Below are 62,726 nucleotides of genomic sequence, written 5' to 3' on the forward strand. Positions count from 1 at the left end.
AACTTGGACACCCATTATGATTATTGCGTGCAACAGTATAAGTAAATGAAGATATTTAAGTTATTTGGATTTTAATTGGGATAATTGCTCAAAATAAGGAGATACATGATCATCACGTCTTGAATTCAGAATGAACCGAATACAAAAATTCTGTGCACGCTAAATTTGATTAAAAAGCTCAACAGACATGTCATTGATCACCGTCATTGAAGTGAGGCAAAACTAGAGTCTTCACCAGCACTACTCTGACATCCAACGGCAAATTGAGCAAACCGCTTGAGACCATGTACACAAACAAAATACCTGTTACACATCAGCGACACCTGCTCAGCCCATCCTAGGTTTTTCTTGATAATTATTCTCAGGTTTTTTTACTTTTCCGTTGTAAACTAATTCTTTGTTCTCCAGTATCAGCTTTGGAATAGTATTGATGTCGATTTTCTTAATAAGATTTTATAGCCTATTAATATACAGTTAGTTTTAGTTTCATTTAGTTTTAGTCCATGTCTGCAAGTCCAGTTAGCTATTGAATCAATATCAGAGTTCATTAGTTGTACACAGGTATCTATCTCAGTAGGTAAAAAGTGGCGGTAAACTTGTAAATCGTCAGCCTACAGATGGAACTTTGAGTGTCGGATGTTAGTAGTTATGTCATCAATATAGAGTGAAAAAGTGGTCCAAGTACAGACAGAACCCTGGGGCACCCCTCGGGTGACAAGTCTCCACTCGGAGCACCGCCCGGTGGTCCTAACACACTGCTGCATTTCAGAGAGTTATGAACCTACCCACTTGACACAACCATTAAGGAAACCATACTTTTTTCAATTTGATCAGCAAAAGAGGGTCGTTTATCCATAGCAAGTGTTATATCTTCTGTAATTTTTAGAAGGGCTGTGGCAGTATTGTGGTATGGATGAAATCCAGATTGGAACATTGACAAAATTTTGCTACTGTCAATAGAACGGAAGAATTGTTGGTGGACTATCTTTCTAAATACTTAAATGGTAATATACTGATAGGTCTTAAATCAGATTTAGATTTGTGGGAAGAACACTTACTCAGGGGACGGATTTGAGCACGCTTCCATATGTCTGGAAAGGTGGAGGACATTAAAGATTTATTAAATATTGCAGTAATAACTGGAAGTGTGACTGGCAGAGTGCCCTTGATGATTATAATTGGGATGTTGTCGGCCCAGACTACATTGCTAGATAATATCCTCATGACCGCCCTGAACACCTTACCCTCAAAGTCACCGGAGTGAAAGAAAACCGATGAGCAGGTCTGTCAAGCGGAGCAGCCTCTAGCTCTATGACATGATCACGAGCACGGGACAGATTGGTAGGAACATTAGCAAAAAATGTATTGGTTACATATGGATTTAAATGGGCTTGTTGGTTACTATCAGATTTGCCCACTCCCGGCTCCTTCAGTTTCGTCCACAAGGTTTTAGTTGATTGTTTCTGAGAGAGAGAATTGTAGTAAAATCTAATTTTGGAATTTCTATTTGTTGCAATGTCTGATTTCCCAGTATTTTATATAAACTCCAATTATGCTGATTCATTGTTCGCTTAGCCTTACGGTAAACGGCATCTCTCTGTTTTTGCAGATGATGAATAAATTCAGTAATCCAGAGAGCAGGCTTTTTATTACACGTTTGTACTAGCTTAAGTATTATGGAATTAAATTGAAAAACCATATATCGTTCACGTTATCAGAAAAATGTATTTAATGCTAGGAAATATTGTAAGTATTGATAAGAAGAAGGTCAAGATCAATGTTTTTTGTAGTTTCTGAATTTAATGGACTTTTGAGTGAGTTTGGGAAGAAGAATTTTTAGATGCAAAATATAAAGTCTTGTTTTAAAAGTCCCGGGGCAGGAAGTTGTCCGTGGTGCGCAATGAGGGTCGAATCACCGACAGCTATTATGTCCAGCCAGGTGTCGGTAGCAGCAGTATAATGAGTGGCATGAAGTGGTAGTATAGTCATATTAGCCTACATGGAAAAAACATATCTAATAAAAAAGTTTTAATCGTACGAGACTGGTCCAAGTAAACCAGTATTCAAGTTTCCCATTACAATGACATGACTGTAGCGAGCCAAGAGGTTAAGAGGTCCATGTCCGAATTCACCAAGATAACCAAGGTTAGGAGCTCTGTAGCAAACAGCAACTAAGATGCGTGATCTGTTAACACTAACATGCATAAACTTGTATTCTGACCATCCTGCTCTTGATGTATCAGAGGATAGAAGAATAGAAACAGGGAGGTGATACTTGACATAAACGGCGACGCCTCCGCCACTCTTATGTAGACGGTCATTCCTGTACAAAGAGTATCGCATTAACTCAACAGCCCTGTCACTCAAACAAGGTTTGAGCCAAGTCTCTGAAACTAGAATTAAATCAAACTGTGAAGTGCGAAATGTTGTTCTAAAATCGTCCATTTGCTAAAGAAGCGATTGAGTATTAACGTGAGCTGCCTTTACAACATTTTCGTAGGGAGAAAGTGATCGGCAGATAATTTGTGAGAGGGGGAGCGCTATCGCCGTGGGCGGGACCGTCAGTCAGGGACCCCATCCCGACAGCACGGGCAGCGAGCGGCCGGTGACACCAACTGCCACGGAATTGAGGGCAACCCTAGCACAACATACATTCACACATACATTCCAAAAACAGTACACATTCACACAAAATACACAATTAAACTGACGACTGGCCCATCACCCTGACGATGTATCAGCAAAATATTAACTTATTTGAATGGCAGACTAAAGTTTTAAAATAAATATACAATATGTAAGCATAAACATTCATTTCTGTTGATACTTAAAAATCAAATAATAATAATAATCAAACGATAAAATATTTTAAGGAGAATATATACATAAATGTACATACATACATGTAGCCTAAACTTAACAAATTAATTAGTGTTAATGATTAAATAACTTTTTATCTTTATATATATATATATATATATATATATATATATATATATATATATATATATCTTGTGTTCGTGTGTATGTGATTGAACTCCTCTTAAACGACTGGACTGATTTTGATGAAATTTTTTGTGTGTTCGAGAATGGTTTAGATTCACAATTTGGTCCAATTTAAATAGTTTATTTAATTAATCTATATATATAAAAGAAAGTCGTGTTAGTTACACTATTTATAAGTCAAGAACGGCTGATCCGATTTGGCTGAAAATTGGTAGGGAGGTAGCTAAGAACTGGGAAAAGAACATAGGATACTTTTTATCCCGTTCCCGATTCAGGATTCCGCCCCACTGGTCTCTAAAAGTTACAGAAATACCCGTAAGAAATGCATTGCAGCAAACATATGTTATTAAGTGAAAGAGCCTTTTCAGATTTAATCAGCTGTTCTTTGTAAACATATATAATGCGACAAAAGATATATATGTTTATATCATTTAATTACTATTTTAAATTTCTTTACACTTATAGTTTGAAAGCATAGAGTAAGCTTAAGAGAAACAGCAAATTTGGTTTCAACTGTTTCTGCAATCACTGTTAAACATAGACTTTACTATCCAGATAATACAATTCAAATTTGACGTAAAAATTCACCTTTAACTGCAATATTTATCTAATATAAACCATGCTCGTGCTTGATCAGAAGAGCAATGCAGATATCAAAATTACTATCTTACGTTGGCTACAAATATAAAGAATGTTATAAAACCAACCTTAGTTGTTTTTTTTTTTTTTTTTATAGAAGTATGGTTCTCAAAACTCCGTGTGTACATATTCTCTCAATCGAGACAACAAAGCAAGCTCAATCATGGCATCGGAGATATAACTAATTCGATCCAGAAGTGATACACGCGCAAAGCCTAAAATAAAAACCATACGCAATTTCGCTTTAAAACATCTGAAGCTCATAATCATTAGACTGTAATAATATGTACCTAAAATATGCCTATTTTCGTTTCAAAATTACATTGAGCGCCATCGTTTATTACATCGTATGTGAGCTAATGAATTCCGACTTTTTGACTCCTGTCCACGATGGTCTAATATAGTTCAATTGTATACAAAAAAATAGAATATTGGAGAAAAATTCCAGTTATTTCACAGGTGCATATTGAGACTGTTTTAAAATTTAAATCTTAAATAGATCATGAGTATATTTCAGTGACTATCATTTATTTCAGAAGGGTAATAACGACGTTCAAAAGAAATATGCCTCCTATGTCCCAATTTTTCTGTAGGAAATTGTGTGCAAAGCCGTGGGTATTTGGTTGTAATTGGTATTTTATTGAAAATGAAGAGTTTTCGTTATAAAATACTACGAATTTATTGACGAACTAGCTGTTACCCGCAGCCAATCGCGCATAATTGCTTTTACTAAGTAATATAACGACTTCGGTTCTTAATATTTGCGTGCGAAGCCGTGGGTAACAGCTAGTTTTTATTATAAATTGTTGTTTATGTTTGAGTGTTTTATATTGGATCCGACAGACTGCGCTACGACACGTAATACAAAGCAAACTGATACTTAATAGATGTTAATACTTTCAGCTGAAATTCATCAGAGAGGCAGAAACATTTGTTTACATTTAAAATTTAGAAAAATGTTATTGTAAAGTGCTTGATCAGTAGTGTAATGCAGGTTGCATAGAAGACGTCATTGCCTAATTTTAAATTTAGATTGTACCAATTATCAATAAACTATCTAATGCAAAGAAAATACTATTAAACGCTATTATGAAAACAACCTCATTGTACAAATCCGTTAATGTTTGCATATAATGTAATCGAATTTGGTTAGATCGAAGGTAAATGAAAAGAGCCGAAAGAAGACGCCTTATGATCGAAATTGGTTTTCGTTGATACATTTTCTTGAAGGCACACTCCTCAATAATACTGGACATATCTTAGACAGAACATTAATTTAACAGACAGAATTTGATTCTTTTAACCTAATTAGTTTATCGAGATTCATCCATATAAATTAATTGTTCTGAATAACTTATCAACACCTAGCAAAAACCACGAAAGATAGAGGCAGGAAATATGGCACATACCTTCATAATGCGCCCAAGAGGCTCACGAAGGAACGACTATCAATTATCTCAGCAATGTTTAGAATGTGATAGAAAAAGAATACGTGAATATAGGGTACTGTTTTTCAACGGGAAATTGCGTGCGAAGCCGCGGGCAACTGCTATTAGCTTTCTATAACATTTTGCTTTATAAAGTAAAAAAAGAATTTGAAACACTTTAAACCGTTACTGAGAACCTAAAAAACTACATTATTAGAAAGAACACATTATTTTTCACCAACTGTGAAAATTACACGTCATGAAGATTAGTTTTTGTTTTCCGCCTCCCAAACGGAAGAAATTTTGGAGAGAAGGTGGCCCTCTGTCTTCATCTACTATTTGTTATTTGACTGTATAAGTAGGTAAATACATGCGTACCGTACGTATTACAAATATACAAAAATAACGAGCGCTCACCTGATCTGAACTTAAATTTGGGTTCTATCTAGAGTGATGTATGTTTTCGCCAGATGTACGGGGATAACGTTGGATAACATATTTATGATAACCTAATCTAAATCTACTTATATTCCGTAATAACCCATGGTAAATGGGAATAAAGTGGCCTCCTTCTCGCCGTCGTCTTTTTCTTTTGGGAGACAGAAAACAAGAACCGATATTTTACAATGACATTTAATTTTCACAGTAAATTAAATAAAGTCTGTTGTATCTAATAATGTCGATTTTTTTAGGTTCCCGATACGAAAAACTTTAAAAAATAGTGATCTTTGGATAATACCAAAGTACCGCAAATAAATAAATTAACACATTAATAAGAGAAGCAACCCAAAAATAGAGAGTGGTGAAACTGAGATTTAAAACCCGCTCCGTTCCGAAACATTAATAAAAAAAAAATTAATTGGCTGTTGCACTGTCCTTCTGTTGATTGTGGTTTGGTTAGCTGTGAGCTCATGTGGTACAGAATGGGTGGTGGATAGTGTTTATACTGTTTTTTATAGTTGTGTCATGCTTCATGATAATATATTTATACAAACAAGATACATGACATAAGTGACAAATTGTGATAAGTAGTTTGTACTTCATAAATATCTCTACACATTCTTGTACTACTCACTTAAAATGGAATCTCCTCTGGAATCGTGTTTAAATGAACTGTAAGTTTTCACCTTTTTAAAATGATGTTTACACCATACCTTACTCAGCTCTGTAGTTAGATAAAATGTTAATGACCTTAACCTTTTCATATCAAACGCACTGATAACTGAAGGTAACGAAAATACATGTGAATATGAAAATCTTGGGTTACTTACAGGCAGTATAAGATAACCTACTTCTAGTGAAATTACAAATTCAAATGTGGACCAAGAAAAATGTGAATCAAAACATTTTTTGAATTTATATTTATTAGGTACTTCATGGTAACCTAGAGTTAACAACTTGACTTTAGGAAGAATCGGGATGAAAGTCTAGGTGGGGAGACTTTAATAAGCTGCCTACACTCGTTATTCGGCCGTTTTTTATCGAACAATTTGATATGTAAAAATTGTACACAATAAGAGTTATAATAAATGACTGTAACAAGAAGATTTTTGTACATTACAATTTTTAAAACAAATTTAAGACTAACTTTACAAAACAACAAAACCAACTATGGCCTAGACTTAGATATCAAAGAAACCTTACAATATTTATGTCTCAAAATAATGTTAGTTACTTCTTGATGTCTATTGTTTACATTAAAATTACGGTAATTATCATATTAACGGCCGGGGCGGAAAAATATGAGTTTTGCGTTAAAAACTTATTGGAATCGTCATATAGAACAAAAAAGTAATAGGTTTGATGGGGTGGAAATGAGAAATAACGAAGTTCTAGAAAATGAAAAATGAAATAACTTTTCAGTAATATCTCCATGTTCTACATCCACGTCTAGCGTCACGTGACCTTTTGTGGCCAATGATTGAACCTCGTGATGACGTCATCGGTTGCGCCGCCATCTTTGCAAACGTAAATGAAAAATAATACAGAAATGAGCAGAAATTTGATCAAAATAAATAATGTTTTTCTTAACTTCGAGAAAAAAATTAATTATGAGTGCCTCCGGCCATCAGCGCGGGCTTCGGCAGTACCTTCGGTGCTGCCCCGCGCTGATGTCAATAAAAGAAAAACATCCCTCGAGATAGTACCTATCAGTAAAATATAAAATACTAGAGGGGCTGATCAAAAATATAAATTGAAATGTAATGCAACTAGGCAATTATGTAAAGTTAAAAAACTAAATAAATCATGAAAAACTCAAAATATATAGATGGATCAGAAAACACATACCATTAATGTGTTGGCGGATACAGCTGAGCAGCAGCAACAAAAAAGTCGCCTATCACAACGAAACGACAAAGTCTCCCGGTTTAAAAACACCACTCGACCGCATGACGAATACATACACTCATTTTTAAAAATTCCATGTTCAATTAAAAAAGAGATAATTTCGTTTCGGTTAAAACGTAAACTCTTTACGTGCCCTACGAAACACTCCGACACACACAATTCACTAGGGTTGGTTGAACTAGTGGATGGTTGATTCATCATTGTAAACGCACTCACTCAATCCGACCTACTGAACACGATATCTTGTGTAGAACTGACACATGCCCCGGAGAACTCAGATAACAGGTACGTTATCAGGCTGCTATCAGTCCCGGCCGCAGATAATATTCAAGTAAACAGATTATCCAGACACAGCACACAAACTGAACATTAAAACATTAGGAACTTAACCACTTATCAATATACCCCCTAAAATCATGTTATTTGTCATTTGCACCCCATAGTACTATATATATTTTTTGTTCAGGAGGGTGAGCAGAATACGTTGGTAACGTCAAATTCGTGATTTCTTTGTTTGAAGGTTATTTTTGACGATATCGTGATTTGCCGCCCCGGCGTTTAATCTTACTGGTACGAAAATTACTTTAACTAATAAGTTTAAATTGTATGTTAAGTTAAATAAATTGTAATACTGAATTATTCCTTCCGATAAAACCATTGAATCATTCGATTAAAACAACCGGATAATGAGTGAAGAACGAGGCCACTTATTAAAGTATACTCATCTGGGTGCGTTCCACGACAAGGGTAGAGTACAATAAGTGGACCCAGTTTTTATATCGATTAGTACAATCATCGGTACTTACTTAATATTCATTTATCGAATACACATATATAAATAATATCAACATATCTATAGTCATAATAACAATAATATTTTTCATTAAAATAATTAATATAATGCACATAGTGATAATAGTACAGGGTGGAGCGCCGTAATTTGCTTTTTTGCACTGCAGGCTGTGGCAGCACTGTTGGTCGAAGAGAGGGGAGAGTGAGCGTGGCTGACGGGAGATTTGTATTCCTCCGCGTTCCAGTTGCCATCATGCAGTGGACACGAGAGGAGAGGTCGTTTTGTGTTGAAGCGTATTTTTCAAATGCCCACTCGATCATTGCAGTGCAGCGTGCTTTTCGTTTACGATTCGCTGTTCCCCCACGCGGACGTGTTCCTGGTCGGCAATCAATTGTAAATTGGGTAACTGCTATTCAGAACAGCAGGGAATGTGTTATGTGTACGAAGGGGACCTCAGAGAAGGATTACAACACCGGAAAACATCGATAGAGTTAGAGCAGCAGTACTGCAATATCCAAAACGCTCTGCTCAGAAGCAATCACTTGCTCTTGGCATTTCAAGACGTTCTCTCCACCGGATTCTTCATGATGAATTGAGATTTCACCCGTATAAAATGTGCTTGGTCCATCAATTGTCAGCACGGGACTATTTGACATGGCGTACTTCTTGTGAAAACATGCTTGCAACTATACCGTGTGACACAATTGTGTTCTTTTCTGATGAGGCACATTTTCACCTCAGTGGGTGTGTTAACAAGCAAAACATGCGCTACTGGAGTGAAACAAACCCCAGAGAAGTCCACCAGAGACCTCTGCATTCGGACCACGTCACTGTGTGGTGCGCCATATCATGAGTAGGCATCATTGGCCCTTACTTTTTTCAGGATAACCGTCGTGCCATAACTGTGAACTCCGAACGGTACTTGACTATGATACAGGATTTTTTTCAGCCGGCTCTTGAGGCAATGCAATTAGAGGATACATGGTTCCAACAGGATGGTGCCACTGCACACACAGCGAGGGTTACCATGAATTGTTTGAGGCAAATGTTTCCTGGATGGCTTATCTCTTTGAGGGGTGATGTGAACTGGCCGGCACGCTCACCAGACTTAGCCCCATGCGATTTTTTCCTTTGGGGTTACCTGAAGTCGAAGGTGTATATCAACCGTCCCAACACCTTGGAAGACCTAAGGAACAATATTGAGGCTGAAATTGGCAGAATACCAGTCAACATGCTTGTTAGAGTTAATGAAAACTTCAGAAAACGTATGCAGCAGTGTGTGGATGCCGAAGGTCAACATTTGCCAGATACATTATTTAAAACCATGTAATTTAAAAATTCCCTCATTGTTCAATGTAATTAAAATAAAAAATAATTTTTTCTAAGGTTCATAATTTTTTTATTTCATTTCCAAATCAGCAAATCGCTCCACCCTGTATAAATAATAAATGAGCTCTAACAATTAAACAAAAAATTAGAACTGGAAATAGGAAACACTCATAAATAATAATGAAATGATAACAACATAACAAACATTTATAACAAGAAATACGAAATATATGAAATTATTTATGTTTTCCTCTGATTAGCAATGATTAACCGCTTTCGAGAAGTGGTTGAAGTATCTTCTCTAGAAAACCGTAATTCTCTTTTGTACAAATACTCATAGAGATAACCTGCAAGCAGGTCGGCTAATATGCTACTTTTTAAACTTCGTTTCAGATTCTTTTTTAGCTTTCGACTGTCTGTTATTAGATATAAAAGTGTTTATAGTTGATACAAGTTAGTTAGCCTATTTAAAAAAAATAACTAATGGTTGGTTATATTGAAAGTTATACTGTAATTAAATAATATTGTTTGTCAATGTCAATAAAAAAAAAAAAAAACGGTTCAGCTTATTGTACTCTACCCCATGACAAAAAAAGGGAGTCCATGTGCCAGGAACATTGCCAGGAAAATATTGCGAAATTTAATGCCTTGAAATGACTTTTATATTATTCCTGCTCTCATTTTATTTTTGTTTTTTAAATAAAACATAAGGGCTGTAGGTATAGTAAGCGGCCACCACAATAATTGAATCAGCGAACCAAATTATTGATTCAAATGAACCAAACTACCAATTACAGAAACATTTGTATTATAATTATTTGTAATAGTTGTTGCCAGCTTTTCAATGTATATTAACTTAAATATCAACATTGTTTGAAAAAACTAAAAACATTTACAGGGTGATATTTGAGTAATGGTCATAACTACAACGGTGATGAACATGCATTATTTGTCTCACAAGTTGCCAGACATGTAAAGTTTATCCTTTATATGCCCATTAGCGTTGAGAAGTAGACTAAGTATGTTTTACACTTGTTTGTTTGTTATTTCTAATAAATACACGTTAAATCGTTCTTAATTTATAATTAAATTATTACTTTTGCAGATATAAAATCAAAGCTGATTTATAACTATAATTTGAAATACCTAGGTCCACATTGTAATTTAGTTTGAAACTTTGGTATTGCATTGTTCGGATGTTTAGATATTCAGAAATATCAATGATTCAGTTATTGTGGCGGCCGCTTGTTATACTGCAGCCAAAATAAGACATATAAAGCATGACTATATATGATGACTCACTATTTCTTGTACAGTACATTTTGTTAAGTTCTTGTTAATTCTTGTTAAGTTTTAATGAACATAACATTTCTCAAGTACTTTTAAAAACAAACACTATTTAAAATTTAAACAAAATAGACTAAAATTAATATAAAATTCAGCTTAATATTAAACGATAGTACTTTAATTATCAAAAGATAGAATCAAAACAAATATTTATACATTAAAACTTGTTTATACTACACTAACAATTTGTAACATAATTAATTAACATTGTACTCATACTTTAAAAGTAGTACAATTAAATAAATGGTTTATAGATTAAACTGCAGTTTTATTTTATTGTACCGTGGCTGTAGTACAGACTGATACACAACATTGAGAATGTGAGCTAACACTCATGATCCAGTTATTCAGTTTCAAGTACGAATGCTTGCTGTATCACTTAAGGTACTTAAAAATTGGGACATTAAATGTCCCAATAGGAATTATGTCAGGACATGGGACGCTTCTTAAAGTCAGGACTGTCTCAACAAAATCGGTACGGTTGGCAACCCTGTAGTAATCTGTTTATTACTTCTAACTATAAGATTAACAAAAAATGAATATTTATACCCTGTCACCAGACCTCCTCTTTAAGATTTTAAAATAGGCCTAGTTGAGAAAAAAGTTGTTTGTAGCTTAGGAACACTGACATAATCAAGGGAATATTCGTTTATGGCAGAATCATTCTATATATTCTATCTATTCTTGATATTAAATGCACTTTTGCATGATTCTGTGCAATAACAGGTATAAACACTTTTACAATAAATATTAGATTTTGAAATATCAATCCAAAATATGACATCCTTCAGCCTGTAATATTCCTCATTTAAGTACATTAGCACCACAAATTGTAGCACAGAAACTATTTAAAAGTACCAACCAACAAATGAATAATTACAACCTGAATTTAACCTAATACCCGTTTCAACAAAGTAGATAACCATGTGGGAATTATTGAAAAAATTCTAAAACCACCTTTGCAATATTAATAATGATGTAAAGTTATTTATCGTCATGATTTTAACGTGGAAACTAACTGAAAATATCAGAAAGTGAAGTAACATAATCCTAGAGGTTCATCCTGAATGCCTCCGGTTATCAGTTTGTTGTGGTGCTACCTCGCTCTTCTGGAACTAAATTAGAAACATCCCTCTAGATAGTACCTATTATCAGATACATTAATGTATAAAAATTCTCAATTGTCTAATCACGAATTGTTCAGGAAATAAGACTTGTAATTTTCAATGAAAACATTGAAAAGGTCATTCTTTTTTATTTAAATGATTAGTTAGTATTTTTAATTAGTTTTCGCACTAAATTTCCTAGTGACAGTTTATACATCATCAGGAATACTATAGAAAAATATTTCACACTTTCATAGCTTCTGGTCATTCACGGGTTGCCCAGTTGTAAGCGACACATCAGTTTCGGATCTTTAATTAATAAATAAATAAATATATATATATATATATATATATATATATATATCTTTCACAAGGTGGGCAAATTGGCACTTCAGAATCTTATGTTGCAAGAAAAGTAATTTTTGTTACAGTACATCTTTGTTATATTAATCAGCTTTCGATATATCACGTAAAATAGAATCAGAATGCTGTTTTTTCAATTTATAACGGAGCCTAATAAAATTCATGATGTTTAGGATTTTAAAATAAAAACAAAATTGAATTGTATACAAAATATTGTGCTTTTTAAGATGTTTTAGAATTCTAAATGTTATGTGTTTTTAATGCAGGTACAGTAAAATAGGTATAGAGCTCTAGGTAAAGGTAGATAAAGGTCTTAGGTTTAGGGATTAAGGGAACCTATTTGAGATGATACTGATTTAGGTTTTCCAATAAACACAAACACCAACCTGCTAATGGGTGCTGGTATCTGTAATGCTAGTAGACACTTGCAGTCTTTTTGGCTGTACTTGTATAAATAAGGTGAAAATCCTTTCTTTTTTATTAACCAAACCACATTTGATTTGTCTATTAATCTATTTAACGATAATTCATACAAAATTAGTACAATTGAAAGAATCTTAGAATTAGTATTGCAGTACAACTAGAAATATAAGATAACAAAATTGTAGGAATTAAAAAATGACAAATAAATAATTTTAGTTCATGAGTATTGTATTACAATTGTGTTAAAATGATTAAAAAAACACAATGATGTTTAATTTTAATACACTAATAATAATAAATATTATTCAACTATACTGCATACCATCCTTCACTTATCACTTTGTGATTTCTCATTTTCAAAGCAGGACACATAAAGTATTTAGTACTATCACCACAGGTATGTATGTTCTACAGAGTTATCAACAGGATTTTAGTTTTCCTATTATCTCTTTATTCATTTTTCATACTGTCTATAAAATGTCAGTCATTTATTTTCATAAGAATCCATTATTAAAACTAAAAAAAAACACAAAAAACATAACATAGTCGTTTTACCGGAATGTTACTGAGATGTAACGTAGTTGCATGTACTAGAAAAGGCTGTGCTTTTCTTTTGCAAAAACACAAAAAGTCAGTCTGAACCTAGGACATTTGTTTATTTCTGTGGGTTCCTCCTCTGAAACAAATGTTAATATTTAGTGGGTTTATTGTTATTTCGAATTCATTTACTCTACTACAAACAGTTCCGTACACATCACCAAATATGCTGTGATTTTTATCGAACTCAACTTTCATGTTTCTCTGTTTATGCCTTAAACAGTCATCACTTGATATTCACTTTTTCTATTTTTATAAATAAACACAAATTTGATTTGTTTTGTTTTGTTTTGTAATTGTTTTAATTGTAAAAAAACCTGTGATTCAATAATATAGCTCAGATTGTAATCTTAACTGCTTCAGACCTTCACTGCTGGTCTATACTGAATGAGGTCTCAACTTCGACACAGTAAAGCATCTGCTGCAGTCAACATGTTAACAGCTGTCTATAAACTGAGGATTTATTACCAAAGTCAGCATTTCCAACATTATGAGTGCCATACCTTTTATAATTTTAAAACTAAATGAAGAACAATATTTTAGTTAAATGATTTAACTTCTATGTATTGGTTATAGAGTAATGCCTTATAGAGTAATTATATGGTAAATTTTATAGAAATGCTTCTTTTTTAACATCATATACAGATATACAAGATAATTTGAATAGTTTTGTGTGTTATTTATTTTATTTTATTTGTATAAATTTGTAGGTCTTACCTTGGTTGATATATTGGGTTATATTCTTGTTACAGGATGAAGGAAAATGATGTAACAGGATGTTTACTTGCAGATAAACATGGCTTGTGTTTAGCTGGTAAGTTATTCTAAGATTTGCAATTAATCCCATAAATAATACCCAGAACCTGGACCAGATAAACTGATACTCTAATAACTGTTCTACTAGCAGAGTGTCGTTATTAAGCCTGTGGACTCACACAGGTTAAACTTGATACTGTTTCCACATTTAAAATAAATACTGTAATATAACTGTATGTGCTTCAAAGTTAGTTATTTTGATGACAACCGTTCCTAGAAAATCCAGGAATTGCTGAGTATAATTTATATCTTAAGTATACACTGAATATTTTATACATTTATATACTAGATTTTAAACTTTAATAGCAATGTATACAACAATGATAAACAAAAAACATGAAATTGATCCTTGATCAATAAGTCTGGATGCTCTTCCTGATGAAATATGTTGATGGATCAGTGTAATTAATTACGGTAGGGTTATCAATTCTAGAGTAGTTGAGTCTCTTCAATTTTCATTTTCCCTTAACCAACAAGCCTCGTTTACACTTACTCAATGAGTTTCCGATAACATTGATTTTAATTTTATTAGTTTATACATTTGATTCATGCACCTGGTTGAGCAGGCCATGGTGCAAAGTTGCCATCCGTGGGATTATGCCTGAATGCCTCTTAGGCATCGTACCAGGAGTGGACGATTCGGTCGAATGTCATCGTATATTTATCGGTATTGTAGCTTAACTCAGATTGAACCTTCGGGAAGTTCGACAACAGGTCTTGAAATTGTTCTGTCTGATCTAAGCGTGTTGGTTACACATTATTCTGAACGCCAGTGTTGTGTTAATGGACAAACAAATTAACTAGAAATTCAAAAAATATTACTTATTCTTCATATAGTTTATCTCCCTCCAGTTTGTAAAACTGATCTGTATAAACAAGGTTGTACTGTAGTGGTTGTTGTGTATATTGGACTAAAGTTACATTCGTACAAAATTTAAAAAATATTAAAAATCGATCTATCAATATATTTTGTTCTAACCACTTATATAAATAAATTGACCCAAACTCGAACTTTAAAACAAAATTTTTTATGCAACAAATGCACATATGACAAACTCTTGTTAGAACATTCTTGCTTCCCTAATCCTATAATGTTGTGGAGGAACTGGTTTTCTGTTCAAGTTTCTTAATGGGTTCACACTTGAGAGAAATGACTTTTACAGAGAAGACTTTAATGTGGAGATGTGTAAATTTTTGCCAAGATTCATAGAAATCTTTGCAACTCCACAGACGATGGAATCCACATGTTGAAACTTACAAAAGCCTCTCAGAAATATTTCCAATTTCACCTAATCATGCAAAATTAGATCAATTTGTTTTTATTTTGCAATAAAATACTTTTAAAATATTTGTATCTGAATCATGTGGAAAAAGCTACACTATATCGAAGAATCAAATATTGGAATTGATCCAAACCACTTCCCAGTAGTAGGTGTTTGGTTCTTTCCTTGTGATTTAAAACGTGGTTCAATATTATTTTCATCAGTTTATTATCCACAATCTGTTGCTTAATGTTGTGAATTATTTATTCTTCTTTGTAATATAGTATGTTGTCGTGTTCTGTCCAGTTGCAGGTAAGGCTCGGCCAGACTGTACAGGGATTGTGACAGCTATCGCTAAACAGGTGGCCAAATTGGAGCCGTCTTCAACTCCACCCATAGTCTTATTGGAGGCTGACAACAGGTATTGTTACAAACATTAAGATGGTACAATTGTTGTTATTTTCACATAATTTTCTTTTACAATAGATAAATATTCGTCAAATTTTAGATCGCTTCATGTAGATTTATAGGCATTAAAGTAATAATTTTGAGCATTGTTGTAATCAGACTCAAGGAAAAACAGTTGAAGTGATGGTTAAAGGTTTTACAAATCTCTTTGTCTCATTATGTTTGATGTGACATGAGTGTTTCTTATTAATGGGTTGTTTCTTATGTATGCACCTTAACCCTTTACTTATCTTTTATTGTAAATTGTTTAAATGTTTATAATTAAATATTTAGAACACACAATATAAACGTGTCAAGTTTTTAGCATTTTAATTTCTGATTTGACAAATATTGCTAGTTTTTCTAGTATGTAGCAATTAAGAAAACCGGTTGAATAACTTGCAAAGCAATAGTAATGGAAGTTAATGCAGTTTCACACCAAAGTAAAAAGCATTATCACAGAAAATGCCTCATTGCCTTAATTTAGAAAAAAACATAATTTTTGTTTATCAATGCGATAACATCAAATCAAATGATACTTCATTCATAATTTGTACATAAATAAACATACAAACACTGAATGGCGTTATCACAGTTTTTGCTTGAAATTATTTACAATAGACTATATTAAGAATGACCCTCCTATGAAATTTCATAAGAAATCGTCAAACTAATACAAAACCTTTTCAATAAGGCATCGTTTCAATTCTTTCTTAAACACAAAATCATTATTTATACCTACAATATGTTGTGGCAATTTGTTATAAAACTGTATACCTGCAACCAGTGGAATTTTCTTGTAAATTGTAAATTGGTATTTGGAGCTGCCAATTGGTTCCGATTTCTTGTTAAGTAATTATGATAGGAGCCAAGTTTTGGTAATCTGTCATTGGCTTTCCTTACTGCCAAAATGGTTTCCATAATGTAAATGGCATAAATTTTCAAAATACCTAAACTAGAAAAGAGATCTCTTACGCTGTCTTGTGGTTTTAGACGTGAAATGATTTGAATAGCTCTCTTCTGCAATAAGAGAATATTTTGCAGATTTCTATTACTAGGGCATACAATCCAGAAGATTTCTTTAAAGAGCCAGAATATGAGTGTCCAACGCCAAACTTTTATCTAATATCAAACGTAAAAATGTAATCTGTTCTACTTGTTTAATTTCTATGTCATTGATTTCAATGGATGGTTTTGGTTTAGATTTGTTTTAGTCTGGAATAAAATAAAGTAATTTTTTTTAGGATTAAGTAAAGGTTTTTTTTTTTTTTTTCGCTGAAATAGTTTTTAATTTATGTGAAATTCTGCTTGGATATTCCTTTGATTTTATTTAATAATTTATTTGATGTAATATTGTTAGAATCATCTGCATATAAACACTTTTTGCTTTTTATACCTGTGACAATTTTTGGCAATAATTTAGTATATCACAAAAACAACTGGTCCCAAAATTTATCCTTGGGGACCTCAATACAAAATGGTTTTCATTTGTGATTTAGCACTGGTTCATATAATTTATTCATTTTATCCACGTATGCCAGTTCTGCATACTGCTTCCTATTATCAAGGTATAAAATAAACCATTATAAAGAGACAACACGTAATTTTTTAATGAATTAATAAGGCTACTATGGCATATGCTATCAAAAGCCTTGTTGAGGTGTATACAAATCTTTACAGTTTGGTCACCTCTATTTATGGTATTCACAAAGATTCAGTTAAATTCCTGTAATACCATAACGAGTCAGTTTATCCAAGATCAAACTATGTGAAATACAATTGAAAGCCTTGGACAAATCAATTAAAGTTGCAGACCGTATAGCTTTATTTTTAAAACTCAAGATTATGTCATTAACGACAGATTCAACTGCCATTACAGTGCTACAACCAGGCATGAAACCAAACTGTTCATTACACAAAAGATAATTAAGCGAGAAATAATCATACAGTTGCTTCTTAATACAATAATCAAAGATTTTACCAATGATGGGTACCAAAGATATGGGACGGTAGCTAGATGGATCTAACTTGTCTCCCTTCTTATATATAGGAATTATTTTTACCAGCTTGAGAGCATTTGGAAAAACACTTTGCTCTAACATCTTATTGTATACTAGAGGATCTATAATAACAAAAATGATTTTTTTAACAAAAAAATTAGAAAACTCATAAAAATCTTCACTCTTGGATGAACTAAGTTTAGATATACACAGTTTAATGTCCTGTTTTACACTTTTTCGCCATGCAAATTTTTCTCTTAAAAAACACTTATCAAGAAAATTAACAGTTGTAAAGCCTCACCGTTATAAAGATGGTTTAAGATTAAAAGTTTATATTGGTGAAATTTGGATAATACCAGGATTAACATAAATGTTTACATTTACATGGTTTAAAAGATTCGGACGTAATTATTTATCCACAGCCTTAATAAAGTGATCATTAAAAATTTCACTTACCTTTTTAGAATCTCAAATTTCCTCACTACCAAGAACCAACCGTATTTCATCTTTATTTCTCAACAAGAGGCTTTGTTTCATTATTTATTATTATCCATGTTGATTTAAAATTACTATCAGAATTACTAATTTATTAAAAAAAGTGTATGGATAAAAAAACGTTAATATTGATACTATAAAAATGGAAATGATATAAAAAACCAGGAATCTCATGACAAAAATGAAAAAACTTAACAGTGCAATCAATGTATATTCGGATCAACTATAAAATATGTCTGGTGGAAGAATTTATAATTATAAATTGAAAAGCTCAAAATATGGCAATGGATTAAGAAAAAATTTTAAATTCTACTGCATTTGGTTAAATACTCATCATTGACTCTTAATGTATATTTTATTTACCATTGAGTCACAGTTCACTCATGATGGTATAAACAATTTACGAAACCAACATTAACAGGCAGAAGTGAACCCTCATACAACAATTAAATGTAACTTTCAACAGCATTTTTATTTTAGCATTAACGTATAGTGGTATTATTCATGAACAGCGGATTGGACCATTTATTTTTCAAGAGCACTTAACATGTCAGACATACAGTTTCTTCAAGAAGAATGTTGGTAACATTGCTTAAAGTTGTTCAGCTGCAGCTGTACTTCCAGCATGATGTCGCATCGCCACATATTAAAAATATTTCTCTGCCTACTTGAATCAACAGTTTCCATAAAAATATTCATAATTCCCAAATTACATAATAAATGGATCGGTTGTGGAGGTCCTATACACTGACCACCCAGGTCACCAGCTGATACACCTACGAGATTGGATTTTTACATATGAGGACGGATAACGAAGAAAGTTTACGAGATCAAAGTTAATTCTAATTGAGGCGCTACTTAGACGTATTAATAAAGCATTTATGCAGTTAAAGGAAACCCCTGGTGAACTACAGAAACAACAAGAGCCATCCTTAAATAAGCAGAAAAATGCATTGAAGTTGCGGAGACACTTGATAATTTACTGTAATTTGATTGAAAAGGTTTAGATTAATAATTTTTGGTTAATTTTACTTTGTATTGTTACAAATAAAAATTCAATTTATTCAAACATCTATTCGCTTTATTCATACTTATTTAAACCGGGTTTTGTTGAAAATAAAATTTTCTGCAAGTTTCCTTAAAAATGTTATTATGTTTCTTTGTAAAATAACAGTTATTGTTGCCCAAAGATGAAAACAATGTGTTTTTCACTCTTATTTTTTAATTTGACACTGGTTTTCTGTAAAAATACTTAAATTATAGCTCTGGGATTTGTTTTATTCAACTTATCCGGTCTGAAACTGTAAGAAATCATTGAATTCGCCTCTTAACCCATTGAGGAAGTTGTCCGAGTGTCACTTGTTGTGGCCGAGCAGGACTAAATAATCTTGCCCGAGCGGCACTCGTCGTGCTCTTTCTAGATGCTAACAATCGCATATTTGTTTGTTTTTTCACTTAATCCCAGTTTTGTGCCCTCCTGCATCCTTATGAGCAATCATTCCGTTTCGATTATGTTTGCACACTATAACCACAACTAATAGCTTGTTTTGTTATGGTTTACATTTTGCCATATGCTCAATGTTCTGCTTATGTTCTATGTATCGTGTTCTAAATGTTTAGTGTTTAACTGTTTATAGTTGTTGAATGTTGAACTTTCAGTCCTAGTGAGGCTAGGTTAACCCTTTTAACCCCGACGTCCGTACTATACGGACGTCGTAAAAATGGCGTCAACTCCCGACGTCCGTATAGTGCGGACGTGCACTTTTTATTACTTTACTGGCCACCTATTTCACCAAATGCTTTGAAATTTCACAGACTTGTGCACAAAGATATTTTGCATCGAAATATATTAGTTTGTAATGGTTTGACTTCGTATTTTGTCAGTCTGTGACTGAGCAATTGCAGTTCGTCTCGACTGACTGCTCACGCTTGTTGCAGACAGCTGTATATCACGTGGTTGTGAATATTCCGTTTTCTTCACAGTTTTAGGTTAAAGCAGTATAAAGTACGGCAGTTAAAGTTTAGTTTATTATTTGTTTTATTTCAAAATGAGTAAAAGACATTGTTCAAAGTCTCCCGTAAGTGAAAATACAATAATTAGTAACCTAGTTGCAAATGGTGTGGATGTGATTAGTGACGACGATTTGAGTGATGGATATCTTGAAAATTTACATTTTGTAGTGATGTAAATATTGTTTTAAAACTTTTTTAAAATTTAGATTATAAACAGTTTTAGTTATTTTGTCAGAAATAACTTTGGTTTTATGTTTATTTTAAGTACTGTGAATTTCAAAGGTCTTGTTACATTGCCTTGCCCAGAAATGGCAAAAAGAAAAATGTACACGGCTTTACAAAAATTGATGTTACTCCACTTGTAAATAAGGTAGGCCTATAATTTTTGTTTCCTTTTATTAAGAATTAAATATATCATAAATTAAATGGGTATTTTTGTGTCAAATATTTTTTTATCTATATGGTTTCCATGATCACAAACTTGAAATGTTTTCATTTTTATTTATTTTTTATATATGTATATGTATGTAAAAAACTTTTCTTTCAAAATAATAATTTTATTTGTATATTTCTGTAAGCTACATGTATAAAGAAGTAAAACAAAAAAAGAATTACCTAAATATCTTAATAAATAACTGAGTTACGAATTTTTTACAAAACCCTTACATTTTGTCTGAAAATGGCTTGGGATTTCTGGCACATCACTTGATTGAATGGCCGGGGTTAAAAGGGTTAATTACTTCCTCAATGGGTTAATCTAGCTTAGTAGAATTTCAGGAAGGCCTCATGTTTTACATGTTTTACATAGTGGCTGAAATTCAAGTGAATACTTTTGCTTGCCGTAACTTGTAACAAAGCATTTCCGGACTCATGTTTATAGAAACTTTTCATTATATTTACATGTAAAAATGACTCCCAAAGTTTCTTAATAAATCATCCTGTATACAGGGTGTTCACAGACTTCTGTGGCAGATAGTACTGATCATTTCAAACAAAAAATGTCATATAAGCATAGGTCACGAAATGTCTCGTTTAGTCGCTAGCCGCCATTTTGTATTTCTTATAAAACATTTATTATCTTTAAAATCAGTTACGCTAAAGAAACCAAATTTGGCATATAGGTTTCAATAGACAAGAGGGAAATTTATAAAAATAATTGTTGTTTTCTTTAATATTAACAAAATGGAGTTAGTTGAAAATTAAAAAAGTAAAATAACAAAGAAACAGGTATAGTAATAAGATATTTACATGTTCCAACAGTACATGTTTCAACGAAACCCATCAATGCATAAGCATGCACGAGCACTTAAAATGTACGCTTGCACAAACCAGGAGCACCAAACATTTTGCCTTTTGATATGTGTCAGCTGTTTGTTGCTCCTGGTTTCTGCAAGTGTACACTCTGTATATATAAAAACTCTCTTATATTTTAATGAACATATATTATTATTATTATTTATCTGGATCAATAGCCACTATAAATATTCCCGAGTTTAAACTTTATGTTTTAATTTACAAAAATGAGTTTTGGGTTTAAAAAATACAAGGAAACAATTTAAAACTTTTTATTCACTTTCCATTGAAAACAGGATTAAGGAATGTCAAAGAAATTGTTTGCAATTTATGGCAAAATGACTGAATTACAAGTGGAGTATGGTTTTCAGAGTTTTTGTTGATCAACAATACTTGTTACTGATGAGATCACAACCCAATAAAATAAATAAATAAGAATGAATGCTCTATAAATAAATGTAATGTTAAAAGATAACAGATATAATTATAATCTTTGCAGTTTCCTTTTTTTAAACAGACATCATCTAGAAGCTTCATAGTGTATTGTATACGTTTTAGTTTGTAGAAAAATAAAAGTCATGTCCTTTACTACAAATTTTGTGAAAGCACCAATTAATTGCACCTTATTAGTTATTACAGTTGAAAAACTTAACTTACAGAATCATAGTATTATTCAAAATTATACAGACAAAACATTATACTACAGCTAAATATATTTCAAATGTCTGCCAATTGTTTTACAATGTTTATTTAACAATAATACAATAGGTTTATGTAATTTGATGCAATATTACTAAATTACCCCTAAATGACAATGATAATGAAACATGAGTATGATAAATAAAAATAAACAACAAACATCAATAAATAAAATAAATACATGTTAACATTGAGTTTTACCTCATAACAATATATTAGCATAACAAATGTATCTACAAACATGAGTGCCAACAAATAATTAAACATCCCTTCTTAATGAAAACTATTTTTCACTGCGGACGTGTCTATCCAAATTTTATGGGTTCAAGTTCCTGCAAAGTAACCATAATTTCGTTATAATATTTACCCTCCATTTTGTGAAATGTAAGCTTTCTGATTGTTTACATTCTCAAGTCCTTTGTTTCGCTAAGCAATTAGAAGTAATTTATATTTTTTGAACTATTTCTTATCTGCCATGGATAAATGCTTCTAATTAATTTGTTATAACTAATAAAGTGTATTTACACTGGTATAATTTAATTTCAAATTGTAGAAACAGATATTTAATTGAATTGTATATACAGCAGTTGTATGGTTTTTCACAAAACTTTCCATTTTGTGTTGGTAAAAGTCCAAGAAACTCAGTCTTCAAAAAACTTTTGGAGCAAAATAGGAAAAGTAATGTGCAACTAAAGTTATGCTGCACCCATTGACACAGCTCAGTGTGCAGCATCCCGCTCTTTGCCAAAGCACAACAGCACTAATTCCTTTTGTCACTTCACATTAATTAATGACTAAAACACTTCTAAAACAGAACTGTCATTGACAATTCATTTGTTTAAATGTATTCCCATAGGCTAATTATAAACGGTATAGCACTGTAAACTTCATAAAATACAGACAGTGCATTTTTAGACAGTTAGATATATTATTGTTATGATAATGTATGTAATGGTAATGCAGATATAATATTAACTTGTTCAAAAAACTTGTTTTGGATAATTACATCTATAGTTTATTTAGTTTTAAATGTAACACATAAAGTAATGAAGTGTTTAACTACTTGGAAGTTTTTAATTTGGAGGTATACATTAGAGTGTAAGATCTCATCTAATGGTATTCTTGTTTTCCATGTATTTTTAAATACAAATCTACAAGTCGCTTAGAAACATTAAAAATTAAAACTAATAATTGCACCTCTTTAAAATATGCGTCTTATTTATATCAAGAGATAAAAACATAATGAACATTTTGAGATATGTGTGAAATATTTATAAGATTTATGGTGATTAAGTATTAGCTATATCAAAACCTCTTCGTGCTCCTATTGAGATAGTAATAAGTAGAACAAATTATCACCTGAATATAATTTGTATAGTGCGAGAGAATATAAAATTGAATAAGAGAGTAAACTAGAATATGAACAATACAATGATGTAACAGCAGAATCCGTCAGCCTGTGCCAATCCTAGCTCTCTATACTCACTCATCCTCTCGGCCTAATAACTTGCTTTTAAAAGGATGAACAATTTTATGTTATACCAGAATTTAAAATAAAAGCATATTCAAAATCTGTTTTGGTAAAAAGCAGAGGAAATATTTAAAAACTAATTAGGATGAATGCAAATAAATTAATCATAATTAATGTATAATTCAGTTGTTCATAATTGTTAAAAATGTTCTTTTGTTTGCAAATAGCATTAAATTAAAGTTGCATGACTAAATAAATAGCAATTCTGTGAAATGTTGGCCTAACGATTGTTATCTGTTCACAATCAGGTACATACTAACAATTATTATTTACATTAGCACAATTATACAACAATGACATTATCCTATACAGTTTGAACTGTCATGGTCTTTTACTAGTCTCACTTCTAAAATATTATTTCTTAATCTATATATTTTCATTCCTCAGGTAACATTTAACTCTCCACCCAGTGTCACAATTTCAATTAATGTATGACAGCTTACAGTTTAACTACACAAAAATTATCAATCTAGATTTTTCCCCATTTTAGATTTATAGAGAGACTAACATTTAAATACTATTTATGCCTTTATTAGTTTTGAATCAGATTAGAAATGATTTTTCATATATACAAAGTGATCAATTAATATATTTATAATGTCTATTACTTCTATTAGTTTTTTTCCTTTCATAGTCTAAAAATCAAAGTTAAAATAAAATATTGAAAAATGTTGAGGTTAACCTCAGTATAATACTAAAGATTGCGTCACTGGATTGGTAAATTTTATGTTGAAAAGTGATTGCAAATAACTATTATATTACCTCTCTATGTAAATGGGAGCATAACAAATTCTAGACGATTTATAATTATCTGATAAAAAACCCTGTTATTTTTCAGAAAATGTTTGATTCAACAATCTCCTACTCTCACTGCGGCCATTTTTAAGAAGACTCTCTGATAACAGCCATGTTTCATTCTATACACTTTGTACACTTTATACATAGCTCTTAACATAATGCCCTATACAAAGAGACCCATGTATTTAGTCCACTTTGAGAGACTGACGACGCCATCGATCCACTCCGAATCGGACCACCTCCTGCTCTTCGTACACCCAGATGGCAACAACCACTGCAAGACAGGTGACACCAGTGGCAAAGTGTACAAACTTGGAGCTCTCATAAAAGTATGCCTAAAGACAATACCCCAATATAAAACCATTAGTTGATGGCATAATGATCCTGTGATTTTTTTTGAAAATGTCCAAACATTTTAAAGATAACAGAGAATAATGAACAAGAATATATTTTAAAAACTATCAGAATTGCCGTTTTCAAAAGAAAGTTATTCTTAACTGATCCTGGTATTTTGTATATCAATAATTTATTTCCTCACTCTGCTACCATTAGTTTGAGAGTAAAATAAGCTATTATTCCATTATCCTCTATCTTCATTGATAGTGTAAAGAGCAATTGTGATAAATATATATTTAATTCTAATCTCTGGTTCATTTATTTGACATCAATTCCTTAAATCAGATTTTGGGTATACGTTTAATGACATAATATGGGCATTTTACAATGATTCCATTTTCATTTCTTTTTTTTAAGATAAGGAAACTTACTTATACTTGTAAAATAAGGAAACTTATAGAACAGAAGTTATGTTATTAAAATAATTTTCAACTGAATCTAAGTTACATGAGCTTGACATCATAAAAGCAAAAATGAGAATATCTTAGAGTAATTCTAAACAATTAACATTTAACAACTGAATAATAATATCTAGTATAAACTGACATCACAAAATTTAGGATAAAGCTCAAATCAGGGAAATAGGCAGCTCTTTCTAAATACACAATTTTTAAGTCTAGAGGTTTTCTTTGCATGTATAGGAAGAAATTCTATTCATATCCAGTTGTTTTTATTTTGGCAAATAAAAACTGCATATATTTATGGAATAGGCATGAAGCAGTGCATTTTAAAATTTATATATAGTGTATATATGATGTGTTAGTTTTGTACGATTTTCATCTAATTTGTAATTACAAAATATTTGTATTTTTACGCTGTGGTGTTTTACTTCAATATTGCAACCTTTGTTCAGATAAGAATAAACATTTACAACATGTACAATATACCAATACAAAGCTGAGATTCTAGGATATGTAATAACATTATTAGATATTTAATGTTTCTTTCTTAAAAAATACCAACATGAAACAGGTACCAAATTTCGTATCAAGCTTTATATTTTTGCAATGCAACATTTTTATTTTTTGGATGAAGACTTGTAGTTTGTATTTAGACTACAATTTGGAAATAGTGTTGATATAACACATGTTAGGTTTGTACGTATAGAGCAATATTTTTTATTGACCTTTCAAATTGCTACATTTTTTAGATGTTAGTAAAATGTATCTTATATTATATATTTTTACATAGTATTTCATATTTTCTAATGACGTTCTTTTGGTAAACAACCAGTGAACTCGAAATTTGTCCTTTGCACAAAAACTGCTCAGCAACCACTAGCTTATTAGGGTTTCTTATGAGTACCAATTTTTTTTCCAGTTCATATTCAACATCTGCATACTTTGGCAAAAAATTTAATGTACTTTTGCAAAAAGCATGCATATTGCATATTTTATAGCAGTTAAAAAAGTTTAGGATGTCTTATTTTACCAAGCGAAGTTAATACCAAGATGCCCTTTCTACCACTTAACCAGGGGTACAACAGCTTCACTTTAAGGTGACTTACGAAACACCACAAATAGCCACAAATTTAATTTCATGAAATATATTTGAAATTAGTTAAATGCCATAGTATCTTAAGAACAGTAAATTGTTGCACAAATATTAAAATACGTCTTATAGTAGTATAGTCTTTCACGATTATGAGTGATAAGAAGATTATTTATTTTCCAAAGTATCTTACTCAAAGGCGATCAGCGCTTGCTGACAATGTTATTGGCAGGATTTCCAGTGCACCGGTCGACCCGTTCAGTTACATTCTGTCTTTTTAGTCCCTGACAGTTTATTTTAGACCCACTATTTTTACGTTTTATTGTTTTCATAAACTATATATGTCTTTAATTTTGATGTTTATATGAGCAAGTTTTGAACGAATTCAATTTATTTTACTACTTTACTTGCATTGAAAAAAAACTTCAACTATTCAATGGAGATAAAAAGTTAACATTAAAAAGTACTGCATAAGTAACTATTTTAGTTTGTATTTACTCAAATGTTTGGTTACCGGCACATAAACAACAAGAATGGCCATTGTGCAATACGATACTTGTCTGCTACGTCATATGATTAGCAGAGAAAATCATCGCAAACATATGTTCCACAGATCAAAAAGTAAGGAAAACAACGTAAAACTTGTATTTATTGATAGTTTGGAATCTATCGAATGATTAGCTGAAATAATCGTGTACTATATAAAATATTACAAAATATGAAACGTCAAAATTAGCGATTCCGGCACTTTACGCACCATCAAAATTAGCGACGCTGCGGCACTCAAAGGTTTAAAATAAGTTAATTCAGAAGGCAATGATGGGTTTAATTTATTTGATTAATTTACAAAAACTTGCATGATCTGTAAGAATGTAGGGTATCAGCAAATGAGTAGTAATTCACAGTTAAAGAAAAATCCAATAATCCTATATGAGTATTTGTTTCATGGAAACTTTAAAATACTTTTCCATTTAAAGATCCACAATTTCTAATTATATTCAAGAAAAAAAGACTGGAAACTAAAAAAGTAAATTTCTAATAATTCTTGGCTGTACTGTTCAAATATACTTCTTGAGCATGTAATAATTTATGTAATAAAAACATTATGCCTACTCTTACTGACCTCTGATGATATGGTAATTACTGCAGATGATAAGACAGCTATGAGAAATTTGCGCCCTGGTAGCAATCCATCAAGAGGAGTAAATGCTGTGTTGTGATATCGCCTTTTGATAAACAACACACTGCAACATGTACATGAATAATACAGTATATAAGATACAACATACAGTATTATAAGTAACAACTGACTGTTAGAATAAAACATTTCAAAATGTCACTTGGATATAGATGTTAAAGTAGTGTGGCTCTTTTTCTTGGTACGATTTTTTGGATGTATTAAAAATGTATTTTATTTTGGTACTTCCTTATTTAATTATAAAAAACGATAACATTATATTTCTTTCCTCTTCAATGTGTAGATGTCTTTCAACTTAATGGGTTACTAAGAATTAGCTTAAATATAAAAATTTGTAATGGCTCTATATCTGACAATAAGTATAACACAATACTTCCATGACCATTAACAAGAAAGTTAGTGTGTTCAAGAGCTTTACTATAGTTTTCTCCTCGCCCATCATAGACATTGGTTTCCCATATTTTGTATTTTTTACAATACACTTTTCTGCGCACTTTTTCATGCATTCTACAGTAATAATATATAGGTAAACTCGTAAAACATTTGTAATTATCAATGTAAATAAAGTATATCGTAAGAGCAATGTAAGCCCTTCAAACACCAAATACTAACTACACTACTTATTATTGGATTAGCAATCAATTATTATAAAAAATTAAGAGTACTTTCTTAATGCGCACTTCTTTTTCGTATGCAGCAAAAGAAAAAAGAAATTGTATATGTGTGTCTACACGAGGTATGTCAACAAAGTAAGTTTCATTTCTATTTCTATCCGCAGCACTGCTGCAGTTTCACGTACGCGCAGCAGTTATTCTGATTCAAGGAGAAAAAACGTTCGTCATTTTGAGATCGCTGCTGCTGATGTGTGCTTTGTAGTACTTCTTTATAATGTCAGCGTTAATTGAAAATGTCTCTGTTTGTGAACAAATATCTGTGATTCGTTTTCTATATGCAAATAACGGCAAATCTGCATGCTTTACGGACAAAATACTCTGAGTTATTAAATAGTTAGAAGATGGGTTAGACTGTTCAATGAAGAACATGATACAGTGGATGATGAAAACGAAGTGGACCCCCTCTTTTGTTACTGATGAACTGGTTCACACAATTGAAGAGAAGCTTCAGGAAAACTGTAAGTTAACAATAAGTTCTCTTGCTATGGAATTTCCACAAATATCACAATCACTAATTCATAAAACTGTTACTGAAAAACTAAAGTTTCGAAAAATTTGCTCATGGCAAACCCCCAAATTCTTATTGAATAATACAAAAAAAAAACAACAGATAGGCAGTGCACTTCAGTTTTTGACACACTAAGATGAAGACAATGATGATTTTCTTTTTCTCTGATAGTCACGGGGGATGAAACTTAGGGTATCTTATATAATAAAGTATATACATATATATATATATATATATATATATATATATATATATATATATATATATATATATATAAAGTATATATCACAGACCAGAGAAGCCTACTTCTGTCAAAAGACGACTAAGATGGGTTTTATAACATTCTATAATTTATAGTAAAATTTAGATAGTAATTGGTGTTTTATATTTAATACTTAATATTTTCTAAAAATGTACAATTAAAAGTATATTAACAATGAAATTATTTATGTGTTTATTACTTTATAAATTGAAATATATTTTTAATATTTTAAAACATTTAGAGCTGGAATTAGTACATTGGTTCAATAGCACAGTCCAGCGACATTTCACAGTCTGTTGTTTGAAGACATTTTATAAGGTAGATGAATACTTATCGCTAAAATCTAAAAATGGTGTGAAAACTAATGGTTACTCTTTTACTCACTATAAATTGAAAATAGTTGTTATATTAATCAAACATGGTTGGGCTGTCATAAAACAATGCTTAAAAAACAGTAGATTACATTTGACAGGATCTAAGATGGGGTTTTTGCTAAAGGCCAGTGGGGCATAACCCGGAGGGATTATCGAAATAAAAATAGACTATATTCATACCAGGGAAGTAAGAATGTAAAATTTCAGTACAATCTGTTGAATAATTTACACGTGAAAGCAAAACAAACAAACAAAGGCACTTTCGAAATTATAATATTTTTAGGATATATAATTTTCATTATTTTATGCTTACAGTATTATATATATTTTACATTATAAAAACATTGTAGTTAGGTTGATGATGATATATAAATTATTAGGTAACAAAATCTGCATGGATTAGAAGAATAGGAAAGTATGTATATAATACAGTGTCATCGAAAAATAATGCCTAGATTTAATAAAATTATAACATCAAAACCTTTCATGTTAAATGAGTAATTCTTTCACTGGACAATAACTGGTGAACGCAAGTTTTGTTTTTAGTTCGTCTGATTGTGTTTCCCTGTCTTTGTGATGCACAGAAAAGCTGCGCAATCGTCAAGGTCAGCCGGCCACAGACGCGCCGCCGCTCAGTACGATGTTGACCGTGCAACAAAAAGCACAGTGCGTGATTTGGTACGCGGAGTCAAAGTCAATTGTCAGTGTACAGCGGCTCTTTCGAAGAACATATCCGGGTCAAACAGCACCTGATAACAAAGCTATCGTTCGATGGTTTAACCAGTTTAGGGAAACAGGGACCGTCGGCAAAAAATCTAGACCAGGCCGACCAAGAACATCAGAATAGAATGTTGAGCGTATCCGGCAATCTTGTGTTAGGAGCCCAAAAAAATCCATTGCTCGACGAAGTCTTCAACTAAACATTCCAAAAACAACAATACAAAATGTACTGCACAAACGGCTAAGACTTCATGCATATAAAATTCAGATAAAACCGCAAATAAAACCTACTGACCGCCCTAAACGAACTGAATTTACAAGTTTTATGTTAAATGAAATTGATGATAATCCAAATTTTCTACAGAGAGTGTTGTTTAGTGATGAAGCTACGTTTCACATAAATGGATGTGTAAATCGTCACAATTGCCGTGTATGGGGATCGCAACAGCCAAACGAAAGCCACGAGTATCTGTGTGATTCTCCCAAACTCAATGTGTGGTGCGCGTTATTTCATGACAAAGTTATTGGACCTTTCTTTTTTGTAGAAAAAACCATTACAGGCCTAGTTTACCTGGACATGCTTGAACTGTTTGTGTTCCCCCAATTAGACGATATCGAACAACAGACTGGACAGCGATTCATTTTTATGCAAGATGGGGCTCCACCTCACTACCATCGCGAGGTATGCGCTGCACTAAACGCACGCTTCCCAAACGGTTGGATTGGTAGAGCAGCCCCCATTTCATGGCCTCCTAGAAGTCCTGATCTTACCCCTTTGGATTTCTTTTTCTGGGGGTACATAAAAAATATAGTTTACGCAGAAAAGATTCGGGATTTGGACCATCTTCGGGAGCGAATTTCTTCCGCAATCTTAACTGTTACGCCAGATATGATTGGACGCACGTGGCAGGAAGTTGACTACAGACTTGATATCTGCAGGGCAACGAACGGTGCTCACATTGAAACATACTAAGGTATGAAAAAAAAAAATGTATTTCTTTCCGCACATTTTAAGACTACAACCTTTAAATTACCTTTAATAGTTTTTTTATGACAATTATTTAAAATTTAGGCATTATTTTTCGATGACCCTGTATATTAAAAAAATATTCATTCAAATATGTACAATAATGTGACATACGTAAACATTTTTCAACCTACCATAAAGTTTTATGTTTATGAAGTAATATTGAGAGTTTTTAATTAAATAATAAAAATTTAAGTATGTGACACGTGTTATGTTCATACAGATTATAGATCAGACCACAAGAGCTGTTGAAGCAGCTGTAATTTACATATATACAACCTTGGGCCTTTCTTTCACCAATACTACCACAGTGCTGCCTGTAAGAAAAAACCGATACAGTATTGATTGGCAAGCACACAGACTATGTCTATAAACTACCAAAACATTCTTCCTGCACACTTTCTTTTCAGACTAATATGAAACTAGCATTACAAAAGAAGGGCTGAATATTATTTTTGTGTGTATACGAGTTTTAAACATTTAGAGAAAAGTCCTGGCATATGTGTTATAAAATATATTATCACAATTTGACAAAGGGTAAAAACTGGAAAACTGAAGAGGTCATGCAAAACAATATACAGTAGGCGACATGTAGCTGTGTCCGTGCCCTTGCACAGTGATGGTGGTGGTGAGGGGGGGAACTGCATGTGTTTCTGCAAACGTATACTAGGCACTGTTGACCTTTTCCGCTCACTAATGATTATACATAGACCTATATTCTTATACGCATGGCTTTACAACTCTGACCTGCTCTGGTAGTGCGCACAGTTACATGACTCTTACGGTAGCTGGCAATCCAAAATAATTCACTAAAAGAGAGAACATAAAGAAGGATTTTTTACTTTGGAAAAATAGAAAACGAACTACCTACCTGTGGGTGATGCGGGCCGCCATATTACAGCAGTTGGCTAGGATGAAACCCACACTGCCCAGCAGCCTCGTGAGTAGCCAGGACACCAACATGAAGCCCACAGACAGACCTGCCATCACTCGATTGTACCTGTGACAATAGCTTCTATTCTATTACGATATGTACCAAGTATTTGTTTCATTATGAAGTGAAATCAACTCCCATAAAGTTCTATAGTTTGTCTACTTTTTCCTGTGTAGTCATTTTGAAGCATAATTTTTATTCAATTTTCAAAAAAAATGTCTAACCAGATTAACATGTATAACAATCTTTAAAAGGAGTTTTGTTTCTTCTAAAATTATTGGATTCACAAACTCTGTTACAGGATGTAGGCAACAGTGTATTCATCAAATATAACAATTTTTCACACAGTATTATAAAAATATTTGTCATTTTGACCAAGCGGAGTGGAAAATGTGTCAAACTTACGAGCCGATTACAAACCTCATAACCAAACCTGTATGGAGAATTTTTCCTCAAAAATATGCAATTGTACTCTTTTGGGATTTTTCTCTGTCCAAAAATAGTTATTTTTGTGTTAAAAATATGGTTTTTGGAGCACAGTATGCGCCTTATCTAAGCTTCATTGTCATGACTGGCTTGTTATAGTCTTCATACATGCACAAATCATTGGAAACAAAAGTTTTATCTCATACAGAGTATTTGCACACATCCTTGGAAAAAGGAATTACTGTACCATGAATTGTATAAAATTTTTTCCAATGTATGCAATGAATGGCCTACCTCGACGGCACTGTATCAAAATGTTCTTTTCTCTCGAGCAGTGTTATTATGAATATCAAACCTAGATTCCTTTTGCAAAAAGGATTCGTGGGGTAATTTGGGTAATTTCTTCCACCATATGGAAAATCTGTACTTTGTTCTGAAAGAACTTGTAGAAATCTGTGGTATGCATTCTAAAGGTTAAAATGAGCAAGAGGGAGACATTTTCACTAACTTTTTATTGTTTGAGACATTAAACAATTCATTGTTTAACGCATATATGCGTCTATTTCCTTCATCATCATCATGGGCAACTGTCTGTGCATTCAAGTGAAAGACGCCTCTGAGATGATTACTGCCATTTTGTCTGAATACTGTACTACAAACTAATAACAATGGGCACTGAAGTATACTGACATCCAAAATACAGCAAACATTCATCAGCACTACTCCACGCTATATAAAAATGGACTATACTTTCTGAATAATGCTTGTAATTATGGTCTTTAACTTTAATAGTTATTAAAAAATATAAAGGAAAGCTAACCTGTCAAGATGAACTGTGTCCATAGTAGCAAGAGCGTAACACTCAGTGGTCCCATTGATGGCGAGTAGTAGAATGGCAAGGCTGTGTGCGCGGAGAAGCAGGGGTGCCAAGCCATCAGCCAAAGCAGAGCCACCATACAGCAGGAGTACCAACCTGGCATATCCCTGGCCAAAACACAAGGCTACCAATCCCAGACTCACCACAGTGCGCAGTAGGCGCTGTAGAACCAGTGCAGCTTCCTTCATCTGGTACTGCAAGCAATAGTGTTAATCTATGAATTAATCTCACTAACACCAATAATTGTTTAGTCACATAAGAAGCTTGATTTATCAACAGGTCTAGTGTAGGAAAATTCAAGGAACTAAGATTTTATTTTCAACCTGGAAACCTACGTTCCATTTTAAATATATATTGCTATCTGAGTAAACCTTGTTATCAGAAAAATATTCTCTAAAGTTAATAACTGAAAAAGATATGAAGAACATGCTCATCATACTGGTTATGATGAAATTCCAATGCCAGTCAATAAAATTGCTAATCAGTATTTAATAAAACCATTAACCCACCTTATAAAAAAATTTTGTATTGCTGGAAGTTTTATCTAAAAAGTTAAAAATATATCAAGTTAAACATCTTCATAAGACAGATTGTAATAAATTATCACTGGAAAAATAAAAATGGGTTACATAGACATTTTGATATTTCTCTTCATCCTTCAAATAACACAATTTTCATGAAAATTGTATTCAAGTAATCACCCAGCAAAATTAATAATTAATTAAAATAAGAAAAGGCTCATTTTAATCAAATTCTTTAATTACAGGAAATTTTATATAAATATGAATGATATATAATTTTTCAATAAACTTGAATCATAAAAAGTACTTGCTATACATTTGAAGGATATCTTCTTTTAACTGTACTTACAGGATCCTGGTCATCGATGGGTTTATCCCTTATGACTAATTGGGAGAAGTAGAAATATGCGCTGTCCTCAATAGGACGGAAAAGGAACCGTGCAGCCAGTGAACCCAGATTGTTGACAACGTCAAACACTCCTTGTTCGTAGAATGAGAGGACGGAGAATAGTGTCATGACATAGCGTTCACCCTCGGTCAGTATCTGCTTGAGAATCCCTTGTTTGAAGAAACTCCATGTGAGCACACACAACTTCAAATCTACTGCTGTCTAAAACACCACAAAAATACAAATAAATTACATAATCAACTACAAAAAAAATGATGGCAAGAAAATTATTACATTAGGACTAAAAAAGTTACAATCATGATGCTTCATTAAAAACTATCCGTACCTGATTATCCAGGCGGCGTGGTAGAAACTCAGACATAGAAGTGAAAGGGAAATCATCCTCAGAAGACATTGGTCGCTGTAGTTGCCGAGGTGTGGGCATGGGTTTGACTCTGCGTTCTTCCAAGTAGTGGGCGAAATAGTAGTAGTAGCATAATGAGTACACTATGACGGCCACAATCTGCGCAGTGGAGAATGCCACCACAGCACCTTGTGGCCACCACAACACCATCAGTGTGAACACAGTGGTGCGCACAATAACGTTTATTGTGTCCATAACTACCTGTACATACAGAATTCTAGGTGACACACCTGATAGTTGAACTTAATGTAGTGTTCAGTTGTCTATCACTTTGTTCTGTTGGGATACTTGATGAATAAACCCAATCTTTTTAAAAGATATTTAAAGATTAAGCATACTAATTATTGATATTAGTAGGATGTGTTTACTTAGATCTTATGATTACTCTGCATGAAACAAAAGAATTCTTGAGTTAAATATTTGTTTTAATAAACTGCAGTGCTTCAATACACCTACAAACACATTAAAATAGTTTTGTTTAACAATTTGAGGAGATTTTGAATCTAGATGTCAGAATCATTCAATATTTAATGGAACTGCTAAATTTCCATAGTCCATATTTTACTTCAATGAACGTTTCTTAAAGTAACAAGTAACAATTCATAAAGTATATTATAGGGATAGATTGGATTCTAGTTTTTCCCTCAGGATTATGTACCAATTAAAATTTAAGTTGGTTCACTAGGTACTAATTACTTCCTTCTACTGGATGTTACTTGGTTTATTTTTTGTTTATCGGAAATAGCTTGCAAACAATTGGAGATCATCAACACTGGTCAGGACTTACTAAATCACTTTTTTAGATAAATTGATCATGCACAATTAAGTGAGGCAGAGATAAACTAAACATTCACATTGAATCAACCCAACATAGCTTATGTGTAGAAACCCTAGTTGCTCTGTGTTTTGGAATTGTCTAAAACATCGTAGGGTACGCAATTATGCACCTGATGAGACAATGAGAACACCTCTTCATCTAGATTACACTGATATTGAAACAATGAAAAAAATTTGTTATGAATGTCTTCGTCATCAAACTTTTTTGGGTGTCTTCAGATTCCACTGAGTCAAGTCTGACAGTGTCAAATTTCAGTCTCTGCACCAGGCAGAAGGTGAAATGGAGCTAAATTTAACATTCACACAATAACTGAGTTGTTTGCAAACAAATCAATACATGCAAAAAATCTTAGAAGATCGTTGAAATATCTGGTATTTGAGATTTGAACAACTTCACAAAGCAAAATTCAGATTTAAAAAATAACTGTCGAGCATCATTCAACTCAAAGTTACATTAATAAAAAAGAAAAGTCTACACAACAAACACTAAGAAAAGTGGCACAACGAAGTTTGGGAGGCCTCAATGATTTTTTATTTAAGTTATAATATTTTTATACATAAAATACGGTTTCAATAAGTTTCTTGGTATCCTTAAGTATATCAAATTAATTGGTTTAGTACGTCATACATAACTAAAGAAAGAAAACTTGTTCTCAATTTTTTGTATTCATATCATTTAATAGTATTTATATACTTTGAAATGTAATAACATCTTTTAATTATATAACATTAAAGATAAAATTATTTGCTTGAAATAAAAAACTATTGGCCTAAACATGGGCGTACCAGATCTTTAAAAATAGGTTTTTAAAATTAGTAAAACTTACTAATGCTTTGAAGTAGACTAATATTTCTTGCCAATTGTCTAATTTTCACACTTAAAAATCTTCAAAATAGATTTAATTTGCTGGTTAGCTATTTTACAGCCAGTTACTAAAGAGTTTCAAAACTTACTTTAAGTCTGACGAAGAGAAATGCCTGTGCCACCATGTAGAGGGGTTCGACACACATCTCAATGACACAGCTGATTGCGATAGCATACACGCCGAGTGTGTAATGGGTGGTGATCTGAGGGTCTGGGGTCTCCAGAACACAGAGCCAGACCCAACCAAACAGTAGACACATGACACTGCACAGCGGCACTCTGCAAGATGCCACAAGTAACGGTAACAGCAGGATTTATACAAAAGTGGTGTTACTGTGCATAGTAAATTAGGTAAAGGTAAAATGAAATGGCTACTAATCCCTCTAAAATTTGTTACAAAGCCAACAAATTTAATTAATTCTTGCAAAAATTATAAAAATATTAGAAAATGTGTTTCAATTTACTAGTGGTATTAATTAACTAATTTTTGTTTGATTTTACTATTATTATCAGAGGATGGGTGATAAAATAAAAAATGTATAATTTTTTAATGATTTTTAAAAACTGAAAATTAGACAATTCATAATACATATAATTAACAAGTAATATATTAAAACAAGAAACCCGCTGATTAACCATTAATATGTTGACAGATACATTTGACATTTGCCATGCATTATGATGGCTGTACCTATGAGAATATTTGGTGTGTAGCAGAATTAGGATTTGTACAATATAAATGGGATAGCTGAAAAAATCACTTGATATAACAATAAATCAGTAAAGATTTTAGTTCTCAGTACTACAACAATTAATGCTGTGGTACCCTTCAGGAACAAAGGCAAACATATTACGCACTTGATTCGCTATCTTTTGGCACACTCATCTACAGGTAAAGGATCAACATGTGTTTGATCAAGAACAAAATTTTTATGGGACAACTAAAAAGAACATCTAAGACAAAAATACGCCAAAGACCATGAAAATATATTGTACTCAGCATTGGAAAATGATGATAAGAAACAGCTGTAAAAAAGAAAATATATGATGTGAAATTAAAATCTTCAGAGAAACAATAAGTGAACCAGGCAATTGAAGAGTCTGGTATTTTAAAAATAAATTGTTATAAAGTCGTCTGATAATGAAACTTTTGATTTCGAACGGCCTAGTCCAAAATAAATTATATTGGAAAAGTATTGTTTTAATAACATTTACTACTATTTTAAAGGAACATCAGCTAACATGTTCAAGACCCGCCTCATTGAAAGTTAAAAGTTAGTAAAACTTAAATGGAACAACTACCAAGGTTCACTCTGCCACTTCAGGAAAAGAGATGACAATAAAAGGATCAGACCAGTCTTTTTCACTTGTTTACAAATGACTTATTTCAGTTGGAGAGCTCATGTTGATGTGCTGTACAAAAAGCTTACATCAGAAACCTGTTATAAGAAGGATAAAGGAAATTTTGAAGAATAACTGCAGCTAACTCCAATGTGGAAGACACCAGAATCAGCATGCAGAACTTGGGCCTAAAACGTAGGTGTTAATGAACATTCTATAAGCAAAAAATACTTACATCATAATAATGTAAATTAGCAAGAAAATTCTACTATTAATATCTACAAACAAACCAAAACTTCGAGATTATCACCAGTACAAAGCCTCAGAACTTTTAAATAGGCGCACATCACATATGCTTTTGTACACGAAAGCCAACCTACAGTGTAGTTTGGTATTTCACACCTTATTAACCAGGATATAGGTTAAAGCCTTCAAGGTAAAACTCCTTTGATGGATTAAAGATCATTGGTAGTACTGCAAAATGAATTTACTGGAGTGGAAAACTCAAAGAAATTACTCAACATAAAAGAACAGTTATGTCTACTAGACTGTGTCTAGTAGCCAAAGACAAGTTGCAAATAGAATAAATAAAATCGGTGGTTTATCCCCTTTGTGGATTATCTTTTACATAAAAAATTCAGTAAAATAAATTTTAAAATTATAAAAATACATCTGAAATATTAAAGTGCTTTCATAATATTTCTAAAGACTATAATTTATTAAAATAGAAGAATAAAGTGTATTACTGTACAGTACATTACTGTATTAGGGCTAAGCATTTGTTGGCTGAGAAATCCGATACAAGGCTGACACTGTGGTGAGATTATTCATAGAGCTAACCTCCTGTAGGGTGTGTCATACAAGATCTTTTTCATTTTCGAGGAAAGTGAGGAAGAGGAAGATCAGTTAAAAAAAAAACAAACAAGCCATGATGCAGCACTAGAAAACAATATCTTGAGGAACAAAAACTTAATTAAAGTAAATTAGCAATCATTTTTAGCAATTATTGGCTGTTTTGTACATTTTATCAACATTTTTGTGGATTATCCAAGAAATTAATTATTATTAATCATTTATTCAATATTATTTACTTGAAAAATTCACCATAAAATTATAAATAATCTAACTTTAAGCTCTTATATCTAAATTATAAAATTGATGGTAGTAGATATCCTGGCTTACGTCAGCCATAGGAGGTTGATGACCTGAGCCCAGTTGTGGGCGGTGGTGTTGGTTAGACAGGCTCTCCTGAATGCTTCTCTGCTGAGGAACAAGATAGTTGACTCTAACAGCAGCAGTCTCACATTCATCACTCCAATCACAGCCTGTTCCACGTGGCGCAGCACAAATGCATTCATCAGGAACGTAAGGCAACGGAACATGATCTACAACATACAATTTAATTCTCATATGTTTTAAGGAAAAACCTAAAGAAATTTCTTGACTACTAAAACAATATTTACACTTTCTGATAGTGACCTAAGTACAACTGGTTGACTTGAGGATGGTTGACACACATACTTCACTTCTGGAATCTGGAATCCACGTCCATCTGAAGAGGTCCAAAAAATGTCGTTAGTGTGACTAAGTGACAAGTGTCAGATTTCAGATGCTTCACTAAGCAGATGTTGAAATGGAGCTAAACTCAACATTCGCATTTAATCAACCCTTCTTACTTACTATAGCCTATAGTATATGTGGAAAACTCGGTTGCTCCGCCATGTTTTGGGATTGTGTCTAAAACATTGTACACCTGATGAGACAATGACACTTCTTTATCTAGATTATACTGAATGGCTGTAGGGGAAAACCAGACATAGCTCTTTTCAGGTCTGGGTATCTTTGATACCAAAACAATGCAAAGAGTTTGTTTTGAATGTCTTTGTCTTGTTATCAACCTATCAAGAATCAAGATCTTTATTAGAATCAAGATCTTTGTTTCAATCTCTCGTATGAAGGACATACATTCCAAGATTCCACTGAGTCAAATCTATGACAGTGTCAGATTTCAAACTCTACACTAAGCGGAAGGTGAAATGGAGCCAACAATCACATTGAATCAAGCCTTCCCATCATATCTATGATATTTGTGGAAATCTCAATATATATATATATTCAGGTGTTGTTTATGGACCTCTACCCATTTAAAAATACAATAATTACATATTAAGGCATAACTAAATTAAATTATTTTAACAATATTACTCTGATACATAATATAAATATACATTATTGTATATATACATAACATAATTCATATTTATTACTAATAATTTTAGACTAATTTTAGCCAACATAAATGTATAATGTATATCAATAATACAAATTTTTTGGGAGATGAAAAATGGAGATAATATTTTATTTTCTTTACCCACACTATCTTAAGCCATCTAAAACCATTTTAACAATTTCCTATAGAGGTGTAATTTTATTTCTACAATGAATTTTTACGCCCTTATAAACCGGATATTGCAAAAAAATTAATAACACAATATTTCAAATTTAGGTTATATTCTTAGTCCATTGATATAGAGCAGCAGTTCTCAAAATGGAGGGGGCGTGCTGCCCTGGGGAGGCGTAGACAATTTTCAAGGGAGGCATCAGTGTATTAGAATAACAGGAAAATATTGGGGAACACATCTTACAAGCGATTCTTGCAATGCTCACAGTGTGTCAGTTTGTTTAATTGTGTGATTCTTGACGCTGGTTCAATGGTTTTTTAGAAGTTATGAGAGTAAAAAGTGGGACAGACACGCTGTGTGTTGAAGCCTAAAAATAGTCAAATCCCTGCAAAATAAAAGGCTGTATAGTGATCATTATGTTAAATGTGGATTCACTTTCATTGACAAAAATAGGGTTACTATTATCAGTGGGTTATTTGCAATGTTGTTTTGAAGGCCATGCAACCTAGACGTTTCAAACTCTAATGGAAGTTTTTTAATAGAAAAAATGAAAACTTTTGGATACAGTTACTGCTGCAATCAATCAATGAATTTAAGGACCACATGGCGGAATACCCACGCTATTTGGTATTTCTTGAAAATTAAATTGAACAGTATTTTCCAGATATTAGTACAGAGAGCTATTTAATTCCGGAAGTTTGGATGAGTTACGGCTGCACTATAATAAGCGGCCACCACGACAATCGATTATAAATAGATTATCGATTAGAAATATGAAAACTATCAAATATAAAATCATTTGACCTATACATATTTATAATTAATAACTGCCTGCTACTTTTATTTTACAGAATAAATATATTGCTTGAAATTAAGTTAGCTCAAACACAGTAAAATAATTTGCATAGTGAGTAACAACATCAGCAAGAACAATCGTAATGAACAACACACATTTTGAAGAGAGGTTTATTTTGTATGATTATAAATATATAACTAAAGTATTATTATTTTCTATCATCTTAAATACCTATATTTCTTTTACTAAAATATAGCTTTACTATTATACAATCATAAAAACATAACTTGATTTGATATTATTAATTAATTCAAACAAAATAAAATCATGTGTACGGTACTGGAGTAATGGCCGCAGTACAATGGCTTTGTACGTGTGTTATTTGTGTCACAAGATGTCGGTTGTGTCTTTCAAAATAGTAAAAAGTACTAAATGTCACACTGTTTTGTTTGTTACATTTTATTACTATACATTGCCTAGATGGCTTTTATTCCTTTTAAAATTATTATTTTTAAGATATAAAAACAGCCGAACTGTATTTTAATTTGAAATACCTGTAATGAAATTTAATTTGACATTTTGGTTTCAGTAGTTATAGATAATCATAAATAGGCTATCGAGGATTTAATACTTATGAATATTGATGATTCAATTGTCGAGGTGGCCTCTTTATTATACTGCAGCCAAGTTATCTTTCTATTTACCTCAAGTTGCTTTGGAAACTGCAAAGTTTTTGGTGCAATGTACATCCACATACCTGAGTTGTGAGTGGCATAAGTCTAGGCAATGACTGTGTGCATTTAAAAAGGTATCTGAGGTAATATTAAACAAGAAAGGTACTGTCTTTAAAGGTGCTTTTTGTTGCTGCGCCAAGCTGATGGGCGGAGACATTGCTGTCAACCTATTTAACTTATGTACTTCCTTTACCAAGGTTATTTTACTTTTTTTTAGACTTTTCACATCTTAACTGTTTTTTCTATTCACTTCCTAAATATTTACCAAAAAACTAGGATTCTACATAAGGGAGAGGATGCTGGGATGGGGGAAATAAAATGTCAATTTTCTTTTAAGTTATGGGAACAAACCTTCAATATTTAAAAAACATGGATTACAGGAAATGGATGAACCCCTGGAGCTTGGAGATCACTGTGCCCTTCTATATTTCTTAACCTTATAATCATTATATCTTTAAAAATTAATGTAATAATTACCTGGAAAATGATGTTGAAGGAGGCATTCTGCAAACTACTCTTTAGGAAATTCTTTGCCATATTTCTATGTTATTATTTACTGGAATATGTCTGATTAAATTATATTAAAAAAGTATAAAACTACAGACAATAAAATGCTGGGATGGAAATAGTGTAGATTTAATAGATAACCTACACCTTTGCCTAACCTAGTACGAACTGAAAATAAGTTAACCTCTTCAACCACAGTTTAGTCATGTTTATTTTAGTTCCCTATATGAGGTAGTCACCTTTCCTACATTCAAAAGAAATGCCACGCATTGTTTCTTTTTTTAAGATTCCAATACCGGCACTACACTATATTCATTCCACTAATTTACTAAGAATAAAGGTAAATCATTTCTGTTTTTGTTTTCAAAGTTGTCACCTCTGCTAGTCTACTACTGCTTTGAAATCAAAATAGACATAATATGGTTCATCGTCGAATCAGCTGAGATAAAAACATGCGAATGACAGCTGTTATGCCTACACTTATTTTGACTTAATTTTTTCATTTTCCAAATTTTTGAAATTGAAAACAAATTTTCATTTATGACTATGTCTACCGACTACGTAATGGAGTGGACATACTGACTACATAATGAATTATATTCTAACTTCCTTTTTTATTTATAATTTTTCCCACTACACTAATAAAAACTACATGCTATAACATTCAATCCTTTAGAAATAATTATATTGCCAAACAAAATGTGTTGTAAGAATTGTTTATTTTTGCATCATCAACAAACCTAATTGAACATTATATTACAACTTAGGCAACACTGACTTGTTATATAGAAGGTCTTGATGTTAATCTAGCTGTATAAATTTTGTTGTTGTTGCTCTTTGTTCGTCGTCTGCTAGAATTTGAATGATACTGAGAACTGTAACAGTTTTCGTAGTCCAACCTTTTAATTTTAAATTTAAAAATATGTTTAAAATATTAGAAATATTTGCTAGATTCGCCTGAAAATTATAAAATTTGCTCCAAGTACTATGGAAAGCGAAAATATTCCATCTGCCATAACCTCTTTTACTGTAAGTAAGGTTAACTATTTCATCATTTGTTCTGTGAGAAAGACTTAATTTTTAAGAAAACAGCTTATTAATGTAATTTTACACCAAATTACTAGGCTTATGGGTCTACTTTCAAGACAGGAAAGTCTTCATCAACTACTTGATTGTAATAACTATTTACTGTTGGAATGTAAAATTTCAAGTCTTATGGTAGATTGTCTGCCTACACAAATAACAGTCAATTATTTTAAGCCTAAATGTGGCATTGATAATTTTTTATACATTTCACTTCACATAATTTATGGATGATTTTTAGTGGAAAGTTTACATAAAAATGTTAAGGATCACAATAGTTAAGAAAAAAGTGAGGAAAGGTGTAATAAGACATACTTTTATACGAGGAAGAAAATTCTTCAATTTAGGAAATCTTAGACCTAAAATTTTAAGATTTAACCAAAAAATTATTGAAAACGTATGAGAATAACAGTACGTATAACTAATACAGTATTTTATTTATTATGAAGCATACGAAAACTTATCTAATATAACCACCTGATTGTCACGCCTACCTGAGGGACTATTGGCCTTTACCTACCTTAGGGGAAATATCTATTTTGTTAGGTCTTCCCTCACTTTTATTTCATTACTGCTATACTAATCACTGTCCATTTGAAAAGTGAACAAAAATTTTGAAGTGGGTCTTATAAATTTATTTGTGACCCTCATAAAGTTAATTGGTTTAAGGTAGGTTAGCCCAGACTGCCTCAGCTTCAGTATTTGTTTCTGTAATTCTGAGCAATTACTTCAAGTTCTTTCATATTATAGTACAACGATCAGACAGCCCTAAGAAAGTAAGAAACATGAAAATTAAGTGTCGGAAAGCCATTGTTGACATTGCTAAGAAATAAGAAGGTTCATTCTATACACTCTTGGCCATTTCTTTTTGCATCCAACCAGAAAGGGCTTAAGAGAATCACATTACCTCAGCTTGGTTTTTAGATAGCATCTTGTGGAATGTTGAGAGGCAGGAAAATTTGTTTTCGGTACTTTCCCATGATCAGAATAAGTCGAATAACACGAGAAAGTACTGATTACAAATGCCCCTGGCCATCATCACATCCGTCAGGTGATTGCTAACACGTAAAGAAAAACATCCCTCAAAATAGTACCTAAATTGAACCTCAGACAACGTTAGCCCTCCATTCTGGATGGGTCGGTACTGCATCAATTAATGAAATAAATGAGATAATGAATTGACTGCTTCCCCAAATGCCAGTGAAATGCATGGACGTTGAACCTTTTTATTGCTTGACAAGGTCAACAATGGCTTTCAGATACTTAATATTCATGTTTCTTACTCTTTAAGGAATATCTGATTGTTATACTAAAATATAAAAGAAATTAAAATTGTTCCAGTAATTGCTCAGAATTACCTTCATCACATACTATTTGAGTCCATAGTACGATTTTTACCACATTACAAGTTACTACTTAACATTGCCTAGTAAAATATTGTAATAGATATTACGATTTTATTTTGTTAGTTCAATAACAGACATAAATATAGGAAGACTTTGTACATGAGAAGAACTTACATACATAACATCTATCAAATCTATAATCAAGTATGATGTAGCATTCTGGGGGAAATCAATTAATGCTAACTCTCCTAGAAATTATCTTTTTGCTAACTGAATTGAAAGAACTTGATTTTTTAACAACGTAATTTCTTCTATATTTACAAAAAGCATAATTATAGTTCTGAGGGAAAAGGTAACTATTTACTCCCTAACCATAGGTTGAGTTTGGCTGGGTGTAATAAGCTTCCCCAAGAATTAAAACCTATTGAAGACAAATAAATACAGAAGGAATTTAAAATGTTTCTTGACAAACAAGATGTATTATACAAAAGGTTAATATTTGCAAGATAATTAATTATAATCAATTGCAATTTATTTATGCTACAAAACAGAATATTCTAGTAACATCTGTATACATAGAAATGTAATTTTACGATATTTGTTTACGCTAATCTCCAAAACCACTTATGTGATTTCAATGAAATTTTATAGTTATGTGGTATTGTTTAGCCCAACTTAAAAGATAGTATAGTTTTTATCTCAAATTATAAACATCAATTTTTGTATTGCGAATTTAAGGTTGTTTTATGATAAAGGGTTGAATTGACTTCTAGAGCCTGTTAAATGTAAACATAGTGTTCTGTGTAAACATAGTATTATGACAGTACAACTATATGTTTAATTGATTTAAACACAATGTTCAATTTTTTTACATTTATAGTCTTGAAAGCATATGGTAAGCTTGATAGTAACAACACCTCTTATATCAACCTTTTCTGCAACTGTTCTGTTTAGTATAAAGTAAGAAAATATCCAAATCAGAAAATTTAAAAATTGTTAGTAAAAATATATTTTAACTGTACATTTTAGTAAATTTTAAGTATGCAGTCCTTGGTTAGTACTATATTGTTGATATAAAACACAGTTTACCATTTAACTCTAACTATATACTTTAAAGTCTGTTATCAAACCCATCTTAATTGTCTTTCGACTGAAGTAAGGTTCTCTTTCCTGTGTATGCATTTTTTTTATCGGGAAATGATGTAAAATCAACTATGGAACAAAAAGTGCAAAGATCACAGTAAATTTATGTTAGCAAAAGACAGATTAACCAAAAATATTGTGCACTTAAATGAATTTTAATTATAATTTAGAATTAATATAATTGTATGGAGAAAGAATCAACATTTTCATACCTGACTGATGAAGTTTAATTCTTATGTCTGTGTGTGTGTGTGTGTGTGTGTGTGTGTGTGCGTGTGTGTGTGTGTGTGTGTGTGTGTGTGTGTGAGAGAGAGTTGGTATTAGTTATTGCTCTTGAATTTAATATAATACACAATAATGTATAATTTGAACATAATATTCATCGTATAATAACCAAGCCACAGGAGCGTGGCCGGGTCAACTAGTTTTAATATAATTTTTTATGTTAATTAGCATGGTAAAAATTTTTGATGTAGTTTGTATTTTACCTGATAATGTCACCTGTTATGTACCCTAACATTAAGCTCATAATTGTAAAAAAATATAATGTGACAATAAAATGTATCCCATTCTAATATAACAATATTGAGTTTATAGTGATTACGAGTACCCAAGTTTTCAAATTTCTAAAAGGAGAGCTCAAATCATAATTTTTTGTTTATGCTTATTATTTTTACTCATCTTATGCATTGAGAGATGTTCATACATTTCTTTCCTTATTTTGACTGTCAACTTTGAAAGTAGTTCCTATTCAAATTAAAGTTGTGAATTATAATATAATTTTTAAAAGAATGTGTTTATTACCTAATTGCAAACCGGAGAACTAATTAGAGCAAGTCAATAAAATTACAATCATATTTTTGTTTTAAATTTAAGGCAGGTGCAGTTGCTGGTTTGACAGTGGACGTTGCTCTATTTCCCTTGGATACTCTGAAGACAAGGATACAAAGTGAGAAAGGGTTTTGGAAATCAGGAGGCTTCAAACAAATTTACAAAGGCATCGGGCCAACTGCAGCTGGTTCTGCCCCTTGTGGTAAATTGACTTAAAAAACATTTTTGTTAAAAATACTAGTTAATATTTACACCTTGTTCTAAACTTCATTAAGATCTAATATTTATATAACTAAATATAAGTAGTTTGTACAGTAGGCAACATTAATTTGATTTATATATATATATATATATATATATATATATATATATATATATATATATATTTGTATGGTAATCAATATCTTCTTATTGAAATTTATGCTATAGCATATTTATGTGGGACCAAATCACTTTTTTTGTTCACTTAGGATAAGAAACTGAAGAAACCTCTCATTTCACTCTATACTATAAGGGTTTCTACTTGACTTTGGGAGTGACAGGATAGGTAAGGTTAAGAGTTGGAGTTCGAGCCGCCTCCTGGCTAGATTCCAAGTTACATCCACCATGACAAACTATCCTAATCATGCCACTTTGGAATAGGAGGCTTTTTTGTTTCATTCTCTGCCAGTCAAAGGAGACAGGAGAGACTTCTCACATTTACATGTTGTAAAACCTTTTAAGAGTACAGGAGCACAACCCACTACAACAGTAAATTAAACCTATTCATTAACCCTTTCCACTAATCTCTTCACATTTTTGGTTAGTGATATGCGTCTCCTGGGCCCCCATTGGATTGTTCAGACGTAAGTGAGATACTAGTCTTTTCTGTATTCAGTATAAAATCAAGTAAAAACTTGTGATAAGTGAAACCTTGTGGGGGTCAACTCATTTAATTTAATTCTTTTGTAACTGGTGTCAGATCTGAATCTCGGATAAAATTCTCAAAGTTAATTTTGTTGTAAGTTAAATTTACCTTCATCGATTTATCCATTATCTCCTCTTGGATGGCTGATCTGAAGTATTAAAACCGTCTATTCTTAACAACAAAGCTTACTGATTTGGCTGTGAGGTAGCAAGTAGGCTACGCCTACACAATGTACAATTGGATGATTTATCTCTTTAAGGATTTAGTCACTTGTATTACAATAGAGTTCTCACTAGTATTATTTAGTTTTATATGACAATTCCAATACCTACTTTGATGAAATGCAGAGTATAAACTAATCATTATTACATTTTGTTTTAGCTGCCATATTTTTCTTGACGTACAATGAGACAAAGGGGTTTCTCCAGCCTTACATTGGTGGAAATTGGAGCCCTGTTTGTCATATTATTAGTGCAAGCGTTGCTGAAGTGGTGAGTATTCATAGTGGTGAGTTAAAAGAAGGAAAATAAAATACTTCATAAAGAATATATAATTGTTAAAACTTGTCTCTCCCATTCCATATAGAATACCACAAATTATTCTATGACGCAACCAATGTCATAAAAGTTTTTCAGTACTTTACATCTCTCACCAACCTGAAAACATTTATACCAGCAATATCCATTCAGCATTGTTGGAAATACACCTATTTTATTAGTAATCCTTCTATGTTAGCCTGAAGACTGTATTGGGAATGTACTGGAAGCCATCCCTCACTGGTCTGAATCATGCAGATTCTTAAAATTACATTAAATCTGTAATTGTTTAAAAAAAATAATTATTGATTATTGTTTAGTACTCAAAATTTACATAAATATCCTATTCAAAGCTATTGAGCCGCTGCAAACAAGGTGATGCAGACGTAGCTTCCACACAATCAGATCACCACACTTATGCAGTGTCTCTGATAGTTTTAGATCGTGGGGTTTCACTTTCTAATAAGGTTGATTCTCATAGAACCTAATGTCACAGCACCTAAAGAAATGCCTGTGAGTCGCACGGCACATACAGAATCGTGCCGGAGTCTTATAGCATCTAATATCACAGCACCTAAAAGTGAGGAGTAGGCCGCCATCACTGTCAGTGGCCAGTGGGCGACCGTCCATTGCATGAATCACATGGTTAGGAATCATTTATTTGATTAGTTTCTAATATCATAAAGATAAAAATTTTATCTTTATGTTATTTAATAAGGTTATTTAATTTTATAAGGTTATTTAATAACCTTAAAATATTATTACATTACCTATTTACTTAAAATGTGGTTTCCGACTTAATTCAAGATTAAGAACTACTTAATGCTTAGTACTGTCAGTTTGTTGACTGAAGATTCTGAGTTGTACTTTATCCACTGGCATAAACCAAGACAACTGTATATTATTAAGTGCGAAAAATCTATTTCCACACTGAAAATTAACTTTACATTTATATATATATCAATAGAAATGTTGCATGCACATAAATTGGTTCTCGCAATGAATTATTTCATAATTCAAGAAATGAATCTCTACTTAAACTTTTCATGAATCAGGAAAAAATCTATCAGCACTGGGATTAAATTGAATCCTGGGATTGCAGTTGTTGTACTTGCATTGGACGCAAGTACATAGAACTCACTGGTTGATGTATTCAACATTTATGGTTTAAAATTTCAAATGAAGCTATTTATTTAGTCCTACCAGAAAGTCAGAAGTTACTATTTAACTCTGTATAATATTATTTTATAAGTTTGAATGAATGAAAATACCAAATATGCTGATGGAAAATTTCACAAACCTTCCAACAATGAACATTTCTTAAAAGTGGCATTCTTCTCTGAACAAAACATATTTAATTTGTTTCCTATCTAAGATCAAAACCACTCCCTATCAATAGAGGTGTACCAGAAGGATCTGTCCTTGGCCCTGTATTGTTTATCCTTTTTACAAACGACAATATTTGGACAGTCTCTGTCATACGCTCATGTATGCAGATGATACAACCCTTCTCCCTTCAGAAAACTCTACTGAACAGCTAGCGGTACGCTCATACACCTCATTGAACATGGCATACCAGTACTGCCACTACAACGACTTGGTAGTTAATATGTCTAAGACTAACCAGCTAGCATTTGGTAGAAAGCGAAACCAGGTACCAGCCCTACCAGATGTTGATGTAAAGGCCACACACCAAATTTCTGGGAGTGATTATCGATGAAAAAATGTCATGGACACAACATATTGACAAGCTATGTAAGAAATTAAATACCAGTCTTTATATCTTGAAGCGAACAAAAACAATCAGTAACAGCCCAACAGCAAAGACTACTTACTTTGCAATATTTGAAACTCATATTCGATATGGGATAGCCGCCTGGGGAGGAACAACTCAAGAGAACCTACAACGACTACTGCGACTTCAGAAAAAAGCTATAAGGATTCTTAACTGCCTGGGCCCCAGAGACATCTGTAAAGAAGCCTTTAAGAACCTAAAAATCATGACAGTGATTGCCCTCTATATTCGGGAGGTTATACTGTATGTTGATGGGAAGAACCTACCTCGAGCTGCTGACCACCACCACGACTACTACACCCGACATCCTGCAAACTACCCACTACCAGCCCACCATCTTACACTGTATGAAAGAAAACCGTCATATGCTGGCAAGAAACTGTACAACATATTACCACAAGAACTAAAAGCTCTTAAAGGAATGAAGCTGAAGGCATCGCTGAATGACTGGCTGACATCAAGACCCTTCTACACCCTAGATGAATATGTGCACTGGAAAGACATTCAAGAGTGACATTATTTTTGTATACAATTTGAATTGTATCCACTGTAAACTGACGCTATACATTTCTCTAAGAAATTTTGTAATAAAGAGTTTCTGATTTCTGATTACACGCTGTATAACTAGATAACGGTGGAATGGATATGTGATTTAGGTTATATAGAACAGTTTTTAGAGGTATTGAGATTGCGACCTAAAGAATTAAAAAAGAACTAAAAATTAATTTCGACAACAATAAATGTCAAGTTGTCTGCGGCAGGCTCCTTACTTTGTAGAGGAAGGATTGAGAGTAGACTCACTCAGTATATACCAGCAGTGAAGTTGTTAAGATAATTCTTTATCGTTGTCATCTTGCACTGTGTGTTGTTTTGTTTGGGACTTATGAAGACTTATACTTGTTCTCGGTTCGCTCAAGAAATGTTCAAATCTACCTGATCCTGTTTTTAAGATTGGTAACCTATTGTAGCAGGGTCTCATATATTCGTTTTTAATCTATGAATGTATAGCTTTAACAGTGTTTTTCAACCATTATTTTAAATTTTTTATATAATCATTATTAAAAGAGAGATTAACGCAGAAAGACCAAAATTTATAATTGGCAGGCTGACAAATGCTTTTTAAAGACTCAAAAGAGGGTTCTGAAATTTAAATTTTAAACAAATGTTTATGCCTGTTTGACGAACTTCAACTGAAAGTGTCAATAACTGTTAAGTACTCTGTAACATTTGTGTTATGAAACATAAATATTACAATATTTTTTTAATTATAAATATTGTTTCAGGCAACTATTATGATATTTCTCTTTGAATTTCAATAAATAGATAACACAAAAATTATCAGGATTTGTCTAGCCATTCTCGAAATAAACAATTTACAACATATTTTGTTACTAACTTTTATTCATAAGGTGTATCAATTTTTAATCATTAATATGGAGATTATTTTATGTAAGTCTATATGACTGAGACCGAAAGAGTTCTAACATGTAAACTCATGACAAGGGGTTTATATGATGGACAAGATTATGCACTTTTTAATAGAAAATTAAAATAATGTTCTTAAATTAATCTGAAATTTCGCTCAAACAACATTATGTTGAATATTAAAAAATTAATACACTCTATTTTTGTCTTAGTTTTTTTAGTATAAAAGGCTCAGGCTACTTGAATTCATTTATAGATTGACTGATAGAATCTCCAGTGTGACCTATAAATGTATATAGTAATTATAAATATATGTATTTGCTTTACAACGCAATGTAAAGCCTTCTACTTATTAACGCTTTATAAAGATCCTAGTGACTTGAAACTTCGTACATAGATCTTATTGGTCCAAGTAAGCTGTATTGATTTTAGGGTATTAAAGAATCGTCTGTTCATCTGTGCGATACCACTTGCGTTACGTTCTTTCGAGTCTTTTCATGCTCCATACTTGGTTCAGTTTATTTTAAAGAATCTCGTATTTGGCTCACAAACTTATATCACATATATAATACTCGTATTCACTATAACATTTATCTGACAGTTTGACATTAAATAATTAACTTGGTCTGTTGAGAGTATATGATACGGGTGTCAAATGTTATTGTTGTAGGACTTTGGGAAGTTGAAATACAAAACTATAGTTCTTCTAGGGGTTGCAACTCCTATAGATGTTAGATTTTAATGAATATACATTGATGTAGGTATGTTAGAATAACATCCCAAACTTAGTGTTTTAATGTGTAATATAAACAGCTGAGTGTATGTTGGCAGAATCGAGATAGCTTGTACGAACAGCTGAGCATTGTTGAACAGCTGAGCTTATGTTGGCACTTCCTGCGATTACACTATCATGATGCTTATGTGGGTCAAATTAAAAGTTTGTGTGTTATCAGGAACTTAGAGAATTAGTGGTGAGAGAGGGCTTTGTCTTTTTTATAAACAGATTGGAATGCGATTCTATTACTGGATTTTTGTACGTGTTATATATGGGTTGAACTTGTATATTTTTTCAATTCCAACGACGATAAAAACTATTAACAATTGACATAAAAATTTAAAACTACAGTGACATTATTGGATTGTGTGAAGATTTGTGGTTTCACCTAAAACATCATTTACATTCAAGGTGATTATTTTTGATATCATCATTAGTTGTAATCACTAACCATTGTGCACCATACGCACGGACTTTTGATATCATCATTAGTTGTAATCACTAACCATTGTGCACCATACGCACGGACCCCTACTTCTCTTGTACGAAGCATCACAGACTGTCTTATCTCGTGTCGCCTTGTCTTTTGCTATCGATTGCTCGTCCTGCTGTAGAGAAAAATTGTGGTAGATCATCAGGAGAGGGGAGGGGGAACGTTGGAATCTCCTTGCGCAGTTATTCTCCTCCAAACACTCCCACCAAGACTTGACTGGAACTAATACGAAGCGAGAGGTGCTGTGAGTGTACTTGAAACAGTCGCACCCTCCTAAACGAACCTTGGATTGTCGCACAGTACCTAATCTTACAACATCTGATGTCACACCACCTAACTTCAGGATTATTTTGCTTTAGGTGGTATGAGATTAGGTGGTATGACATTAGATGCTATGATAGGCCCTAAAATTAAATTGAATTTAAGTCTAAAATGTAAATTTTTCTATTTTTAATTTTTAAGTGGATAATGCTGTGGGATATTTAATTCCAAAATCGTTAGTCTTTTTTTATAGAATTTTTTAATGTAATTTCGTTTGTAAAAAAATAGGTTATTGAATTTAAAAATGCTAAAAAAAGTTTACAGAATACATTCTGTAAGTAGTATTCATGGCAAGAACCACTGTGAAGGATGCCACAACTTACATCGGATAACCAAAATATTATCATATATTTGCTTTTATATTAGATAAAATTTTATGTCTACACAAATATTAACAAATTTGTTTTTTCGTTCAAATATTTTTATTGCAAAACAAAATTACTCTAAAGCTGTATCTCAAACCCATAGGAATAGTGTACTTTAGGTTCTATTTCAGCAACTAAAATATTAAATGTTAAGCTTGAAATTAAACAAATTAATTTTCAATAATATTATGCAAGTTGATTAACAAATATATTTTTCTAATTAAAATCATATTTAAATTCACTTATAGAACATTGCTTGTCATTAACAGAAAGACAAAATTCAGCTATTTTGCTTTATTTGTATTTGTTTTTAGTCCTTTGCTTAGAGATTGCTGTCTACATATTTATAAGTTTTCAATATTTAATAAATGTCAATATTAATTGTGAATGCTTGGTAATTAAGTGAAATATGATTACAAAAATGTTGCGAACCATTTATTCATAGGTAACCGAATATAATAATACCTATTCAGAAACCCTTAGTGTTTTTTTATAACAACATTGGCAAAAAAACTTAAACACAAGTGAAGTAGTGGGGAGAATAAATAATAACTTGAAGTATAATTATATACAGTTAAATATAAATGGAAATATACAAACAGTTTAAATTCTAAGTGATTGCATATTTTTATTTCATTCTAAACTTGATTCAAAACTATATATATGTTTTTAATTTATAGAAAATGTAAAGAAATTGGTCTTATATTATATGTTCTGTATTTATATTACAACAAAATACTATACACATTATATGACAAAACGACTGTATTCCTCTTTGTCAACATATTAAATTGATATAAATATTAATATGAGATTATTTACGTAAGTAAATTTGATGACATGTAATATATAATAGAATAAATACAAACTAGATTAACCTTTTAATGCCCTCTTGTGTATTATTTCTCAACAACATTTTTTTATTATTACCTAGACTGTGTGTATGTTTTTTGTATTCACTGGTAAATATATTGTATATTAAGCTTTTATTTCCTAAAAAAAAAACACCATTTTGTAAGACAATTTTTGTTTACAACATGGGAGTAATGAGTACAGAAATGGAAGTAATGAATTTCTTTTATGTTATACTGTGATTATACTAAGGATAAAACAGGTTTGATTTCATATTTACACTTGTATTTTTATATTGAAAATCTCAGTTCCTCAGTGCAATTTAAAGTTTAATTGCATTTTGTCCTTTTCACTATTTATTATTAGCATTATTTTATATTTCACATATACTTTCACCATGGGTCATAATTTTTCAAAATATGTTCTATGGGTAATTTTTTTTTAATTAATCTATGGGGAATAGGTACAATTTACAAAACATGCAATTCCTGCAAACCAGCACAAATTACCTATTAATTATCTATGTTTTATGATTGACAGACAGTGAATGTGGTGAAAGTTCCTATAGAGATAGTGAAACAGCGACGGCAGACAACGAAAGGAGTGTCTACGCTAGCCATAGTTCGCAAAGCAATACACAATGAGGGGCTGCGCGGGATGTACCGGGGCTTCGTTAGCACTGTGATGCGTGACGTCCCATTCTCTGTTATACAGTTCCCATTGTGGGAGGCGCTTAAATCCCACATCCAGATGATGACAGGGGAGGAAGTGACTCCCGCCCAGTCTGCATTCTCCGGAGCAGCTGCAGGTTGTTATCTCAGTTGCAGTTCTATTGAAATAGTTCAAAAGATCCATGCCTATGCTTTGAATAGAGGCTGTCTACACATGAATGGATTATAACTACAACTTACATGGAATTTTGGCTATGAATAACGAATCCTGTTTTGTAGTATATTTTTATAGGTAATATTAAGTTTTGATTAAGATTTGACTATTAAATTTTGGTATGATCAGTCAACTCCTTTCCCTGTATACATTTGCTATCTGGTTACAATTATTTTGGAAAATTTGCAATATAATTAAAACATGAAAATATGAACTGTTTGAAAATTAACTGTTGCTATCTGCCATCATAGCAGATTAACTAAGCTATCTTACAGATGTAACTTATCTATCAATAAGTTATATTTTTTTATTTAAAATTTCAAGCTATGTCATTAATGTATGAATTATGTTGATGATACCTTTTTGGTAATTTAGATAATGTTATGAAGAAAATTACGATTTGAATCAGTGTTTTGTGAATTAGTTTTTAAGCATGAGAACGTTCTAATTACCTTTAAACACTTGTTAAACTGTAAGTTGTTTAGATACATATACCTAAATCTTGTTATAGTAAAAATTTAAAAATAATATAAAGTTTACAAGAAGTTCTAGTTTTTATTGTTATCTGGTTGAGGTAGTATTTTAGCCAACAACTCAAAATCAAATAACAATAACGGAATATTTGCAGTTATGGTATATTTAATTTATTAACTGCAACGTGGAAAATGCAGGTGATTATATCCGTACTAAACTGATATAAAAATCAGTATTGAGTCTCTTATATAGGCAAACCCTCTAGCAGTTATTATTTGCATCATGTGTTTAAATTAAATTATTTGCATAAGGTGTTTTTTTATATTAAAATGAACAAACATTCATCCCAAGTTCAGTAAGAGAGACCCAACTCAAAACAGTAACTATAGGCCGATTTCTTTGATCCCTGTAATACTGTTTCCTAGATCCTAAATTCCCAAAACCAAGCCCTTGGTTTGATAGGTTACAGTAAAACACTATGTTTAAACTTTAATCACATAAAAACAATCATAATTTAATTAGGTGCTTTTATCATACCTCTATTTCTTCTGCCCAGGTGCTGTAGCAGGGGCAGCGACAACACCGTTAGACCTGGCCAAGACTAGAATCATGTTAGCGGAGCACAGGCCTCATTGTCCTAGCGAGACCCGAATGCTGCCAGTTTTAAGAGAAATCTATCGGCTCAAGGGCTTGCAAGGGTTAGTTTTACATTAGTTTTTTTAACTGTAAAGCTAATAGTGATATTTAAGGTCTTTTAACTATTCTAAGCTTAGTTTTTAGCTTTTGCTTTAGTTTTAAACTTACTGCAACAGTACATCACAAAATCAATCATATTTCTACAGCTAATTTTTCTGGATTCTATACTGTTTCAATGTTATAAAATTTTCAATCTAGAATTATCTTTGTGTCTACACTATATAACCCCATATGTATCTATATTTTCTAATGTAATATTGCTTATAGTTGAGAAGATGGCTTAGTATGCCATAAATAATCAATACCAGTTAATGTCATCAAATGTTATTATATGTGAATGTGGTTTTGTTGAATATGAGAAATACACAAAAGTGTGTGCGAGTAAGATAATTTTCATAAAAAATGGTTTACTATATGTCTGAGGACAAATTTAGTCTGGGTACTTTTTGTTACTAGGACATTTTTTTGTAGAAAATCTATTAGAAGAATGACTTTTCGTTTCCAAAAACTGTAGCAATGATATTCTGCATTGAAGTTTCTTACTTTAATTTACCAAGTTACAAAAGTGCACTTCATAGTCATTGGATTCCAGGAGCTGAGAGCCAATTTGTATTTTATAAGCACAGAACCTGCTTTTTCTTAAAATCAAGAAATGAAATCAGTTGTCAGTCACTTTAGATGGAGGTTGAAATGAAAGGTATGAAAAGGGTTAAAAATATGAAATGATCATTTCTTTTTGAGATCATATTTTTCTTAGTTTGGCATTTAAGCTAATTTAATAAATAATAGTCAGATGCTGATTTAATAAATATTAAATCAGTGTCAGCTAACTACATACAAAACCTGAGTTAAAAAGGTTGAATATCAGTCTTTTTATCTAGTTGTCTGACTGCACGGTATAACAACTATTTATATGTCTGACAGTCAGTTTGAATGTATCAAGCTGGAAAAATATAATCTGAGAAAAACGTATTGTTTTATATTTTTTAACCCTTTCAGTACTCCCTCCTTTCGACATGGCAACACCAGTAAAGATGTAATGGGAGACTGGCCATGAGTTACTAACATTGAACAGATGTCACGTGACAGCCTGAACGGATGGGATAGGCAAATTTAATTTAAAAACGATATATTGCCAAGAATATTAAAATTCCTAACTCTTTTACCACTGGATACAAAATTTATTGTATTTTGAAGTGTTTGAAGTTTATTGATTAATTTTAAAATAATAATAAATCAAAATCAACATTTTTTGATGTGAGCTCCTGTCTCTGTTATGATATTCACATATGGAATGGACTGTACAGTTTGAACGGGTGTGATAATTAAAAAGTTGTGACAATGCTGCAAGCTGTTTTTAAACAGATTTTAAGGAACAACTTTTTAAAATAATTTTCAGTAGAATTAAATTCATATAGCTATATTTACCTTAAAATAGTGTTTCGCTTAACTGTTAGGGCCCCATACACCTGCAAGTCTGGCTCGCGAGCCTGACTCGACTCGCCTAGAAATGGACCAAATCCGTCAGTGTATGGACAATAAAGAGCCGAGCCAAGTTAAATTCAGGCGAGCCGAGCCGGATCCGCCACTGCTTGCTGTGCGGCTCGGCTCGAGTATCAGTTCGCCAGTGTATGGCGCATTACGGATCGGACTCTGTAGGCCATACGTTTTCACTACTGTAGGCCAAACGTTACGCACCACTCTTTCCGCCAAGGGTAAGGTGTTTTGAGTTAACATGGCTGACTCCAAGTTATTTATGAGCCCTGATTTTTTAACAAAATTTATTGAAGAGTATCGAAATTTTCCGATAGCATTTATTTCGTACGAAAACGGAGAGTAGCAGTGAGGCGTTCCTCTGGTGATATAGCGTTTCGCGTTTCGCAGTATAGTATCTTCTTTGTTATAAGTGGTTTAACCTTGTCCAATAACATGTTAAAACTTTCAGCTGACATCCTTAAATAGTTCTGATAGTCTTGGCGACTATCATTCCTAACAAAATTCAATAAATTCATGTGACTAATTCTCTTTCTATTTAGTAACCAATTCTTTGACCACATTACCCTTTTCTTCCGTTTCTTCTTAATACACCTAGCTCATCTAACACTATGACCGCAGCTGCAACCTTCTTCGAAAAACTCATGTTTGCAACTGGGCGAGCAAAATACGTAGGTGTATGGTGAATAATCAGCGGGTCCGGCTCGCAAGGTAGGCTCGCAGGTGTATGGGGCCCTGTTGAAACAGTTGGTAAAACATGCTCCTCCTCAACAACTATGTTCATACAAATTTTGTTTTTACAGAGTGTTTGCAGGGTTCGTTCCCAGGACAGTATTTATCTTCTTGGGAGGAGGTGTTTTCTTTGGGTGCTATGACTTCGCAAGAGGAGTTGTTGAATCAATGCCTTTCTTCAAGCATAAAAGCAAAGAGAGCTAATATTAAGTTGATCTCACTATAGTAAATGCGACTAAAATAGTATTAAGAGAAGAAGCGCACCATAATGCTCGTTCTGTAAATCTCAAATATTGCTACTTCCTGTAGTTTACACGAGGAAGACAACCAACTGCTTGCAGAACTTGCAGTGATGTTGAACCAAGAATCTTTGTAGAAGAAAATTTGTTTTCTTGGTAACTGTAAGTTTATTTTAGATATTGTTACCTACTGTCCAATACATAAAAATATTATGTTCTTACTTCTTTGTGTTTATTTCAGATTGTAAAGTGTAAACAAGACAACACTTAAGAATATATTTTTAGACAATTTTCTGTATATAAATATGCTGCCACCATTAATGTTGTGTTAAACTTGATACATTAAGTTATAGACTTTCCTTTGAAATATCAAACCCAAAATTATTTATTTAAACATATACATTAAGACTGTACAACCTTCAAAAATTATGGTTGGTTCGTTTTTATTTAATGTTGACTTAATAATGAAGAATAAAACCAATAATATTTATATTGTTGAGTATGATAAAATAATGATTAGAATTTCACTACTGCGAAATAACTATGTATAAAAACTAGCAATGGTTTTGTTCCCTTGAGTCTTTTAAAAATATAGATAAATAAATATTAACATGAATTTTTCAAACAATCTTTGTTACATTCATCTTTTTATTTGTTTCGCCATTTTTGTTTTACTTTCTATGTTCTTAATTCATGTCTTATAAATTATTATATTTTAAAAATTTATTTATTTATCAAATTACTATTAGAATGTCCTTTATTATCAATTACTGCATGTACTTGGTTAATAAAATGTTGAGGAAAGATCTTTACCATAATACACTATCACACTTCATTCGGTTCCGTGCTATATTACGAGACTATTAGTAATTATTTAGTTTTATCAGACTATAAGACAAAACAATATTTTTGCACAATGTACTTTTGCAAATTGTTTGCCATAACACTCGTTTATAGTTTAACATTGGCATTGTTGTTGGTTGGCATTGTTCCTTGTTGAGAATGTCATAGTTTATCAATGGTTGACAATAATTAAACTATTGTGCAGGTTTTGTTACTTTGCTGTATATATATATATATATCACTGTCATATTATTTATAAAAATAAGAAAAAATTATGTCAGTAATTCTTTTTCAGTACAAGAAATTGAGGAAGAATTTTAAATAAAATGACTCTGAGTAGTAAGTATGTTTTTTACTCTTGAAGTATATTTATCCAATAGTGATACACTCAATAACAAAATTGCATTTATTTGTTATATGGTATGGCACAGCCAACAAATAGAATTCAAACTGTAAGAACAGTTTCTTGTTAACCCCTTAACAGTTTTGTTTTGTACCTAAAATTATGTTGTTTTACTGAATTTTTCCCTTTTTTATAGAGAGAGGTTTGTTGAGTTGAAATATATACCTTTTATGCAAAATAAGTTTTTTTGTCTTTTTTATTAATTTTTGTTATTTTTTACATATTGTTCATTAATTCATTTTGACTATCCATGTCCATGTCATCATTGCACAAATAAAGCCGATGGTCTATTTGTGCGTTGAATATTTCCACAGTACAATAAACACAAGATCTAAAACCATAAAATACTCCAGGATGGGTGAGATGCGACAACATGCAGTAGCTGTCTGTCTGTACTGTGCGACTACAGCGAACTTACCAAGGTGCAAACACTCATGAAAGAGTACCAAGGAAGTGGTATTTGTTATAAAAATGTCAGAACTACTTGCATGACACATATCAGACATAGAAATGCTTCTGGCACAATATTATGTGACATAACAGAATAAAACATGAACAACATAACTAATAGTACCTTAAAGAGTCCTAATAAACATATTAAAAATCCTTGGTGGTGGTGGATGAGCCAAGGAGGGAAGGGGTTCAAAGGTACATTTTTACAATTTTCAATAAATATCTAAAAAACTATTAGTTTTAGTTCAAAAATTATTCAGTATTAAATGAAATAAAATAAATTCTTGTCCAAAAAAATCTTATGCATATTTCTTGTAGAATTAATATTATTTGTGAACTGCCTTAAAGTTGTGAATTCCTTGAATATGACTATTATAGCCTCACATAATATCTAAAAGCCTCACAGAATTCAATATATTCTTTTGTTTTAAACCACTACTATACAAGGAATAAGCTGAGATTTAGTGCATCCATCCTACCTCTTAGTGCAGCGTTTGGAATCTGATGTCGCAGAATTGACTCTTGGAATCTGAGAGTCATGTTCATCTCAAAGATCATAAATAAATTCAGAGACGAAGAAGCTCAAAATGAATCTTTACATCGTTTTGACGTCAGAGACATCTAGACTACAAAATTTAGTGTAATCTAGGTGAAAAAGTATTCTCATTGTCTCATCAGGTGCACAATTTTGTATAATGTACTAAAACATTATAAAAAATTGTGCACCTGATGAGACAGTGACAATACCTTTTTATTATTTACATTTTTAATATAGGAAAAAAAAGGCAACTTAATTTAATTAAATACCCGTTTAATCAAATTAGGAAAATAACCAACAAAACTGCCAGTTTCAGGGACCAACCCCAGCTCACTGTACTCTCTTACTTTGTTGTGGCCTTCTACGTCACAAACTGGCAGAAAAGAATAAATTAAAAATTTTGTAAATGCTTGCTTGCTCTGCTCACATACTGTTTTGTCCTTGTATTCTTCTAATGTTAATTACGTTTTTCTACTACCTCAACTCCTATTCTGGTAGGTTTGGTATACAACACAAATTGTGAAATTAGTAGACATAAATATTGCTTTTACCTTATATTGTGTAAACTGAAGCACACGTTTTTGGTATTCCATCATAGGCATTTGTACAGTTTTTCCCTAACATGGTGGGGGGGGGGGGGCAATGTTTGAATTTTCTTGGTGATTTCAATAAGGCTCACTAATATTCAAGTAATTTCAAGTTTCTACCATTGATTTTACTAGCTAATCTGAAATGAAATCCTCTATTCAATATCTCGAAAAGTCTCAATTGTATTGTTATTATGTAGCTTTAATTTTAGGATAAAGGATTTGCCATCTTTATAATATTATTCAACAGAAACGCAACTTTTCAAAAATTGGTAACTACTCTCTTCTTCAAATCCTAAAACAAGGTTATTAAGAAAAAAAAATAGTATTCAAACATGTAAAGTGATAAATAAACCAAAGTCAAAGTTGGCAATAAAAAAGTTTGTCATTTTAAAATATGCTTGAAATCCAATACCAAGTCGGAAGTACAAGTGAAAAATCACACAGCTCATATGTACCTTTGAAACATATTGTATGTACTCTGTGTCATAATATACAAGTTGAAGGCTAAACAGGACAGTGGAGCGCTCTAACATCTTCTCTGTGGGGGGTATCCGGAACACCTGGGAGTCGAGAGTTGGGGTTTGGAAAACCCACCAGATCAGCGGGGGAGTCTGGGGTCCTCCTCAAAGAAATTTACTAAATATTAGATCCTAAAATTGTTGTTTTATAGTACTTCTGAACTAATAAAAGAAGGCCAAATATCAGGTCAGGGTGTATAAGTTTACAGTAAAACCACTCTACGACTAATCATCAAGAAGCTTATAAAAGGGAAATTACAATATTCTGTAACAAATACACTTTATATGAAGTATGTTTAACTAAAACTAAATTTAATTATAACGATAACTATATATTGGACAAAATAGTTAAGTGTAAGTCACAAATCAAGACCAAAGCTAAAATCTTGATTTCTATTCTCAAATCAAAAAGTAGATATCCAGTTTTGAAAGTTTACCACAATTTAACTAATACACCTACAATAACGGGTGTTATATTAAAATTTAGCTAGGTTCTCCGTTTTTTTTTCATATAAAACTGTTTACTCATAATAACAGAAAATTTGAACATTGAT

The 62,726-nt window shown here is 32.1% G+C and overlaps 3 protein-coding genes across 4 annotated transcripts; 2 read left to right on the forward strand and 1 right to left on the reverse strand.

The window, feature by feature from the left end:
- Positions 1–5,942: 5,942 nt before the first annotated feature.
- Positions 5,943–25,375, forward strand: LOC124359023 (ragulator complex protein LAMTOR5 homolog). Of its 2 annotated transcripts, none has more exons than XM_046811380.1 (4): positions 5,943–6,187; positions 14,090–14,193; positions 15,764–15,878; positions 24,774–25,375. In XM_046811380.1, the coding sequence occupies exons 2-4, from the start codon at positions 14,133–14,135 to the stop codon at positions 24,832–24,834; spliced, it is 237 nt and encodes a 78-aa protein (XP_046667336.1). In that variant the 5' UTR covers positions 5,943–6,187; positions 14,090–14,132; the 3' UTR covers positions 24,835–25,375. The 2 variants fall into 2 exon arrangements, with proteins under 2 accessions (XP_046667336.1, XP_046667329.1); XM_046811373.1 differs by having other exon boundaries at positions 5,945–6,187; positions 14,132–14,193.
- LOC124358987 (protein RFT1 homolog) lies at positions 21,963–42,840 on the reverse strand. Its single transcript, XM_046811289.1, has 9 exons — positions 42,406–42,840; positions 39,179–39,381; positions 36,745–36,934; positions 34,876–35,154; positions 34,491–34,751; positions 33,564–33,814; positions 32,255–32,383; positions 27,744–27,864; positions 21,963–25,068 (listed from the first exon to the last, which is right to left on the reverse strand). Exons 1-9 carry the CDS (start codon positions 42,463–42,465, stop codon positions 24,919–24,921), a joined length of 1,644 nt encoding a protein of 547 aa, XP_046667245.1. The 5' UTR covers positions 42,466–42,840; the 3' UTR covers positions 21,963–24,918.
- A 389-nt stretch (positions 42,841–43,229) lies between these two features.
- On the forward strand, positions 43,230–59,631 carry LOC124359015 (S-adenosylmethionine mitochondrial carrier protein homolog). The gene is made up of 6 exons (XM_046811360.1): positions 43,230–43,464; positions 46,884–47,040; positions 48,127–48,236; positions 54,848–55,115; positions 56,223–56,364; positions 58,660–59,631. The coding sequence occupies exons 1-6, from the start codon at positions 43,423–43,425 to the stop codon at positions 58,790–58,792; spliced, it is 852 nt and encodes a 283-aa protein (XP_046667316.1). The 5' UTR covers positions 43,230–43,422; the 3' UTR covers positions 58,793–59,631.
- The last annotated feature ends 3,095 nt before the right edge of the window (positions 59,632–62,726 follow it).

The sequence above is a fragment of the Homalodisca vitripennis genome, chromosome 1 (genome assembly GCF_021130785.1).
Source record: "Homalodisca vitripennis isolate AUS2020 chromosome 1, UT_GWSS_2.1, whole genome shotgun sequence".
In the NCBI taxonomy this organism is placed as follows: domain Eukaryota; kingdom Metazoa; phylum Arthropoda; class Insecta; order Hemiptera; family Cicadellidae; genus Homalodisca; species Homalodisca vitripennis.

Coding starts and splice junctions, on each gene's coding strand:
- LOC124359023 (XM_046811373.1), top strand. CDS start 6,153: ATGGAATCTCCTCTGGAATCGTGTTTAAATGAACT. Junction 14,194..15,763: donor ACATGGCTTGTGTTTAGCTG/GTAAGTTATTCT, acceptor TGTTCTGTCCAG/TTGCAGGTAAGGCTCGGCCA. Junction 15,879..24,773: donor TTATTGGAGGCTGACAACAG/GTATTGTTACAA, acceptor GTTATTTTTCAG/AAAATGTTTGATTCAACAAT.
- LOC124358987 (XM_046811289.1), bottom strand. CDS start 42,465: ATGGCAAAGAATTTCCTAAAGAGTAGTTTGCAGAATGCCTCCTTCAAC. Junction 39,382..42,405: donor CCTTCAACATCATTTTCCAG/GTAATTATTACA, acceptor TGTATGTTGTAG/ATCATGTTCCGTTGCCTTAC. Junction 25,069..27,743: donor TAATTACCATATCATCAGAG/GTCAGTAAGAGT, acceptor TATTGTCTTTAG/GCATACTTTTATGAGAGCTC.
- LOC124359015 (XM_046811360.1), top strand. CDS start 43,423: ATGGAAAGCGAAAATATTCCATCTGCCATAACCTCTTTTACT. Junction 43,465..46,883: donor CTGCCATAACCTCTTTTACT/GTAAGTAAGGTT, acceptor TTTAAATTTAAG/GCAGGTGCAGTTGCTGGTTT. Junction 56,365..58,659: donor CGGCTCAAGGGCTTGCAAGG/GTTAGTTTTACA, acceptor TTGTTTTTACAG/AGTGTTTGCAGGGTTCGTTC.